This window comes from Taudactylus pleione, unplaced genomic scaffold (assembly GCF_031769625.1).
Source record: "Taudactylus pleione unplaced genomic scaffold, aTauple2 ptg000290l, whole genome shotgun sequence".
Taxonomy (NCBI): domain Eukaryota; kingdom Metazoa; phylum Chordata; class Amphibia; order Anura; family Myobatrachidae; genus Taudactylus; species Taudactylus pleione.
This window is the reverse complement of record NW_028284692.1, coordinates 9,843,569-9,915,657: the sequence shown is the minus strand read 5'-3', so window position 1 is coordinate 9,915,657 and position 72,089 is coordinate 9,843,569. Positions and strand designations below refer to the sequence as shown.

The window sequence follows — 72,089 nt, the reverse complement described above, 5'->3', positions numbered from 1 at the left end:
TTGATGTTAAAGGATAAAAACGTCACTTTCATGGTTACTTAAGAAGAGAGCAAAACACCTGGAGGGAACAGTAAGAGGGCAAGAGAAAGAAAACAGGAAGGGGGGGTGGATAGCAGGAGACTGGAAATGTAAAGAAGAAAGGCGGCTCATACTCAAATAGGGTGAGGAGTCAAACAATGAAAGAGAAGGTGCAAATTATCCACTCTTTTTGGTGGGGAGTGACTTAGACTATGAATGGTAACAGTAACAGTTGATAGACAGGGGAAGTAGGGAAGGGGATGGAACGACAAATATCTCAGATAAATATCAATGAAAAAAGCATGACCTGCAAAGGTGAGGTCAGATGAGAGCGAAACAGTAGCAGAAATCATAAGAACATGGAAAATGGGGCAGGTGAAATAAACATAGAGCCAAGTCAGAGCACTCATCAATAATGAAAATAATAGTATGCATTGGAACACAAATGTTTAGGTAGGAAACATATACCTAAGTATAAACGCTAAGTGGAGCATTGACTTATGGCAGCAGATATCTGAACAGACACAGTATGCGAAGATAGTATATGCATGCTTAAGAAATAAAATAATCTACAAAGTTATAAAACACAATGATTACTTGGTAGAGTAAAAGAATTTTATATATGGAAACAGTGAAAGTTATCAATAAAATCGGTACGAAATACCAATGGACAGGATGCCGGCTGTCAGTACACTGACAGCAGCATCCCAATGGTTAAAATCCAGACAGGGGATTGGTAAGTAATGTTCCCCTGTCCTATTTACCCCCTAACCCTCATTTCCTACACCCTTATACTAACCCTCCCTACCCTGCACCCTCCCGGTAAGTGCCTAAACCTAACCATCCAGGTAAGTGCCTAACCCTAATTCTCTCCCCTTAGTGCCTAACTGTAACCCCCCGGTAGTGCCTGAACCTAACCCCCCCTGCCCAGAGCATAACCCTAACCTCCCACCTTCCGCATCCTAACGCTAACTCCCCACCGGGCGCCTATACCTAAGGGGGTCATTCAGACCCATTCGCGAGCAAAGGACGCTCGCAAATGGGTTGATGTTGCCCCACTGTGCATGCGCACGATGGAGGGAGCTCCGTCATGCACATGCGCGAGACCCGGACTGCGACAGCCATGCTGTCGCTCCGGGTCTCGCACCAAAGGGGGCGTGCTGTCGATGTTGATTGACAACACGCCCCCTTTGGTGGGCGTGCCAGGGGCGTGCCTGCCAGACAGAGGTGTTCCCATGGGAACGCCTACCGTCTGAAGCCGGCCCCACTGACATCACTAGTGATGTCAGTGGGAGTGATTTTGGCTCTGATAGAGCCAAAATCACTCCAGGGCTTGCGGCAGCGAGACCCTACCGCAGGGTTTCCGTCGCAAGCCCGATGGTCGCGATGGTCAAGACCATCGCGACCATCATCATGGACGCTCGCTATAGCTGTGGGTGGTAACCCACAGCTATGCGAGCGTCCATGAGGACGCTCCAAAAAAAGGTAGGAGGGCCCTGATTCAGAGCGAGCGCTCTGGTCAGAGCGTTCAGCTCTGAATCAGGCCCTAAGTCCCCCCTCCTGGGGCTGAAACTTACCTGTTCTCGTTGTCCTTACGATCGGGATGCCATCTGACGGGATCCCGAGTCATGTCAGGATTTTGACGCCGGTGTTGTCTCGGAGATCGGGATTCCGATGCCGGGTTCCAGCAGACAGCATTCCGCTTGTCGGGATTGTAACCGCATCCCTTATCAACATGTAACCTGAAGAGTGCAGATTAAAGAGAAGAGAATAAGGCAATAGTGACCTGCATTTAACTTAAACATTTTATTAGTTTGCTAATTAGGAGCTGCAGGGCTAGGGCAATGGGGCGACCAATGGGGGTGTCTAAGGAAGCACCGATCGATATTACTGCATGTACGGACACTGCAAGTTGGCGTTTCAGTCCTTGCACATTCAGACGCACAGATGTACACTAGGGAAGTAGTTTGTATTTGCATTTGCTTAAAGTTGCTGACGGTCGCCAATAGACGCTTCTGTATCCACCTTTGACCCAGGCCCCGTATCCCTGATGAAAATATTACCATGCAGACCATATGAATGGAATTTGTATCAATTACCAAAAGCTCCCAGAATATATTTTATATATTTTATTGTCGAAGCTGGATTATTGGCTGAGAAAAGATCAGTTTAAAATTGAATCGCAGCGACACCATCTTGCAACTGACCGCAAGACGCCATTTTGCGAAATGGCCGCCTATGCGCCATTTTAGATAAACTCACATTTTAGTACATGTGGTGATAATACCATTAGCATCATGCGAATGCATCTGTGACCATTACCATAGGTTGCGGCGATTCACTAAAAGCCTATTTCATTACTTTATGTATTATAAGGGATATATTCCAGAAATGGAGTTACAGTATTGCAGTAAGCAAGTGGCCAGGTGACAACTGGCTTGTGTAGATAAGCTTCCTGCATAGTGTTTGTTCACTACGGGTGGTCTGGCTAGGATAAATAAGCAAGCTTCCTGCAATGACAGAACACAGGAAAGGTGGTGGGGGGGGGGGTCGCTGCTGGCAGGACATGTAGAACTATCTGGCCCAGCATGCTAAAATGTTAGAGACAAATGCGATCATCTTCATACACACATTAAATATGTCTTTATACCAAACCCTGAATACTCACACATTTCATATTCACACATAAGGTTCCATAAGCATCAAAATGTATGATTTAAGTTGGTTATTTTAGTTTAAATTCTGAGAAATAAAGGTTTTTGATAACTAAGGTATTATACATGATAAGCAAGTTGTGTTTGGTTCTGATGCGTACGTTTTTTACAGCATTCCGGTATTATCGGTGGAGAGATCGCATCATGCAAACTCAAGTTATGGATCGCAGAACCTACAAGCAACAAAATGTTTAACTGTTGGAATGTACAAGAGGCGTTACTAGAAAGATTCCCCTGCTGTTAGAGGCAGGGAGAGTCAATTTGAAACAGCCTGTTAAATGTGCTGTAACATATGCTTCTCCTCTGGGAACCAATGATATCAGCAAGAAACTTTCCCTTTGTCCTGTTTTAGTCTGAGGGGGATAAAATGTGTGCCCAAATACTGTTTTTTTAGTCCATGCTGAATGCTGTATGAACTGAGGGTCTCTAGTCTGAGGTCTATCTCTGGGTCCGGAGGCGCAGCGTATGTATACTGTACTTGGGTCTGTAATATTTCCTTTTGCGCCTAAAGTGTGTCTCTCTCTCTCTCTTTGTCTCTCTCTCTCTCTGTGTCTCTCTCTGTCTCTCTCTTTGTCTCTCTCTCTCTCTCTCTCTGTGTCTCTCTGTCTCTCTCATTGTATTTATTTGCGCTTATTATACATAGATCAATAGCGTGTAACTGACTGTACTTTTACTTGAATAATACTTTGTGCTTCGGAACCACATGTTCTGAGTCTGGAGTCTCTATTTATTGTATGACTGCGTACGCAAATTAGCATCATCCTTAGAGGTTTATAGGAAGGATTTTAGAAGGTACAGGCAGGGGTATATAGAGGTTCATTTTAAAATCAACAGAATCTATTGTATATAGGCCAGTCAAATGCTCTCTATGTTGTAAAAAGTCACTAGAATGCTCCCTGTGTTCTATATGTCATTAGAATACTCCCTGTATTGTTAATTGATCACTAGAATTCTGCTTCTATTATACATTGGTCACTAGAGTGCTTTGTGTATCATATAGAGGTCATTAAAATAGTATTTGCTTTGTCAGATTAGGCTGGTACTGTAAGTATTGTATTTGATTATAGCTCTTTGACATAACAATTTTTAATTTATCACATTTGCTTTATAAATGTCCACATTAAGCAAACCACGCCTGCAGGCTTCTTGTCATGCCCATTTTTCCATTGCAGTCTACTGGTAAAAAGAAACCTGGGTCACTTGCCTTAGTTTACTACCAGGCTAAAAGTTGCAAGACAGCCCTTGGGGATATGTCACTTTTCTCTGTTTGAGCATTGTAATTACATGGTTATTTTGTGTATATGAATGAACTGCCTATATCAAATGAGCCATTTCATTGAAAATATTGAATAAATCACTCATTACCAGTACCCCCTGAGCAGCCACTAAAAAGCAGTTACCTACAAGATTGAATAACATATTTCAAAGCATTTAAATTTTTTGCCAAATACTATGCGGAAGAGAGGTCACTCTGTCCTACATCTGGTGGGGATGCCCATATTTAAAATGTGTATGGAGGGAAATCCCTGCTCTTATCAATAGTATCACTAAAAGTCATATGCCTGCCCTGTTTCCAATACTCCTAATCACACTGGAGCTCAGGCTGAGTCTTAATGTCACAGTCCAGGAGCTCCTTTGACATCTATGTCAGGTTCCCTGAGTTGCACACTATCCAATGCACAGTGATTCATCCTCACCTTGTTTCCAAAAATGTGCAAATCTTTTCCCTTTCCCAGTACATTGACCGCAAGGCCGAGAAGGAAACATGGGATTGTACCATTGTGACAGTATGGCACAGTTGGTTTAGCTCACAAGCCCAGCCAGTATAAATGCACAAAACCCTCTAATCCTGTATGCTGGAAGCTGCTCCTGCCTGCTGTGACTCTCCAAGTTGCCTCTTTTGCAAAACCCACAGGTAGGTTAGAACAGATAAACCACAGGTGACATCATTTTTGACTGAAAGGGGTTAACTGGAGGAGGTTCACTCAAGGAGAAGAATTAGCCCCCTAGGTATCATGATGCATTGGTAACTATTCTAAAGAGGGATCTCATTAGTTTTACTCTGACACTATATCCACACAGTAGAAAGGGGAAGATATGATCCACAGGGGATGCAGTCAGGATACCACGGGTGCTATACCACTCGCCGATATCCCGACATTGCCAGCCCGACATAGGACTAAAGATAGGCGTCGAAATCCTGACGCCTATCATTAGCCCCACTGTAAAATCCCGACTTACCAAACAAAGGTAAACCGGGTGTCTTATCGGGTAGGCGCAGGGGGGGGGGAGGGTTCGTTTTAGGGAACCCCAGGGGGACTTAGGGTTAGGCACTCCCCTGGGAGGGTTAGGGTAGGGAAAGAGGGGTTAGGGTTAGGCACCATTAGGGAGGTTAGGGTTGGGCACGCCACAGGAGGGTTAGGATTAGGGTGTGGGGAGGGGGGTTAGGTTTAGGCACTAATGGGGGGAAGTTAGAGTTAGGCACTCGGGGGGAAGTTAGTGTTAGACAACACTAAGGGAGGGTTAGGTTTAGGGGGGGAGAGGGTAGGCTTAGGGTACTTACCAACCCCAGTCAGGAAAAAGGTCCATCGGGCATCCGCTGTCAGTATTTAATTCAGCGGCTATTCAACTGCCGGCATTATATACTGATTCTCACAGTAACGGTCACTAACAAGCGCTGTTATTAGAGTGGCATGATGACAGAATTGAGCATTGACATTTACTCCCACCAGGGGGTGGCACTGCACGCATCATAAACTGGCAGAGGACAAAAGGGCAGGACTGAATATCCATGAGTTCTTAAACAATTATGAAAAGAGCTGGCAGTGTAGTTGCAGCTTCTGCCAAATTCAGCTAAACAACTCAAAATGTTCACACTGGGACGTACCCTTCCAGCAGCAGAGATTCACAGAATCCTGCAAACATCTTGATCCATTAGGAGACACCTGTGGTTCGGTGATCTTAGTATACCCATTGGAGTGGGTTGACTGGCAGTCATTCCCTATCACACTGGTAGTGGGCTCTTGGTCAAGCGGACGGCATCATCAAGATCATACCTTCAAAGACCCTGTATATCCAGCATGATCCAGTAAGGCTTTCTACTCCAAATAGCAAACATTCACACCCACTTGGCATTGGTAAGAAACGAGAGTTCTACTCACAATATTGTGTGAAGGGGGCATGAGAATGGTCAGGATGTGGAGAATACTTTGGGTGTGACTGACACTGCCTGGCATTGCACATAATATATATACAAAATAATAATATATATACAAACTGAAATTATTTTGAGAAATAAATGTATTTACAGTATTAAAATACAAAAGGTAAGCCTTGTGTATAGTCTAGTTAAGAAACAGAAGGGTTGGGACCCGCACTACAAAAAAAACAATCTAAGTTGGCCTATCCCAAAAAGTGGTTAGCACTACATACTCAATATGAAAAATATTACAGTAGAGTATATTATATTATTATGTGTAAAAGACCAACTTAATAAGATTCAAAGCAATAGTGGTTGCTTCCTAATACTTGGTTGGTGGTGCTCCCCTGAGTCAGAACAGTATCACTTAGGAGAAGGAAGAGAAAAGAAGACCCTTTGTTGGAGGCACTCTTAAAGTAGTATGAATAAATGAAAACTTAACTTTTATTTTATAAGATTTTAGAATATAAGGGGGAAGAGGTTATTTTTCAACCTCCAATAATATTTAAATACAGCCAATAATAACAAACAAACATAGAAATCAATATAGTTCACTGCCAATTTTTGCTTATACAGACAAAGGGCGATTATTTTAAGTGGTTAGATTCAACACATTATATTTATCTATTATTAATCATTCAAAAAAAACATCTCTTGTTAGTGAAAATATATACCAAAGAAACATTTCTTTTAATTTTGAAAAATATATCAGATAAACATATCTACATACAATAGAATCTAGTATACTTGAAGGAGTATTTTGTCAGATGGTTTATCCTGCATATATACTGTTATAGGAGATATCATTGTATCCATTTTGTATCAATATGTTGCAGTGCAGTTGGTAGCAGAGAGACATTTAGTATCAATATGTTGCAATGCAGCAGCTCAAGAGCGGGCAGAGAGACAATTGTTATTCATGTAGCAAAAAACAGAAAAACAAATCCCTACAGTTTTTTTCACTCAGTGGATAGAACACTGGGCCTGATTCAGAGCCAGACGCTATTTGCGCTCGCTCGTTCAGAAAAAGGGGCCGGCTATTTAAATTGAGCGCTCGGTCTTTGCGGTCTGTTGACGCCTCTATGTCTGAGCTTGCGAACGAAACATGCGCTCACTATTTTGTAAGGACGCCCCCTGGCCGCTCGCATCCTACGTCATCTCCACTATTTATTAGAGTAATCGAGTACATCGAAAGGTGTCTGAACTGCTCGCAGTGCTTGTGGTTGGATTTTCCTACCGCAATCATGCGAACAGTTCAGGCTAAGAGACAACCAAGTGACATGGCCGATGACGCTGCTTTGTTAATTATGCACACCCTTAAAATGCCCGTTTTGACCATTTGGCATGCCTGCGTTCGGATCTCCACTCCACGTTTTCAAGCACCTTCCCCTGTTACCACCCACAAACGCCTCATCCTGTCACTCAAATTAGCAGGCACTCGCTATTTTGCGAGCGCTCAATTTCCGACCGCACTGACTGGTTGGCGCATGCGCATTATGACCCATACGCATGCGCAGATGTGCGAACATCGCTCGGAGCGAACGAGCGGCCGCTTACGAGCGGCTCTGAATCAGGCCCACAGTCCTGCTGAAAGAAATATATTGCATAAAATTAATCAGCAGTAGAGATATATTTTAGTCTCAAAAACTGGCGATGCAGAGTGCATTGTAGTAACCACATTTATTAGGCATAGACTAATTGCTCACGTCGGAGCTTCACCCTGCTTAGTGAGCAGGAGGGTCAAAATGTTTACCCTTAATAAATGTGCTGTAGAGAATACACATCAAGCATAATTGACACAGATTTGGGTTAATAGAGATTAGACTCACTGCAAGGAATGCACCATTTAAACCTTTAGTAGGTTGACAGAATCCAGGCAGGTGAATCCCCTTTCACTTCTGCTGTCTGATCACCATACATATAGTAGAGGGTGATAGATGAGAGAGCAAAGAGACCCTGCCTGGGGTGAAAGATAGTTGGAAATGCACTTCTGCTGGCGTGACAGTAACCACCTGTCTGTGCTGGTGTCAGACGACATTGCAGCACTAGACGGGGGAGGTCCCGATGAGAGAGCGCGAACAATGCGGTGTCTAGGAGTATGTGCAGTGGTCTGTATGCAGGTATTGCAGTACTATTTCAATAACAAAGGATAAGGTAAAGACACTGGTAGATTACATCACCATCTCCCTGCATGAGTATTTGCTTCAGTGGTCATATTCCAATGGAGATGGCTGCGTCCTTGTTTGCTGGAGATGATGATCGTTTCACCTAGAGGGCTTGTTCACATCATGACAGGTCAGTTATTGATACACTGTTAGTTGTGTGCTGTGTAATAAAGGTATCATTGTAACTTTGTTGTTGTATGCTTCTGTATGATCCATGAACCTATATAGGTGCTGGAGTACCATGCCACCATAAACATTTGCCTTAGTCAAGGCAAGTCTATCCTAGAAGACAGACCAAAAGGCAGACATAAACCCAGTATCCTCACAGTCATTGGAGCTGACTGAGTCACACACAAAGTGGCTGTAGTTGTGGGCAGCCTTGGTGTCCAGATTTACTACTTTATGGTAATGGAAGAACCCTTAGGTCTAATGTATGTGATCTTGCGTCTGCAAGCATAAACCCGTGCCGCCAATTGACTTTATCCCAGCAGCTGCAACCATCATCATTAGTGCAGTATATGCACTTGCACCAACCCCATGCCAGGTTCTGGAGCTCCATCAGACTCAGGCTGCCCTTTCTCATATGTACAACTCTGTGTACATATCCATGTGCTCACTACATTACTACTACCCCAAATGCCCAATTATACAGAAAGACAGATATAACCCTATAAAGGGTTTCTGGGGGGAAGGGCATTGCAGAAAGTTCAGAACCTATTGTGGAAATAAAAATAGGAAATCATTAAAATGAAGTGACCTGAAATAACCCTACACCCCAGCATTATTTTAGGACAGAATAAAACCACAACAAATAAAAAATGACAGTGAAGATTTCAGACATAATTATAAAATATGTTCTGTAAGTAATATCATTTGTAACATTGAAGGTTATGCACGAAAGAGAAAAGTGTCCACACAGACCTTAAATCTAAATTTATATTCTAACAATCAGCCAATCCAATCCATATAATGTCAATTCATTTATTTTGAAGGACAAAATAAGCCCCACTATATTAGAGGTGAGGTGCACCCGGGAATATAATTCATCACTACATGAAAAAGGAAGAAAAAAGATTTCCCATAAGGGGCATGCACTGGATAGATTGTACTATATGTAACTTAATTTTATCCAAACATATAGAGGTCCAGATAGAAAAAAATAAAACTTAAAAATGGTAAATTATCTGTTGCTGAGTCACAGTGATATATAATATACACTGCCATATAATACTCGGGACTGCATGAATGATCCTGGAGTAAAAACGTATTTCTTTCACAGTAATATTTCTTTATGTCTCTGAACAACTAAAGGGTTCTAATAGCACAAACATATGTGCAAGGAGTATACATTAAGATCTTTATGAGCCAGTTTCTAACTGGCAGGTACAGGGTGAAAAGATCAATTGGTGGACTTACTAATTTCAGACAGCCCCGCAGAGTACAATAAATAAATATATATTATGCATGGGATATTTCACTAAATACCACATTTATGAGAGGATGTGACAATCTGGAGTTAGATAGGATCATATATATTTAACAATTGACATATCTTAACCTTTATTACAGAGTCATCATAGACTGGCCAATTTAGACAGGCTCCTTATGATCATTTAAAGTGGTTACAATCTGTTATAGTGGTGAGTTTTCCCCAATACGTTATTATATGAACATAAGTTTTGTGAACTTACATCTATTTAATAATATACACTGGGACTCACATCATAAGGTAATTTAAAGCATTAGGTCATAATAATTGACAAAAACACCAGACAAGTAAATAGTATTTTTTAATCACTTTATTACACAAAACGACACACTTTTTTGTTATTTTCACTAATCACAATACTTAGCTGGCTTTCAAATATATAGTCCAATCTATCCAGTGAGTGCCCCTTATGGGAAATCGTTTTTCTTCCTTTTTCATGTTACATTGAAAGTTATAAAGAATAAAAATTCTAATGATCACATTTTATTTAAAACGATTCTTGTCTATTAGACATTTCAACTGCAATCTCAGGGGTAATTTACTAAAGTGAGAGTTTTTAGAAGTGAGTTTTAGATGTGATGTTGCCCATACCAACCAATCAGAGTCTAATTAACATTTAACTAGCACCTTCTAGAAGATAATATCTAGAATCTGATTGGTTGCTATGGGCAACATATCTTCTAAAACTCACTTCTAAAAACTCTCACTTAAATTTAACCCTGAGAGTCAATATAGGATGTACCCAACTTGTGTTAGTTTAAGAAAACAAATTTAAGGCATAGAAATGATCCATACAAACTAAAAATGCATAGACGCAGAAATAGTAATATCAAATTAATTTAAACTAAATAGATCAGGCCATCACCAGAGAGAAGGGCGCCAGTCTCCCTGCCACAGGACAGATGCTACAGAGATACATGGGTCTCTATAATTATATTTGTTAAGGAAAATATAAACGTTTGCCTGAAAATCTTCTTTAAGCATAAATATACATCATTTACAATATACATGACTTGGATTTTATGTCCTACTATCAATAATGATACAAAACATGAAACATTTAAATATTACAAACATAACTTTGGTTAACTGGTATTTAGTAAGAAGCCATTTTGAATGACAGAAGTCTAACATTGTGTAATATTGCCTAATTAGTCCAAACTTGTACAGTGAAGACTTAACAAATCTGATTTGAAGCTCTTTAATAACAGTTTGTACAACTCTTACAGTAGTACAATCATAAGCAATAGCTTACACTCTAATATGATTTGTGTATGTGCGCAAGTATTGTATAGTATTCCCAAATTTATGTTAAATAATAAAGTATTTCATGGTGATTTTAGGTTTCTAGTGTAAAATCATTTATGGCAATTGACTATAACATATATCGTCGTTTGCTATTCTGTAATGAGTGTTCTTTAAATAGGTATGATATGCAAATGTGAGGGCACTAGTATAACCTGTCAGAGGACATTGTCTATACATTCTGTGTCTATTTTAGTTCCTTGTCTGTGTGGGTTTCCCCAGGGTGCTTTGGTTTCCTCTCACGTGTGGGTGTCATTGTGTTTGTATGTATTAGGGAATTTTGCCTGTAAGCTCCAAAGGGGCAGGATCTGACAGTGTGACATGGATTATTTACAGATTTTCTTACAGCAATGCAAAATATAAGAGGAAACATTTTTAAGTTATAATCTTCCTAAAATCTATATTAAATGTATAATTATCTATTTACAGAGCCGTAACCAGACTTTTTGGTGCCCTGTGCCAGAAAGAGCATTGGCGCCCCACTCATTTTTCAAAGGGACATAGTGCCCTTCATGGGGAAGGGCCAGGGAAGAGATAGGAGAGGCCAGGAGATGCTGGGGATGAAATAAGAGGAAGCCACAAGCAAGAATGATAATAAACAGAAATTTGACAGGCCCAAACAGCGCCCCCTGACCTGTTGTACACTCTGCGATGGCACCGGCCGCACTACCCTAGCTATGGCTCTGTCTATTTATATATCTATCTTTGTTTTATATGGTTACAGGAAACATGACAAGTCTAAACTTTCCATTATTTCTCCTAATCCCCAGATTTGTAAATCATTGTCGTTCCTCATTACTTGTAATCCTCACCCAACTACCTTTCCCACACAACTTGTCCCACACGTAGAATGCAGCGTGAAGGGGCTCAGTGAAGGTGGCAGTGAATGTGTGCAAATGTTTAATTGGGTCACACAGCTCATGAAAGGACAGCTGCCCAGCCTCATAATCCAGATATATCCTGAATCTAACACTAGAAATGTTGTGAGGTAAGTGGATAAACTCACCATCATGAATGACTGAATACTGACTAATATTGCTGCCATGTGGCAATGAGATCATATTAGTACATCTATGTAAACACCATGACTTGTTATTATTCCCAATGATAGATGAATGTTCTCTCCTGCCTATACTGGGATAACACACACCTACCCTCCAGTCCCCTGATTTGCTAGTTTTTACATCCCAGTAATATTGGCCTGAAGTAAAACTGTGGATGCTTAATATCTGATTAATATGAAACCTGTCTGGCATTTCTGGGTAATTCTTCTGTGCTAATGACCAAGATACTTTTGTCAGGTCATTGGATACATGAACATTTTTGCCAGCTGTGTTTATATCCAGTAGCATGTCTGTGGATTCCTGCTTATAGATCCCCTTCTTTAGACCTGTGATTATATCAGACAATGAGCGTAATGACTGTGAGATGAGGTAAACATGCAGATCACCTATATCATGGACCTGTTTACCAGGTCTCCCCTTGTCCTCATTATATCTCTTCTCAGTGTTACTAAAGTCATCTGTGTCTGATTCGCGTTCAAGTAGGACAGTGAGTGGGTCAGCCATGTTACACAGCTTGTTAATGTGATGCATCTTCCTGGACAGCTCAACTCTCTTTACTTCCAGCTGCTGGATCAGATCACAGACTGGGAGTGTAACTTGCTCTTCTTGCCTGCTAATCTCATTCATGATGCTTTCCTCTAAGACTTCCAGCTGTCTCTTTATGTCTTTAAAGAAGAGAATGACTCTCTCTGTTACACCAGCTGCTTGTTTCTGCAATTCTTTTTTGCGCTCTTTCAGAGTCTGAGCTCTTCTGTCAGTCTCCTCTTTCTTTAAGGTCAGTTTCTCTAGAAGAATCCTTAGTTTCCCCTTCTTATTATCGGATGCCTCAATCAGTGACTGCAATGAGTGTCCTAGGTGATCCCCAGCCTGACAGCAAGTGGCACAGATACATTCTGCGTCATCTAGGCAGATATACTCCAGGATCTTCTTGTGGATGGAGCATTTTCTCTCTCTCAAAGACATAGATGGTGGAATTGAAGTGTGTTCCACTGACCTGTCATGTTTCCTCAGGTGATTGTCACACATGGAGGTTTCACAGTGTATACAGGATTTAGCAGCAGGTACAGGAACATCACAGTGAGTGCAGAAGATCCCAGTGGAGTCCTGTTCTGGATGAGTATGTAGAAAAGTCTGTGCTACATTATACAGGGTGAGATTTCTTTTTAGTTCAGGTTTGTCCTTAAACCTCTGCATACATCCAGGACAGGTATATTCTCCGTCATCCTGATGGTCCCATTGTCTGGTAATACAGACCTGGCAGAAGTTGTGACCACAAGTTAGCGTTACAGGATCTGTATAAATGTTCATGCAGATAGAGCAGCACAGCTCAGCTCTAAGATCAGAAGTGGCCATCACTGAACCCAGGAAACAAGAAACTAAACAATATATCACTGCTCTCAGGAATCCTGTGCTACAAGTTTCACTTTATTCCAGAAAGTATTTCTTGTTTATATTTAGATTGCTTTCGAATTCATATTCCAGTTCATGGTGGTTTTTTGTATTACACAAGAACAATACAGTAAGTGTGCGTCTTCTTTGTACCCATTGTCGTGCACATACAGTAACGCATAAACCTTTCTGGCCTTCAGCCAGTCTGAGATAAGATTGTGATCTGTTTGTATGACCTTTCTGTACATGTCATTGTCGCCATGTAAAGGTAAAGCAATGTGCAGATTTGGGTATGATCCATCCTTTTTATTAAGCAACTATCTAAAACTACTTTTATTTAACTGTTTTTTTGACTGCCATAATGATAGAGGCTGTTGCCATTCATGCAACATTTTTTATATATTAATTACATTGCAAACATAATTTAAAAGTTGTGATAAGCTGGGTACACATTAGTTGATGTGTACCCAGTGCGATATCGCCGGCGACGGGACCCGCATCAGTAAGTGCATACACACTTGCCGATGTCAGGTCCGATGGGGGGCATATGTCATGCTGCATTACATCATTAGCAACATCCCACGACAGCCCTGCATTAGGGCCGACGGATGATTTGCGGGAGTGCGCATATCATGGGTACACACTAGACGATGCATGTAACTGATATGTTGCTTCCATCTGCGGAATTGGACGACATATCGTCTAGTGTGCATCCTCGTTTATATGTTGCCAAAAAAGTGATAAAGTAAATAGTCAATTTCTTATCTGCTCACATTAATAATTTTGTTAAAAGATAAGAATCAAATGACCTTTCACAACATCTCCACTGCTGCGGTTCAACGTTCCTTGGAACCAGTGGCAAACGCAGGAATTTGAAAGGGGGGTTTCCAAATCCAAAAAAAAAAAAAAATCTAGCCACAATTAATTATATATATATATATATATATATATATATACACATCCAAAAACCAAACGGCACTAGGACACTGGTGTAAAGAACAATAGCTTGTCGTCAGGACCATACAAACTGTTGATCTTTTTACAATAAAATCTATTGTTCTTTACACCAGTGTCTTAGTGCCGTTTGTTTTTTAGGGGTGTATGATATTGGATTCTGGCACAGAATCAAGTTGTCACAGCGTTGTTCAGAGTGCCAGCAGCACTGTGGATATATAAATATATATATATATACATATATATATACACACACACACACAGTATATGTATATATATATATATATATATATACACAGTTGTCCGGCACTCTCACTCCAATTGGTCCTTTTCACTGGGGTGCTATCCAGGGTTGCTTAATCAGCTTCCCATATATATAGTACTTATGTAATCATCTCCCGACGACGCGGAAACACTCTCCAGACTTTATTTTGTAGTTGCAATATTAATCAGCTTTATTATGCATACCAGATTAATTTGCCGACGTTTCGGTTCTAACTGAACCTTTATCACGGCATCAGAATTCTTAACATCAAGGTTTTTAGTTAACTGCTCATAGTGTCTCTCAGTAGAAGTATGCAGTGCTGCTGATCAACTACAAAATAAAGTCTGGAGAGTGTTTCCGCGTCGTCGGGAGATGATTGCATAAGTACTATATATATATATATATATATATATATATATATATATACATATACAGTCAGGTGCATAAATATTGGGACATTGACAGAATTTTCATACTTTGGCCTCTATTCACCACCACAATGGCTTTGAAATGAAACAAACAAGATGTGCTTTAACTGCAGACTTTCAGATTTACTTTGAGGGTAATTACATCCAAATCAGGTGAACGGTGTAGGTATTACAACGGTTTCTATATGTGCCTCCCACTTTTTAAGGGGCCAAAAGTAATGGGACAAACTAAACAATCCTAAATCTAACTTTCACTTTTTAATACTTTGCTGCAAATCCTTTGCAGGCAATTACAGCCTGAAGTCTGGAACGCATAGAAATCACCAGACGCTGGGTTTCATCCCTGGTGATGCTCTGCCAGGCCTCTACTGCAAATGTCTTCAGTTCCTGCTTGTTCTTGAGGCATTTTCCCTTCAGTTTTGTCTTCATCAAGTGAAATGCATGCTCAATCGGATTCAGGTAAGGGGATTGACTTGGCATTGCATAACATTCCACTTTTTAGCCTTAAAAAACTCTTTGGTTGCTTTTGCAGTATGCTTCGGGTCATTGTCCATCTGCACTGTGAAGAGCCGCCCAATGAGTTCTGAAGCATTTGACTGAATATGAGCATATAATATTGCCTGAAACACTTCAGAATTCATTCTGCTGCTTTTGTCAGCAGTCACATCATCAATAAATACAAGTGAACCAGTTCCATTGGCAGTCATACATGCCCACGCCATGACACTACCACCACCATGATTCACTGATGAGGTGGTATGTTTTGGATCATGAGCAGTTCCTTTACTTCTCCATACTCTTCTCTGGTACAAGTTGATCTTTGTCTCATCTGTCCCTAGGATGTTGTTCCAGAACTGTAATGGCTTTTTTAGATGTTTAGATGTTGTTTGGCAAACTCTAATCTGGTCTTCCTGTTTTTGAGGCTCACCAATGGTTTACATCTTGTGGTGAACCCTCTATATTCACTCTTGTGAAGTCTTCTCTTGTTTGTTGACTTTGACACATATACACCTACCTTCTTGATTTGGCCAACTGTTGTGAAGGGGTTTTTCTTCACCAGGGAAATAATTATTCTGTCATCCACCACAGTTGTTTTCCCTTGTCTTCCGGGTCTTTTGGTGTTGCTGAGCTCTCCGGTGCGTTCTTTCTTTTTAAGAATGTTCCAAACAGTTTGATTTGGCCACACCTAATGTTTTTGCTATCTCTCTGATGGGTTTGTTTTGATTATTCAGCCCAATAATGGCTTGTTTCACTGATAGTGACAGCTCTTTGGATCTCATATTGAGAGTCGACAGCAACTGATTCCAAATGCAAATGTCACACCTAGAATCAACTCCAGACCTTTTACTTTCTTAATTGATAATGAAATAATGAGGGAATAGCCCACACCTGTCCATGAAATAGCTTTTGAGTTGATAGTTACTTCTGGCCCCTTAAAAAGTGTGAGGCACAAATAGAAACCGTTGTAATTCCTACACCGTTCACCTGATTTGGATGTAATTACCCTCAAATTAAATCTGAAAGTCTGCAGTTAAAGCACATCTTGTTTGTTTCATTTCAAAGCCATTGTGGTGGTGAATAGAGGCCAAAATATGAAAAATCTGTCAATGTCCCAATATTTACGCACCTGACTGTATATATATATATATTAGGGGTGAGCGGGTTCGGATTTCTGAAATCCGAACCCCCCCGAGCCCCCCCGATCCGAGTCCGATCCGAATCAGGCTCGACTTTTCCCGCCTGACTCGGATCTGAAATCGAGGCAAAACGTCATCATCCCGCCTTCCGAGTCTCGCGGGTTTTGGATCCTATATAAGGTACCCACGTCGGCGCCATTTTCTCACTCGGCTGTGGACAGTGAAGAGGGAGGGTGGGAGTTAGGGCTGTGTAGTGTAGTGTAGTGTAGTGCTGCTGTTGTCCACTACTTCAAAGTCCATAGGGGCTGGCTGTGTTGTGCTGTGCTGCTGTTGTTAATAGGGGCTGTGTCCACTACTTCAAAGTCCATAGGGGCTGGCTGGACTGTGTTGTGCAGTCAGTTCTCCATAGGGGCTGTGTCCACTCCAAAGTCCTGTGCAGTGTCCCAGTCCTAAAGGAGTGCTGCAGTGTTGTCCAGGGGGTGCTCTGTCCATCAGGGGTGCTCCCCCCAAGTGCTAAAAAAATAATATATTTTCTGTGTTTGTGAATTGTGTGCGCAGTAGCCGCACGTGCATCAACAAAGTAGTGCCAAGCGTGCGCCTGTGTCATAAGTAAAGGGCCGGCTGGCTTGACCGTTAAGGGTGCTGTAACCCCCGAAAGTACATTCCAGTCCAAACCAAAAAAAAAATTATTTTCTGTGTTTGTGAATTGTGTGCGCAGTAGCCGCACGTGCATCAACAAAGTAGTGCCAAGCGTGCGCCTGTGTCATAAGTAAAGGGCCGGCTGGCTTGACCGTTAAGGGTGCTGTAACCCCCGAAAGTACACTCCAGTCCAAACCAAAAAAAAAATTATTTTCTGTGTTTGTGAATTGTGTGCGCAGTAGCCGCACGTGCATCAACAAAGTAGTGCCAAGCGTGCGCCTGTGTCATAAGTAAAGGGCCGGCTGGCTTGACCGTTAAGGGTGCTGTAACCCCCGAAAGTACACTCCAGTCCAAACCAAAAAAAAAATTATTTTCTGTGTTTGTGAATTGTGTGCGCAGTAGCCGCACGTGCATCAACAAAGTAGTGCCAAGCGTGCGCCTGTGTCATAAGTAAAGGGCCGGCTGGCTTGACCGTTAAGGGTGCTGTAACCCCCGAAAGTACACTCCAGTCCAAACCAAAAAAAAAATTATTTTCTGTGTTTGTGAATTGTGTGCGCAGTAGCCGCACGTGAATCAACAAAGTAGTGCCAAGCGTGCGCCTGTGTCATAAGTAAAGGGCCGGCTGGCTTGACCGTTAAGGGTGCTGTAACCCCCGAAAGTACACTCCAGTCCAAACCAAAAAAAAAATTATTTTCTGTGTTTGTGAATTGTGTGCGCAGTAGCCGCACGTGCATCAACAAAGTAGTGCCAAGCGTGCGCCTGTGTCATAAGTAAAGGGCCGGCTGGCTTGACTGTTAAGGGTGCTGTAACCCCCGAAAGTACACTCCAGTCCAAACCAAAAAAAAAATTATTTTCTGTGTTTGTGAATTGTGTGCGCAGTAGCCGCACGTGCATCAACAAAGTAGTGCCAAGCATGCGCCTGTGTCATAAGTAAAGGGCCGGCTGGCTTGACCGTTAAGGGTGCTGTAACCCCCGAAAGTACACTCCAGTCCAAACCAAAAAAAAAATTATTTTCTGTGTTTGTGAATTGTGTGCACTGTGGCTGCACGTGCATCAACAAAGGAGCAGCGCCAAGCGTGCGCCTGTGTCCCATAAGTAAAGAGCCGCCTGGCTCATTTCTTAAAGGGTGGTGTAACCCACAAAGTGCACTACTCTCCAGCAAAAATAAAATAATATTTTCTGTGTTTGTGTGCGCTTTAGCCGCACGTATATATATCAATATAACATAAATGGAGGACCAAACTTTCTCCGATAAAAATAAAATAGGGAAAGATCAAGAACCACTTCCTCCTAGTGCTGTTGCTGCTGCTGGGAGTTGTTCATCATCCCAGAGAGGAAGTAGGAACATCACTACTTTTACTAAACAATTGACCCTCCAACAGTCCCTAGCGATGAGGATGAAGTACGACAGCAGTCATCCTGAAGCAAAACGTATAACTGAGGCCTTGACTGCTATGTTGGTGTTAGACGTGCGTCCGGTATCCGACATTAGTGCAGTGGGATTTAGACAATTGATGGAGGTAGTGTGTCCTCGGTTCCAAATCCCGTCTAGATTCCACCTGCATCCTCAAAGCAGCAGCGACAAGCGTGCGTCTGTCTGTTAAAGGGTGGTGACACCCTCAAAGTGTGCTACACAAACAATTAAAATATTGTTCTTTTTTTTTCTGTCTTTGTGAATTGTGTGGGCTGTAGCCGCACCTGCATCCTTAAAGCAGCAGCGACAAGCGTGCGTCTGTCTGTTAAAGGGTGGTGACACCCTCAAAGTGTGCTACACAAACAATTAAAATATTGTTCTTTTTTTTTCTGTCTTTGTGAATTGTGTGGGCTGTAGCCGCACCTGCATCCTTAAAGCAGCAGCGACAAGCGTGCGTCTGTCTGTTAAAGGGTGGTGACACCCTCAAAGTGTGCTACACAAACAATTAAAATATTGTTCTTTTTTTTTTGGTCTTTGTGAAATGTGTGGGCTGTAGCCGCACCTGCATCCTTAAAGCAGCAGCGACAAGCGTGCGTCTGTCTGTTAAAGGGTGGTGACACCCTCAAAGTGTGCTACACAAACAATTAAAATATTGTTCTTTTTTTTTCTGTCTTTGTGAATTGTGTGGGCTGTAGCCGCACCTGCATCCTTAAAGCAGCAGCGACAAGCGTGCATCTGTCTGTTAAAGGGTGGTGACACCCTCAAAGTGTGCTACACAAACAATTAAAATATTGTTCTTTTTTTTTGGTCTTTGTGAAATGTGTGGGCTGTAGCCGCACCTGCATCCTTAAAGCAGCAGCGACAAGCGTGCGTCTGTCTGTTAAAGGGTGGTGACACCCTCAAAGTGTGCTACACAAACAATTAAAATATTGTTCTTTTTTTTTTGGTCTTTGTGAAATGTGTGGGCTGTAGCCGCACCTGCATCCTTAAAGCAGCAGCGACAAGCGTGCGTCTGTCTGTTAAAGGGTGGTGTAACTCTCAAAGTGCTCCAAAAAATAAAAAACTATTTTTTTAATGTGTTTGTGACTTGTGTGCGATGTAGCCGCACCTGCATCCTTAAAGCAGCAGCGACAAGCGTGCGTCTGTCTGTTAAAGGGTGGTGACACCCTCAAAGTGTGCTACACAAACAATAAAAATATTCTTCTTTTTTCTGTCTATGTGAATTGTGTGGGCTGTAGCCGCACCTGCATCCTTAAAGCAGCAGCGACAAGCGTGCGTCTGTCTGTTAAAGGGTGGTGACACCCTCAAAGTGTGCTACACAAACAATTAAAATATTGTTCTTTTTTTTTCGGTCTTTGTGAAATGTGTGGGCTGTAGCCGCACCTGCATCCTTAAAGCAGCAGCGACAAGCGTGCGTCTGTCTGTTAAAGGGTGGTGTAACTCTCAAAGTGTTCCAAAAAATAAAAAACTATTTTTTTAATGTGTTTGTGACTTGTGTGCGATGTAGCCACACTTGCATCCTCAAAGCAGCAGCGACAAGCGTGCGTCTGTCTGTTAAAGGGTGGTGACACCCTCAAAGTGTGCTACACAAACAATTAAAATATTGTTCTTTTTTTTTCTGTCTATGTGAATTGTGTGGGCTGTAGCCGCACCTGCATCCTTAAAGCAGCAGCGACAAGCGTGCGTCTGTCTGTTAAAGGGTGGTGACACCTCAAAGTGTTCTACACAAACAATTAAAATATTGTTCTTTTTTTTTTGGTCTTTGTGAAATGTGTGGGCTGTAGCCGCACCTGCATCCTTAAAGCAGCAGCGACAAGCGTGCGTCTGTCTGTTAAAGGGTGGTGACACCTCAAAGTGTTCTACACAAACAATTAAAATATTCTTCTTCTTTTTTCTGTCTTTGTGAATTGTGTGGGCTGTAGCCGCACTTGCATCCTCAAAGCAGCAGCGACAAGCGTGCGTCTGTCTGTTAAAGGGTGGTGTAACCCTCAAAGTGTGCTCCACAAACAATAAAAATATTCTTTTTTTTTTCTGTCTTTGTGAATTGTGTGGGCTGTAGCCGCACTTGAATCCTCAAAGCAGCAGCGACAAGCGTGCGTCTGTCTGTTAAAGGATTACATCGGTGACAGCATCCAAGTAGGCATGTCAGACAGTCCGTACCTGTACTGGCAGGAAAAAGAAGCAATTTGGAGGTCCCTGTACAAACTGGCTCTATTTTACCTGAGTTGCCCCCCCTCCAGTGTGTACTCCGAAAGAGTGTTTAGTGCAGCCGGGAACCTTGTCAGCGAAAGGCGTAGGAGGTTGCTTCCACAAAATGTGGAGAAGATGATGTTCATAAAATGAATTATCAACTCTTCCAGGGAGACCAGCCTCCAGAACGTACAGAGGGACCTGTGGTTCCAGCAGGGACGAATTAATACTCTGTGAGGATGAGGATGTACACACTGAAGAGGGTGAGGAATCGGTGGATGAGGAGGATGAGGATGACATCTTGCCTCCGTAGAGCCAGTTTGTGCAGGGACAGATAAATTGCCAGCTTGTTTTGTGGGGGCCCAAACGAACCAATCATTTCAGCCACAGTTGTGTGGCAGACCCTGGCGCTGAAATGATTGGTTTGTTAAAGTGTGCATGTCCTGTTTATACAACATAAGGGTGGGTGGGAGGGCCCAAGGACAATTCCATCTTGCACCTCTTTTTTTTCTTTGCATTATGTACAGTTTGGGGCCTAGTTTTTCAATGCCATCCTGTCTGCCACTGCAGTTTCACGCCTAGATGGGTCACGTGTTTGTGCCGCCCACTTGTGTCGCTTAGCATAGTCATCCAGCTACCTCGGTGCAACCTTTTGGACATAAAAACACTATTGTGAGGTGTGAGGTATTCAGAATAGACTGGAAATGAGTGGAAATTAAGGTTATTGAGGTTAATAATAGCATAGGAGCAGAAAAACCTACAAATTCTGTGATTTTAGCTGTTTTTATGCTTTTTTTCAAAAAAATACAGATCCAAAACACAAAACCCAGAACCCAAAACACGCAAGGGTGGTTTTGGCAAAACCAATCCAGATCCAAAACACGAAGAAAGATCCAGATCCAAAACCAAAACACAAAACACGAAAAGTGGCCGGTGCACACCCCTAATATATATATATATATATATATATACACATACATGCACACACAGTATATATATATATATATATATATATAGTGTATACACTGTATATATATATACGTATATATATATATACATATATTTGGATGATGGACAGTCAGTTCAGCATCTCACACACAATGACACAGACACGCAAACAGACACACACACACTAACCTAGACAGACACTCACAAAGACTACACCCCAACACAGACACTGACACACATACATACATACATACACGCACACACACACCTCTTTCACAAAAAATCATTAGCACAGGCAAAGAAGTACAGCGTCAGTTGTTAAAGAACACCCCAGCTGGCAACCCCCCCCCCCCCGCAGGCAGCTCCTCCCCCACTGGGCACCCCCCACATAACTTCACCTGGGCTCCAGGTCCAGGAAAAAGCGCTGGGAATGCAGTCACCCGGCGGCAGCACAGCCTGGCCCTCTTGCAGTCAATGCCCCATCCTTCCTAGGAGGAGCTGCGCACTTCCGCAGCAGCTCCCCCTACAGTCAGCTCAGCTCCAGCCGCAGCCACAGCCAGTGAAAGAGCAGGCACAGTTGCCTGAACTCCGGTAGCACCTTTTAATAAAAAATAAATAAAAATGTTATTTAGCTGCACGGCGATGGAGCGGCGGCCAGGTGGGGTTTCTAGGTACTCAGAAAGCCCCCCTGTGTGCGCGTATGGGAACATGTTACACAATTGCTCTGTTCTCTTACATTTTTTTTTAGTTTGCACAGAAGGATTATCTTTGTTAGAAAACTGAACATCTGCAATCTTCACACTACTGCAAAGTGGCCTATTGTTCTCATCTATACATTTGCTCCAATAGTCACCATTTCTCATCTACTAACTATTGTTATGCCATACATTCCATGGCGTCACTGGGGTTAGTGTCAACAGTGCACCTATTCTGTCTGACACCCCCGTATGTGTCCTCCATTCTCATCATGCTGGGGGCTTGCCCAGTGCTCAAGGAGCTGCTGGGCCGCCCCAAGTTTTTCTGAGGACAGAGGGCCTGATTCAGCATAGATTACAAGTGCTAAGACGCATGCACTCGGACAATTTTTGCAATCTGCGTATGCATATAAGACGCAGTGCATGTGTGTGAACCAGGAACTGCAATCGGCAATATGCAAACCCATCACTCAGTGATTGACAGGAAGTGCCCTTTGTGGGTGGTGACGGGGGGCTGGTTGTGAGAATGCAGATGTGTCAGTGCATTAGAACGCCGTTGCAGGGGTGTGCATAAATTAGCCACAGTAAAACCATATGCAGCCTGAGTACTCACTGCGTGCAGGACGTTTAGTAATTTCTGCGGGAGAGTCAGGTCAACCACGATTCTGCAATTTGGTCCGATGGTTCTCGATTGTACTGATGTTTTCATAATTTTGCACATTATTACGAATGTGAGTGAAGGTAAGGGGGCGTCTTTATGAAGTGCTGGGCGTCTTGATAATATGGTGTGGTGGCAGTGCGTATGCATTCTTGTGATCCGTGCTGACTTGTGATCCGCGCTGAATCAGGCCCAGTGTGCACAGATGTGTCCTTCCACATCTTTGCTGCAGTCATGCCAGAGAAACCCTCCTGGCGCACCAGGTCCTGTGTGACTCTGCTATCATCGGGAGTCTTATTTGCTGAACATGTGTCTTATTCACAATGTGATGTGACTAGCACACACCAGCAGACTGTGCTGATTAATGTATTATGTGGCACTTGTATATCTACAGTATGTGCAACTGAGTCTCTGAATCTGTATACGAAGTGCTACAATGTAGCGGCCGCAGCCTTTTTCATTTCAAATGAAACAACACAGTCTTTTTGTGCATCCTAGTTGCAAAGATGTCCGACGCTAGCAGAGTTGCATGGGACCTGGCGCTCACTCACACCAGGCAAGTCGAGCTGCATTGCATATTGAGGCTACATACGTGTACACATCTGTATGACGGGGGCATGCGTGCATCATCTGTCACCACTGCTTGCTGATACCAACCAAGGGGGTGACACCAAATTACCATAGTTGCTCTGCTATGTTGGTGTCACCCGCTCGGATGGTGTCACCCCCCATCCCCTAGTGACGCCAACTCTTTACATTGACTAGTAATATGAAGTGCAGGAATAAGAATAGTCCAAAGTATTAATTATTTTTTTACTCCAATAAATCTGAGTACAATAATGCATGTTTTAAAGTTTTTTTGTGTAATAAAATTAAATTGGTCCATTGTACATTTCTCCTTTCACCCATATGCCATGTGCCCTCCATGCTTTAGAATTTTAACTTAAAGAATAACTTTGAAATTGAGCCTTTGGGTGCTCCCACCTCAATGCTTCTCTTTTGTTATGCTTCAATAGTGGCCCTTTTAAAAAAAAATCAAAAACAATAAGTGTAGTCATTGACACCATTCCCTGATGGAATTCCTATTTGCAAAGATAAGAAGTTGAAAAAGGAAGTCAGTCAACAAAATTATATTAGGGTTTTAATTGCGTGCTTTAGGTAGAGGACATCTAGAGCCTTTGGAGGGAGGGGCCACTAAATAACAAGATCACAGTGGTATGTACGTTTACATTTCATCTTCTTTATCTTTGCTCTATAAAAAAATTTACTTTGCTCTATAAAAAAAACTACATAACAGTCCTCCAATATCTGTAGGGAATACAAATACTATAAAGAAATACAGTTTTATAAATCTTACATCTGAGGTGTAATTGTAAGATCTGTGTGACTCCTCTAAACAGAGGCATTGTGAGTTGTAAGGGGAATCCAGAATCCCCTTGGTGGAACAATGTAAATAAGAAATTAATTATTAGGCACAGAGAAATCTATATTGAACACCAATGTTACTGATATCTCTCTCTATCTCTGGCCACAATTCAATTCAATGCGATGTTGAATAGCGCCGTGAAGGAGCTCCCTGAGCTGTTCAATTCAGCGCACTGTTAAATGGGAGAATGCCAGTTCAGCGGCTTAATCTGGGTGTTCTCCAACTAAAGTGCCGGGCGCGTGGCTGTTAGCACCGCGCAAAGCCGGAAAACAGCCGCGCGGCCGGTACTTTTGTTGGATTTCCCCTCGCATCCACGGGAGAGTGCGATAAGAAATCCTTTAGCCCGACCAAACATCACGTTGAATTGAATGGCTTTGAAAGCTCCCTCCCGTGGCTAATCAACATCGTATTGAATTGAATCGCGGCCACAGTGTTAGGACCAATAGTCCAATAGTGGTTGGTCCGACAAAGGTATATATATTCCAAAACTATTTATTTATTCCAAAATGGAGGCAATATGAGCAGGTAACATCCCATAGGCTTATATCAATCTTACTGTAGTTATAAAGTATTATGCGTTTCATGGGTCGCTGCCCGCTTCTTCAGATATGGTAACGTGCTGATGAGAAAAGTGACTCATAGCTTGTTGTGTGACAGAATTAGGTAGCCAGCAGTTTTCTATTTGTTGCAGTGAAACAGCAGTTGTTATCTCTGCTCGCAGTTCCATGCGGGTATATCCCGTGAAACGTGTAATACTGAAATTAACAGAAATGAAAAAAGAGGGTGGGTGCTTCAATAATGATCTGATGTCGTGGATCTAAAAGCGGCTCACCAGAGAGGGGTGGCTGACCCCTGGGGAACCTGTGCAAAAGTACAAAAAGAACTGGGAGCGCTAAAAATCACTAGTAATGTATTTAATATATCATAGAAAATATACACACACTTGTCATCCAAGGATACATCTAAAAGAGCATTGCAGTGCTTCTTTTTATATATTGATTTATTATTTTCTGGATATCCCATTCTTATATATTTAGTGTATACCTACTATTTGTCTTATTTGTATTTACTTCATTTTATCTATGTGTATAATTTCTATGAGATATTAAATACATCACTAGTGATTTTTAGCGCTCCCAGTTCTTTTTGAAACTAACAGAAGCCTGTGAGATGTTATTTGCTCATAATACCTCTATTTTGGTATAAATAAATATTTTTTGGAAGCTATATTCCTTTGTCTGACCATTCACTCTCACTGTTATCACTATTGGTACTGAATATAGATTGATCTAGATAACATACACCCAAGATTTAATTCCTTTTTTACATCTAAGATGTAATAGTTAGAAACAAAATAACCCAACAATATCAGACATATGGATATATTTATAGTTATGTATTTGCCTTCCCGTGTACATATCTCCTTTTCCAGAGTGCAGATCACTATTGCGTCACAAGCTCTCCATGTGGTGTAACATCCTATACATTTAAATATCACCTACTATTTTTCACTATAATACGAAAGGACATATCCGTAATCAATACTTGAGTTTATCTGCATCATATAGAATACACTTGGCAAAATAATTACCTTCTTTTACTTTCTGTCCATCATACATCATTAATATTCAAATTAATGAACCAATCAAACTGATAAGATGATTGACAAATAATGGCAAAGAAAACTTTAAAAACAAGTTGAATCATTGTATCGTGTGAAATGTCATGTGCTCTGCTAGAGCCAATCAGGAGTTTAAATTGAAAAATGTCAAATTACCTTATATGCCTAAGAGAAAAAAAATGAAGAGGTCTATTTATTAAGCTAATTTCCATTGACAATCATGTGGAGTGTTTACTCATGATTTAAGTAACCAGCCTATTTAACAAAGCCTGTTAGAAATATCTCCTGTACTAACTAATGCTGAAGACTCTAGTTACCATTTTTTTTTAATGAGGACTTCGGTTTGGCCCAATTTATGACTCTAAAAAAAACCTGTTGCTTTTCTATGCTTCTTCATATGCCTTAAGCCATTGTAGCCTATGGGCTACAGTATCACCGGAGAGGGATCTTCAGATTCCTCTCCGGTAGCTGCGGGCATCTAGGAAGTGAGCTCTTTAGCTGAAAGGCTTCATAATGGGGAAAAGTGCATAGATAGAACAGTAGTCTCTTTGGAAGCGCTGCCGTGGCAAGCTACTATTGTTACATATTAACATATTGTTAATATTATTTAGAAGAGCTAAATAATGCAATATGAATTGCTATTTATAAAACACATTAAAACAGGCTCCTTAGCATTATCACCAAAAGAGGGTAAATGGCTTTCGGGAGCTATTAGTTATTTAGAGCCTCATTTATCAACAAGTTTTATCATAAGCAACAAATGATAATACTCGTTGAGTATGATAATGGTGCTCAAGCCAATCAGCTTCTAACTGTCATCTGTTTGAAAAATGCCAGTTAGGTTGATTGGCTGGAGCTCTATTATCATACGTAACAAGATTTATCATTTGCTGTGAGTGGTAAAACTCGTTGATAAATAATAGGTATATCAATGACTGTTTTAATGTCCCAGTTGCAGCTGAAGACATCGGCTGCATTGAAAAACACAAAGCTGCTCACACAAGAGGATATAGGCAAGTTTCAATGGTGTATCTGATGGAGCATCTAAAGATGCACCAAGACGGATTTCCACAGGCAAACGGCGCTGCAAGTGGGTGTCTCAGAAACCGGCAGCGGAATTAGCATAAGACGTATATGCTGCTGCGGTGTGCAGCTCAGAATCAGGCCCTTAGGGGTGATGATGTCGGATATAAGCACACAATATTTTCAGTCTGCACATGTGTACAGCTGCAGAATTAATTTGGACCCAGAGAGGCACCTTCAGTGGGCTTTTCTGGGTGTTACATGGGGGTGGCTAGCCAGACGCGTACACGTGGTGGTCAGCGACTGCTTCTTAAGACATAGTTGCACTGACCCTGGTAGCCATGTTTAGATGGAGAAATTGCACCTGTCATAGATACAATCTCCAATGGTGCAACCGACGCGGCTGACGGTGCCTCTTAATACACACAGTGGTGGATTAGTGCTGCAGCCGGTGGGTATCGCTGTACCAATCAGCTGTGGCCTTTGCATACAGACACGATCATGCTGCAGCAAAAGACACAGTTGCGGCTGCATTAGCGGCCATCTCTGACTCAGGGTCTTAGAGTCCTTCTAGTGTGGATTAGCTTTAGAGACAATTTTATTTGTAAATCCTATTTGTAAATTGTGATTGTTTCCCCATATAAGATAATGTTTTATTTATTTTCCTTAAAGGGGATATTTATCAATTATTAAGTTTTAGACCTGATAATTATAATCTCTTATCACCACCATTCACAGCAATAAGAACTTATGTACTAAATGTATTAAAATAGACATCTAGGGACAGAAGCTCCAAAGGAGCCCGTCCCTGCAATGTGTAAGGAGTGACGTAGGCACATGGGGGCTGTTTCTACTGTCAGAAATAGAAGGCCATAGCAGGTATCAGATAAATCTGCTGTAGTATCTCCATGTTACATTCAGGGTATCCTTAATATTTGCATGTGCTCCCCAAGAATGGGTGCTTTGGGGGATAACCCACAAATATTATTTTATTACTAGACCCCTAAATATACAAAACTATTATAATCATCTCTAATCAGCATGGCGTGTTTAAAATTCATGGTCTGTTACAGTATAATTGTTTTATATATAGTCTCGATTGTTTTTTCTTATGTTTTATGTGTCATTTATTTTGGTATATTGTCCTTTTTAATTTGATGTATTTATTGTTCATGCTTTAATAAAGAAAAAAAAATGTAAAAAAAAAAAAAAAAGCATGAATGTTGCACAATTAGAGGACATAACATTTATAAAGACTAGGGGGTCTATTTACTAAGCCTTGTATGGAGATAAAGTGAATGAAGATAAAGTTCCAGCCAATCAGAGCCTAACTGCCATGTCACATGCTGTGTTAGAAAAATGACAGTTAGGAGCTGGTTGGTTGGCACTTTTTCTCCGTCGACTTTATCTCCTTCCAAGGCTTACTAAATCGACCCCTATGCAGCTGTGATCCCTACAGTCATAATAAATAAAATGTGAAGTAAAGGGTTTGTCTTCTATATTATTTGATGGATATTACATTGACTTCTCCTCTTCCACAAAATGCTTCTCTTTCACACCTGTTGCCACCACAGCAAAGAATAATTCTGGCAGAAAGGTTCTTATGTAAATTGCAGCCTTTGGGACAGGATTAGCCATGAACACTTCCTGTTTGCGTCTGCTGACTGTGCGGAGAACCTCCTCTGCAACTTCCACAGGGTGCACACCGTAAGAAAGTTTTCTGAAAAAGACTACATGAAAGTAAAATAAACACTAATGAGTTACAGTAGTACTGATTTAATATCCAAAACAACAATCTGCAACAAGATGGACATTTATGGACGTAAATATCTATTCAACACAATACACACTACTTGAAGCATAATTACCTATTCTATTTATTTATTTATACTCATAGTTTATTCCATTAATTTGTTCATATTTTATTTTTTGTTATTTGATTACAGTATTTGAGCACAATTATGTATTTATTACTCAATGATTATATATCCATAATTAATTGAATCCATTATTCTTTTATCATTATTTGTAGTTATCTCTGCTTTATTACTTTTGTGAACCACCTCCTTTCTCATACCTATTACTTACACGAGACCCTTATCCTATATTTATTACGAGCCCTTCATTCTGTCTAACCACCCCAACACAAATTACCCTACACACATATTCTATTATTAGTATTACAGTGTCATACTAACATTTACCCCCTCAATTTTGTCACCCAAACACCTCCCCATTTCTTATTTGCAGAATACAATACACCATCAGACTGTTCACTATCTGACTACATATCTGTCTTTGTTATCCACATAATGTTCAATTTACTACTATTCATCCAGACTGATAGTGATCTATCTCTCCTATACCTTTCAGTCCTATTACAACATACATCCTAAAAATTGTACTTTAACTGTCAATTACCATGTGCCCCAACAGCCCTTACTACACCAATAAGAATATCCAGATCTAGGCCATTCACAGCCTAGTTAGTCCATTCAGTGCTCCACAGCAACAAACTAATTAGTATAACTTTTTACAAGTACTACAAGGTGGATTATACAGTATTTGCATGTATAGTACTAAGCTCTGGAAAGTGATAAATTGGAGAGTGATAAACTGCCAGCCACTCAGCTCCTAAATATCATGTTACAGGCTGTGTTTGAAAAATGAGTTAGGAGCTGATTGGCTGGTCGTTTATCACTCTCCAGTTTATTACTTTTCAGAGCTTAGTACATCTGCCCCAATTATTCCCTCACCGATTAACCTACTAGTGGAGGATATAGAGTGTGTTGAATGGGATCTAGGCAGTTGATCGGGCTGTTGATAGTACAACTTGCTGGTGAAACTATAGGTGCTTCCTCAAAGAAGTACAGTATTTGGAGGCTACCTGTTCCCAGAATGCAGACCCCAGGGGGAAGCATGTGGTCATCATAAGAGATTAGCCCAGAGGGAAGCATGTGGTCACACTGTGGACCACTCCAGAAAGATCATCAACTCCTCGACCAAGTGATGCCCCTGAGAGAAGCCTACAGTGCACCACTCCAGAAAAATCATCAACTCCTCGACCAAGTGATGCCCCTGAGAGAAGCCCACAGTGCATCACTCCAGAAAAATCATCAACTCCATGGTCAAATGATGCCCCTTTGGAAACGAACATGATTGCTGCTAGTGTTAATGTAAACGCAACAAAGCCTTGCTGTAACTACTGTACTGTAAGTACAGAATGTTCTGAAGTGGAAAAAGGTGAAAGTCTGAAGTGTAGTACATGGAGAATAGAAGAGTAAAAGACTGTACTGTATATGAATAATTTATGTGTTTGGTGCCCATTCATTTCAACACCAGTACCTGTACATCTCCACACATGCTGTATCTGCACTACTGTACACACTACTGCTATTATTAAACCTGCGTGTGCAGGGACACCAGTGTGCTGCTCACCCATAGAAGCCTTTGGTGACATAGAATGAGCTACAGGTGGGTGTCTGAACTACAGTAAAATGTTCCAGAGCTAGGTGTAATGAAGAAATATATTGCAGCCTACCATGTAGACAGGAGCTTACACCTCAGTACAGATGCTGAGGTATGTAAACAGATTTAGCAAAGTTGACTGCTGCAGAAATTATTACTCACAAGCCTGATTAATTACTCCTGCAAGTCGGTGACTAGATGGCCTGATTCAGAGATGGGCGCAATGGTGACAATTACGCAGTTGAGCGCTGATCGGTAAACTGCGCATGCATCTAAGTCGCACTGTGCAAGTGTTATGGTACATTACAGTAGTGAATTTTAAATCGCAGTGTGATTGACAGTCAGGGAGCATTTGTGGGATGTAACAGTGAGTGGCAGCAAAGAACGCAGGCGTGTCACAGCAGAACGGGGCGTGTCACCGCAGAATGGGGCATGTCATAGCAGAATGGGGAGTGTCACAGCAGAATGGGGCGTGTCACTGCAGAATGGGGAGTGTCACAGCAGAATGGGGCATGTCATAGCAGAATGGGGTGTGCCACAGCAGAATGGGAGTGTCACTGTCTCCTTCTGCAATTCCATACGCAGTGAAAGTGGTTGTGGAGTCTCAGTTACCGCGACCATTCTGAGTAGCCATAGTGTTACTCCCAGCTATAATCATCAAATGATCTGCAACAGATGCTGCATCTTTGTACGCAGGTGCTTGGATTTGCAAAGCCGCATTCTGTGACATTTTCATATTTTTGCCCAGCTAATGTGTAGGGGATCACAGCTGCAATGGCATATCTTACATCTCTGAATCAGGCCCACAGTGAGAACCTTCATTTATTTACTCAGTAAACAGTGCTGACTTTCATGAAAAGGATAACAAAGGCACATCACCATTTATACAACCTATCTTTCCTTTATTTTCACTTTACTGGTAAATGTACAAGGAAAGTAATTGTCCTTACATTTCCAGATGGAGGCTTCCCAGTTCCCAGGCTGGGGTTGAAGGTGATATGACCGGATAAATGTGGGGCTCACAGTGCTCACAAACACATCAAACTCTTCCACTTCAGCCCGTAGGCAGTCAAAGAACCCTTGAATTGCGTGTTTAGAAGCGGCATCTGCACAAAGATTGTGTTATAGTTATAACTGAACATTTTCTAATGCATGAATTAAACATCTCTTGTACTGTATATCCATTCCCTATAAAACACTCACTTAACTGTAGCATCTGGTCTCCGGATAGAAGATCGACAATGTAGATAGTCAATTGGTCGACACCAAATGGTCGACGTGCAATATATCGACAAGGGCAAAATGACGACATGTACAAAAGGTTGACTGACAATAGGCCAACAGTGCAGAAGGTCAATAGGAACAAAAGGTCAACATGTTCAAATTGTTGGCATGCATATGGTCGACACAAAAAAATGGTCAACACAAGTTTGTTTATAGTTTTTCAACATTTTTAAGGTTAGAGATAGGGTTAGGCACTTGGGGGAAGGTGAGGTTGTTGGAAGGGATAGTTAGGGTTAGACACTAGGTGGAGGGATAGGCAATGGTTAGGGTTAGATGGAAAAAAAAATGCGTCGACAGTGGCATCACAAGTGGGGTGTGGGCCGCACCCGGGTGTCACCCCGCCGAGGGGTGACATCAAGGTGCAGACTCCCCCTCAGTGACAGTAGCCGGGTTCTGCACTGCAGTATTAAGTACAGCACTCAGCTCCTGACACTGTGAGGGAGCCGGCACTGCACACAGGGCAGTCTGCACCTCCAGCAGCCCCCCCCCACCCCCCCAGTAAAAAGCACAGTAGTCAGGACTACGGGGATCGGGCTACGCCCCCTTTGTGTCAACCATTTGAACCTGTTTACCTTTTGTCCATGTCGACCTTCTACATTGTCGACATTTTGTTAGTTTTGTCCCTGTCGACACACTGCATGTCGACCATCTGATGCGGACTCATTGACTGGCGACCTTTACATTGTCAATCATTTATACTACACCCGTGGCATCTATGTAGCTTATTAACTGTTTGTTCTGCATTCACACATTGATTTCCTCACACAATTTCTGATGGCAAAATTCAGACACATATGGCACATGGTTTATCCAAACCATTCCTCACCCACCCATGATGTAGTCATTTAATATCACAATTCTTTCACAGCAGGGTACTATTTGGAGTCTCAGAATCCAGTCTTCATCTTCTGCTGGTGAAGGTGCTGCAATACTGGCACACTGGGCCTGATTCAGAGCCGGATGCTCTGACCAGAGCGTTCGCTCTGAATCGTGGCCCTCCTACATGAAAATGGAGCATCCTCCTGGACGCTTGCATAGCTGTGGGTGACCACCCACAGCTTATGCGAGCGTCCATGATGATGGTCGCGATGGTCAAGACCATCGCGACGATCGGGCTTGCGACGGAGACCCTGTGGTAGGGTCTCGCTGCCGCAAGCCCTGGCAGCCACGCCCCCGGCACGCCCACCAAAGGGGGCGTGCTGTCAATCAACATTGACAGCACGCCCCCTTTGGTGCGAGACCCGGAGCGACGGCTACCCCGTCGCTAGCCAGGTCATGCGCACGACGGAGCTCCCTCCGTCGTGCGCATGCGCAGTGGGGTAACATCGACCCGCTTGCGAGCGTCCTGCGCTCGCGAGCGGGTCTGAATGACCCCCACAGTACAATAACCAGGCAATGCTTCTAGTTGTCATTTCAAATGGTGTTTCTAATGCCTCCTGCTTGGCACACACAGCAGTTCTTCTGATGCATGTGAAACGCAGCCACCTAATTGGCCATGGCTAGTGCCACTAGTATATGACTCACTACACATGTGGCTTGCCAGCTACACAGACCCTCAGTCATCTTAAAGGAAGTGCAAATTTGCCATACCTGTGCCAGGTAGGGATAATCCCAGGACCTATCTGTAATTAGAGATGGGTGAGTAGCATTCTAGCAGACCTATATATTCTATTTTCTATGGGAAATGTCCAATTATTTTTTACTACAGCAGCGATTTCAATAGAAGTCCATGTGAGAGCAGATTCCACAGTTTTACCATTCTTACATTATAGAAACCTTTGCACAGATGGAGATTAAAGGGCTGATTCTAAGTTACAGGCAAAGTTCCTGTGTTTACACAGAAGCCTGATTTACTACTGCATGCAAATGTGAGTTTCCATAAAGTGAATGAAAGGACTCGTACGGCTTCAAACGGGAAACTGCTCCGCCCACTGTTTTTCCATCCACAGCTGCAACAGTCATCATTAGTATTGCCACCTGCACCAGCCCCATGAGAGGTGTAAGAGATCCATTAGAAACTGGCTTCTCTTGTCTGTATGCATGAATAGCAGAGAACACATGCTACACACCCATGACACTGCCATGACACTACCACAGCACTCATTTGACACTCCCACAGCATGCCCATGACATTCCCACAACACTCCCACAGCACTGCCATGACACTACCGCAGCATTCCCATGACACTACCGCAGCATTCCCATGACACTACCGCAGCTTTCCCATGACACTACCGCAGCATTCCCATGACACTACCGCAGCATTCCCATGACACTCCCACAACACTCCCATGACACTCTCACAGCACTCCCACAACACTCCCATGACACTCTCACAGCAGTCCCACAACACTCCCGTTAAACACTCACTGCAGTCCCACAACACTGCCATGACACTACCGCAGCATTCCCATGACACTCCCATGACACTCACAACACTCCGGCAGCAGTTCCATGACACTATCATGACATTCCCTCAGCTTTCCCATGACACTCACAACACTCCCATGACACTCACAACACTCCCATGAAACTCCCACAACATTCCCATGACACTACCATGACACTCACAACACTCCCACAGCACTCCCACAACATTCCCATGACTCACTCACAGCAGTCCCACAACACTCCCATGACACTCCCACAATTACTCCCATGACACTCCAATGACACTCAAACAAAATTCCCTTGACACTCAAAACACTCCCACAGCATTCCCATGACACTCCCACAACACTACCATAACACTCTAAGCACTCCAATGAAACTCACAACACTCCCTTGACACTCTCACAACACTCCCACGACTCTCTCACAACACTCCCATGATTCTCTCACAGCACGCCCATTACACTCTCACAGCACGCCTATGACACTCCCAATAGTCAGAACAGATAAAAGCGATCACATTGTCACTACCCACTTTTTTTGTTCTCTAGAATTTTGTCTAGTGTAAGCAGAAAAATAATAACTCCCATGACACTCCCACAGCACTCCCATGACACGCCCACAGCACTCCCATGACTCTATCATGACATTCCCAAACACTCCCATGACACTCCCTCAGCATTCCCATGACACTCGCAACACTCCCATGACACTCACAACACTCCCATGAAACTCCCACAACATTCCCATGACACTACCATGACACTCACAGCACTCCCACAACATTCCCATGACTCACTCACAGCAGTCCCACAACACTCCCATGACACTCCCACAACACTCCCATGACACTCCAATGACACTCAAACAACACTCCCTTGACACTCAAAACACTCCCACAGCATTCCCATGACACTCCCACAACACTACCATAACACTCTAAGCACTCCAATGAAACTCACAACACTCCCTTGACACTCTCACAACACTCCCATGACTCTCTCACAACACTCACATGATTCTCTCACAGCACGCCCATTACACTCTCACAGCACGCCTATGACACTCCTAATAGTCAGAACAGTTAAAATCGATCACATTATCGCTACCCGTTTTTTTTGTTCTCTAGAATTTTGTCTAGTGTAAGCAGAAAAATAATAACTCCCATGACACTCCCACAGCACTCCCATGACACTCCCACAACTCTCCCATGACACTCCCTCAGCACTCCCATGACACTCCCACAACTCTCCCATGACACTCCCTCAGCACTCCCATGACACTCCCACAACTCTCCCATGACACTCACAGCACTCCCATGACACTCCCACAACTCTCCCATGACACTCCCTCAGTACTCCCATGACACTCCCACAACTCTCCCATGATACTCCCTCAGCACTCCCATGACACTCCCACAACTCTCCCATGACACTCTCACAGCACTCCCATGACACTCCCACAACTCTCCCATGACACTCCCTCAGCACTCCCATGACACTCCCACAACTCTACCATGAGACTCTCACTGCACGCCCATGAGACTCTCACTGCACGCCCATGACACTCCCTCAGCACTCCCATGACACTCCCACAACTCTCCCATGACATTCCCACAACACTCCCATGACACTCCCACAACTCTCCCATGACACTCCCTCAGCACTCCCATAACACTCCCACAACTCTCCCATGACATTCCCTCAGCACTCTCATGACACTCCCACAACTCTCTCATGAGACTCTCACTGCACACCCAGGACACTCTCATGACACTCTCACAGCACTCCCATGACACTATCATGACATTCCCACAACACTCCCTTGACACTCCCTCAGCATTCCCATGACACTCCCACAACTCTCCCATGAGACTCTCACTGCACGCCCATGACACTCACAATAGTCAGACCAGTTAAATGCGATCATATTGTCACTACCCACTTTTTTGTTCTCTAGAATTTTGTCTAGTGTAAGCAGAAAAATAATAACTCCCATGACACTCCCACAGCACTCCCATGACACTCCCACAACTCTCCCATGACACTCCCTCAGCACTCCCATGACACTCCCACAACTCTCCCATGACACTCCCTCAGCACTCCCATGACACTCCCACAACTCTCCCATGACACTCTCACAGCACTCCCATGACACTCCCACAACTCTCCCATGACACTCCATCAGCACTCCCATGACACTCTCATGACACTCTAGCAGCACTCTCATGACACTATCATGACATTCCCACAACACTCCCATGACACTCCCTCAGCACTCCCATGAGACTCCCTCAGCATTCCCATGACACTCCCTCAGCATTCCCATGACACTCCCACAACTCTCCCATGACACTCTCACAGCACTCCCATGACACTCCCACAACTCTCCCATGACACTCCATCAGCACTCCCATGACACTCTCATGACACTCTAGCAGCACTCTCATGACACTATCATGACATTCCCACAACACTCCCATGACACTCCCTCAGCACTCCCATGACACTCCCTCAGCATTCCCATGACACTCCCACAACTCTCCCATGAGACTCTCACTGCACGCCCATGACACTCCCAATATTCAGACCAGTTAAATGCGATCATATTGTCGCTACCCACTTTTTTGTTCTCTAGAATTTTGTCTAGTGTAAGCAGAAAAATAATACATTACATATACAGAACATACCATTGAAAAACTAGAAAGGACCTGATCCACAAAATGTACATTACAATGAGCTATTAAATAGTACTGCTGTAAATACTCACAGGCTGCACGAAATGGAACTCCCAGTTTACCCTGTATGTTATTTACTAGAACAATCTGTCCTGTCCTCCTTGAAATCATATGAGGCAGAATAGCTGGAGAAACAAAGAGGCAATTATTATTATTATTATTATTATTATTATTATTATAACTATATACAGTAAATACATTTACGGAGATAAGGTAAAAAGCTTTTAATACCATAGACAACAAGTAAGAGGTAACTCCACTCACAGATTATGTTATAGAACTAAAATCTGTATGCTGGGTGCTACAAGATACAGAAATTATTCCAGATACTTGAAATATGATTTCTTAGTGAAATCAACTGTTGAGAACTCAGAAACACACAGAGAAGTTGTCATTTGAAAGATAGGTTGCCCATAACTGACTCTTCTTAGCAACCACTGCTACTATATAGATTGAGTAATGGAGTCTATGATTTGTTTCCATGGTTACAGGAAGGTCAGATATTTACAGTCTAATTGTTGAGTGAAGTAAACCTATAATTTTCATTACCAGTAAATCCCAAAATTATGCATTATGACCTCATTTATGGGAAATTGGACCAAACAGTCAAATTTTTCTGGAGACTGACCTAGCAAACCTATATACCAACGCTAAGGCTAGTTTCACACACAACAGCTTTGTTCATCCGGAAAAAAAAAACAGACTTTATTTTTTATTATTGTTGCAGTGTCAGAACTACCCGGTAATGCATTAATGTTATTGTATTTGCATAAATGGGAGTGCTTAAAGCCGGAGATGGCAACATACTGTCTGCCCCTTCCGGGAGGGGGCAGCCAGATCGGCAAAATGGGGGGGGGGTTTGGGGGGGCGTGGCCACGCAATCACGTAACTTTGGCTCCGCCCCAATACAATAAACCCGGCGTTGTGTAGCAGGGGGCGGGGCCAAAATTACGCGATTCGGCGTGAATCAGGGATTCTCATGTAATCGCGGGGAGGGGGGGGCAGGAGGGGTCTGCAGCTTGCGGGAGGCTTGCCTGCCTTCCTGGGAGGCAGGGAGTGGCACCCGATTTTACCACTCGTACACATGCAGCAGAGGCCGCGGGGAGGGGGGTGGGACACACCCAAGGCCAGGACCCGTGGCCAAATCAGATGATGGTTGTTCAGTGTGTATGACTACGAATGACAATCATCTGTAGATCACTCGATCTGCAGATATATCTGTGCAGTGTGTACCCACCTTAAGATATTTTCATCCGATAAAACACAGGCTGCATCCGTCATCAGATTTACACACAGATTTTAGTACCTGCAAGTCAGCCCCCTCTAGACTAACATTGTAGAATCTCTTAGGCATAATTCATGGCTAAAACTGTGTCCTTACAGTACTTTCGCGAGTCTGTATGCAAACTGCTCACATCTATATGCTCATTCCAGAACCATTTGTTCATACTGTATGTCACGGACCTCCGGCCGATCTCCCCAGATACGCCAATCTCTCCAGATACGCCAATCTGAGAATCGCTGCCCGTGACTTTTATAAGTTAACTCAGCAAGATGAAATTTGTAAATTATTAATGTGTATAATGAAATAAATAAAGTAGAATATATAATGAGATGTGAAATGGAATAAAACAATTGAATTGCATTTTAATAATGCAGATCTATGGATATATAAAATAATTAATAAAATATATATGAAAATAATGGAATTGATTAATAGAATGAAATAATATAAAATGAAATAATACAAAAAAAAAATATATATAAAATATATGAAAATAAAATAAAATAAAAATATGATGTTAAAAGAATAATAATAATAATAATAAAATAAAAAAGAAAAGAAAATATAAATAAATAAGAATAAAATAAATGAGTTAAAGAAAAGTAATTAAAACACTACCTGTATACGAGAATAAACATATATATACGTGCAATAAATAAACTGGCAGATAACCGATAATGTATTCTAAAACTTGCAACCAACATCCCTCATATATGAGTGTCTCATCGTGTTTGAAGATATCGTTGAGGAATTGCCTAGAAAGTCCTGTACTCTAACATTAGTAATGTGAGAAAAGGTACTTGATAGAAGGTTGCGAAAGACGTCCCTCGCCACATCAATCCCTCCCTCATCAATTCCTGACGTAACGATGGTTGCTGATCTAACTTAGACTAGTTGAGTGATGTTCAATGTCAATCATATGAGACATGATCTAATGCCCCATTTAGTCCTAAGGGGTGGAGAGTGTCCAATTTGAAGATCCAGGCTGACTCATTCATACACAACTGATGGAACCTATTTCCCCCTCTTGTAGTGACTTTAATTTGCTCTACTCCCACAGCCGTCAAACTCGATGGATCACCTTTATGAGAATGAAGAAAATTACGTGAAACACTATGTGTAGGTGATTTATTAATAATGTTACGTCTATGTTCCCTAAATCTACATTTTAGTGATCTCGTTGTCCTGCCTACATACTGCAGGGAACACGAACATTGTAAAACATATACACAGTATGTAGATTCACAATTAAGAAATTGTTTAATGAATAATGTTAAGTAAAAGCATTTAACGGATGCTTTATGAATATAGAAAATCAGTGATGTCACTAAACTATTAGAAACTTAAACAGGAGGCTTTTTAATAAATTGTATATTCATCTTATTTTTATTTTTAGTGTTATTGATTTTTTATTATAACTGTATTATGCAGGCTAATAAGTGTGACATTTTTAGCTCTCTATATATGTATTATTACTGGGCTTTAAACTAGATACACAGAGTAAGATACCAACTAAAGGATATACGATCATCTGGTGTTCCTAATCAATTAAACAATTATTGTTAATGCCTGGAGGGATTTAAGGAAGTGCCACTAGTTATGGCACACAGTCTTGAGAAAGTCCCAATGTTTTACGGGACGAAACGCGTTGACATCATCACCTAGGCATATGAGGTTTTTTCCACAGCATCAAGTAACTTGCCGCTTTGCGCTTTGGATGATTTCTATAAAGTGACGATTCATCTTTGGAGTCGACTGCTAGCTGATACATGGCAACCGCCCCACAGGCAGCCCTGGTCTTCCGCTACACGGCAGTCAGCTTCACTCAGCCGCGGCTTCACAGCAAATAGACGGGCTGAGCCAGGACGGACAACAGTGTGGATACGGCCATCCAGGGGTTGAGGTATTACTTTTTTCCCCCCTTCCACCCTTTATTCTCCAGCGTGACTTTACTTCACACTGGGATGCCAGTAGTGAATGTATTGCCAGCAGCGGAACGAAGCTGCTTAGACTATCTCATCATTGGAATCCAATTGTTGCTCCAAAAGCCACATTGTTGCATTAGTGGCATCATTAGAACGCTGTGCTGTGGAACCTCAGCCAATGCTACTTACATTTAATTTCTTTTAGTAAACATATTACAGTTAGAGAGATATATACTTGCTACAGGTGTCTACATGATCTATTTCTATTCATGTGCACATGATTTAATTTTCTGTTGTTTTTGTATGTGGATTGTATTGTATTTATTAAAATATAAATTTTATTTTATACCAAGCCTCCTGTTTATTAACAGACAGCAAACCTGATATAGATATTTATACATAAATTTATTAGAAGTGCTTAGCGCAGTAAAGATTTGTTTTTTCATTTGTTTTTTTGCTGTGGAGACTTTTGTCTCTGGGTTTCTGACCAAACACTTATTATTTGCAGCTGGCACTGAACACACTATTTATCTCTGTATTGAGCGCCGGGATATTTGCAGACTTAAACTGCAAATTAGTTTTTCCTTTTCTCCCATATTAATAGGTTCAAATATGCAGAACAATAGCATTGCATGTGCAGGATATAAAATTGTCTGATTGTAAATTAAGTGAAATGTGTATAGTGATCAGTGTGCATCAATTTTCTAATATTGGCATGAGCTGTGTATAGTGCTCAGTCTGTATCAGCGGTGTGACGTGTGTATAGTGCTCAGTGTATATCAGGGGTGTGACGTGTGTATAGTGCTGTGTGCACCAGGTGTGTGATATTGGTGTGACCAGAGATGTGATGTGTATACTGCTCAGTGTGTATCAGGTGTGTGATATTCAGTGACGTGCGGTAAGGTCAATGGCTGGGAAGGCACACATAGAGATGGGTCGAAGTGCTCCGAGTCTCACCCCTACTCACTGTAACTCTCCCCTCTCTAAACTTAGCTTCACTGTCCAATGATTCTCCTACCGGCATCACTGTGTTGTCTCTTGCTTCTGCTGACAGCTCCGATCTCTAAACACTGCAGTGCACTTCCTGGTCACATGATACATCCAAGATGTTCATCAGTGCTCAGAGGCATGCCTCTATTAGCTCTCTTTCAGAGCAACTTACTGCCCATGAAGTGGCCCCACCCCCAGCTCTGCAAGCAGTGTCTCACTATACAGAATTGAGGCTGAGCTGTTGCTGCCTCGTCTCTCATCTCCCTGCAGTCCCAGGGAGCTCTAAAAAGCTGCAAAGATTACAATAAACAAAGAAGATGTTATAAGTTATAAATATCTACTTTGTATTATTCTAATTATTTTTATATTAGATCTCAGGAGTATGACAGGGGAGGCTCTGCCTCTCCTGCCTACCCTGACTGCACATCCCTGGTGATATTGGTGTGACCTGTGACTGTATAGTGCTCAATGTGTATCAGGCCTGTGATTTTGGTTTGCACTGTGTATAGTGCTCAGTGGGTATCAGGAGTATGACATGCGTACAGGGCCGGTGCAAGGTTTCTTGGCACCCTAGGCATTTCTTCAGCCTTGTGCCCCCCCACTCTCCACCTTCGGATAGCTACACAAGCCCTTATACAGTGCCCCCAGCAGTGGTCCCGTCTATGCAGTGACCCCAGTAGTGCCCCTTATACAGTGCCCCCAGTAGAGCCCCTTATACAGTGCTCCCAGTAATAGTCCTCCCTATGCAGCGCCCCTAGTAGTGCCGGCAGTAGTGGCCCCCCTTATGCAGTGCCCCCAGTAGTGGACCCTCCTATGCAGTGCCCCCAGCAGTGGTTCCACCAATGCAGTGTCCCCAGTAATAGTCCCCCTATATAGTGCCTCCAGTAGTAATCCCCCCTATGCAGTGCCCCCAGCAGTGGTCCCTCCGATGCAGTGCCTTTTATATAGTGCCTCAAGTAGTAGTCCACCCTCCCCAGCAGGTCCAGACAGACACACATGGAAAAACAAAAAAACTTTAATCCCCACTCCTGCATCCGCTCCTCCGTTCTCCCGGGCCGGCCCGCTCTACATTATGGGAGAGACGTCATGAAATCTCTCCCATCACCCACTGCGGAAGCCGGAAGATGGAACTCATGAATGAGCTCCAGCCCGGCTCCGGCAGTGGGCGCAGCAGCCAATGAGAGTCTGTCTGACTCTCATCGGCTGCTAACACAAACACACAGCCATCGGCGCCGGCGGCTGTGTGTTTGTTACTGTGTAGTGTGGACTGCACTTATGTGCGGTCTGCACTACACTTCCAGCGGCGTCCCTCAGTGGCCGGCGCTCTAGGCAGCTGCCTAGAGCTGCCTAGTGGTAGTGCCGGCCCTACATGTGTATAGTGTTCAGTGTGTATCAGGTGTGTGATATTAGTGTGACCTGTGTCTGTATAGTGCACAGGGTATACCAGATCTGTGATTTCTGTTTGCACTGTGTACAGAGGGCCTGATTCAGAGCTGGACGCTCTTTCAGAGCGCTCGCTCTGAATCAGGGCGGCATTTTTTTTTTGAACCAGCCTCCTGGCCGCTCGCTAAGCTGTGGGTGACCGCCCACAGCTTTTGCAAGCGGCCAGGTGATGGTCGCGACCATTGGGCTTGTGATGAGACCCTTGTGGTAGGGTCTCGTCCATCACAAGCCCCAGTGAGCTTCCAGCTCTAATAGAGCCAGAAGCTCACTACTGAGGCCGCCCCCAAACGGCAGGCGTTCCTTCGGGAACGCTTCCGTTTGGCCTGCCACCCCCCTACCCGCCTCCAAAATGGGGAGAGCTGTCAATCACAATCGACAGCCACCCCGTTTTGGTGAGAGACCCATAGCGACGGAGCGCCCGTCGCTGGCCGGGTCTCGCACATGCGCACGCCGGAGCCGGCTCAGGCGTGCGCATGCGCTGTGCGCTCGCGAGTGGGTCTGAATCAGGCCTAGTGTTCAGTGTGTATCAGGAGTTTAAATAAAATAATGCAGAATTTATCCAAAAGTGTCTGTTTCTGATTGGACGGGGCAGATGGATCGGGGGCAGAACTTATTTTGTCCGATTTCATATGTCTAAATGTTAAGGGTGTGTTAGCTTACATTACCTGGCTGAATTTTGAAATAATTAGGCTACAACTAATTAAATAGTACAAAGGGAGCAATAAATGATTGTGTCAACAGGCTTAAACCAGGTGAGAGTGCTATGTATGGATATTTTAAAGAAAACTTACTTTTTATTAATGTAATGGGACCAAAATAATTGGCATCCATGATTTTCTTGTCCAGCTCCAAGGTAACGCTCTGTGCTGGTCCTTTTATTTTCATGCTAGCATTATTAATTAACACATCCACACATCCGTAGCAATCCAGGATTTCTTTGCCAATAACTTCAATATCATCGATGTCACTAATGTCCAGCAGAACCAGCTTTGGTGTAAATGTCTGGGGAAGACACAAGTTAATGTCATTATACAGTAAATTACATTTCTTTCTATGAAGTGTGTCTAACGCCCTCTTCTGTTCATTTTAACAATTCAGTTATGTGTATCGCTAGTAAATGTCTTGCTTACCATACCGTCTTGTTGGCAGGTTCAATTCATGGACCTCATTTTTTTAATCTTTAATCATCAAAAATGATTCCCTTATCAATAACTGATAATGTAACTTCCCTGAAAACAATGAATTCCTTTCACAACAAATAGTATTGTGATGTAAAAGGCTGATTCATACTATGGGTGTAACATTATGATTAGGGTGGCCAATCCCGGGATTTTGGCCTCAAACCATCAGGATTTGAATCACGGGATTGGAACTTCCCCGGTACTCTGGGGGGAAGGGGACGAGAAAGACATAAGGACTGGGGGGCGGGGTATAAGGACAGAGGGGGGTGAGAAAGATAAGGACTGGGGGGTTTGGTATAAGGACAGAGCGGGGTGAGAAAGATAAGGACTGGGGGGCGGGGTATAAGGACAGAGGGGGGTGAGAAAGATAAGGACTGGGGGGCGGTGTATAAGGACAGAGGGGGGTGAGAAAGATAAGGACTGGGGGGCGGGGTATAAGGAGAGAGGGGGGTGAGGGTGAGAAAGATAAGAACTGAGGGACAGAGGGGGGGGTGAGAGATAAGGACTGAGGGACAGAGGGGGGGAGAGAGATGAGGACTGAGGGACAGGAGAAGGATGAAGTGCAGTCACTGAGACCTGCTGCTGCCTGCTAGTGCCACCACCTACTCAATCCCATTTTTTTATCCTAAAATTGAAAAAATGGGCCGGGATTGGCCTCCCTAATTATGATATTACTGAGGATATAAAATACTGTAGTAGCTCACCACACTTGGATCTGCTACACTGATGAGGGCATCATGTAATGCTTCCAGCTTCTCCCAAGTTTTCCCACAGAGAACCAGTCGAGCTCCCGCAGCATGGAACACCCTGGAGCATTCTGAAAATGTCACAAGATTTTAACACACCCATAACATGCCTGTGGCACTCCCAAAAGGTGCAACATCCCCGTGCGTCTGTTTAGCCACCTCCCCTGTATCTGTCAGTCAAATCTCAGAATTTCTGCTACCGTACCTTTAAGTTTGTACTGTGGCTCTGTTTAGATAAAATCATAGCTATATAATGACTACCAGATACAAAGTCGTGTAAGTTTAACAGTCTCAGGGGCATATGTATCGTACCTTGGAGAGAGATAAAGTGGAGAGATATAAAGTACCAACTAAGCAGCTCCTAACTGTCATTTTACAGGCTGTGGGCCTCATTTGTCAACAAGTTTTATCACTCACAACGAGTGATAAAACGCTTTGCATATAATAAATGGTGCTCCAGCCAATCAGCTGCCAAGTGTTATCTGTTTAAAAAATAACAGTTGGGAGCTGATTGGTTGAAGCACCATATATCATATGCAACGAGTTAAAACTCATTGATAAATGTATGTTTGAAAAATGACAGATAGGAGCTGATTGGTTGGTACTTTATCTCTACCCAAGCTTTGATACATATGCTCCTCAAAGCCAGCATATCTAAGATGTAGTCCAATACCCATTTAATAAACATATTACGAGGGTGGTTAAATAAATTAGGTAACAAAACCTCTTATTGCATAAATTTGTTCAACTCGTACATATATGTATAATCAATAGTATGGCCTTGGTACAGATTATGTTTCCAAACTTGCCTAAGCATTTGTTCCAACTGCACTCCAAGGCATCTATTCCAGCATAGAAGAAATCAATGTCAAGCGACTGAAGCCAGGATATGACGGCTTGCTGAACTTCACAGTCAGCTGTGAATCATCTTGCACCTAGGAGCTTCTTCAAAGATCCAAAGAGATGGAAACCACTCAGTGCCAGGACAGGGCTGTAGGGATGATGGTCCAGTACCTCCTAATGGTAGCGCCATAACAAATCACATGTGTGCTTGGTGAAGTGTGGCCTGGCGTTATCAAAGGCAGTGCACCAAACCCAAACCTGTTTCCGTGACATGGCGTTTTCACCATACACTTCGACAAATTGGCAATGAATTTCAGCGCTAATGTGCCCTTTAGATGCAGAAATCTGATCACACTATATGCAACTCAATGTTTGACCAAGTTCCTGCATGCCCCGCCATCTTACAACCGATATGAGTTGCAGTCTAATGGCCGTGAGTGGAAGCAGTGGTCTACCTGCGCTGGACTGGAAAGTAATTAGAATGAAACAGAGAACATTACACTTGTGGGAGGTCTTGTTACCTTACTTATTAAACCACCCTCGTATAATCTCTTTAATGCACGGGTGGATATTGCATATCCTTCATCTCTTGTTCAAGATGTCACTGCTATTATTGGTTGATATGATAAATATATTAGCTAAATGTTTGGTGAGATTGATTTCAGAGGTTCATCAGGTTGCTGCTTACTCTGTTATCCAGTTAAGCCAATAACTAACAGTCATCTCAATAAATCTCTTTTTCTTACTGTCGTTCAGAGAAACAATGGCTACAACGAATCACAATGCAATAAGAATGGTCAGAGAAAAACTGCATTATGGTAAACAGTTGTCTGGGGACATCTAATGTAAGATATTGAATCCCCAATATGGTGATGTTTGTGGGCAGTAACATCAGAACATGCATTTACTGTGTCAGTACAACATATTAATATAATATATATATAAATAAAATGTCTTACCTTTACCCAGGCCTGACACAGCATCAGTAATCACAACTACTTTATTTTTCACCGCTGATCTGGACATTAGACGTACAACTTCTCGGTATATATATATGATGCCACTTATCCCCAAGACGAGCAAAGGTAGTATAAGAAACGTAAGAAATCCCATCCTTTCCCTAAAGCTGAGATAAAAATACAGATGTAAGGTAACATACAGTAACTGTTTAAAAAAAATGTGATACATAATTTAATTAATAAAAGTTATTCAGTTTGTGCATTTTGGCTGTATTAATAACTGGATTAAGGGCCTGATTCAGAGCCGCTCACAGTTTGCGAGCACTCGCTCTGAATCAGGGCGGGGATTTTTTTTTTCGGCCTCCAGGCCGCTCACTAAGCTGTGGGTGACCACGCACAGCTTTTGCGGGCAGCCCGGCGATGGTCGCGATTATCGTGACCATCGGGCTTGCGAGGAGACCCTGTGGTAGGGTCTCAGCTCTCGCAAGCCCGAGTGGACTTCCTGCTCTAATAGAGCAGGAAGTCCACTACTGACATCACGAGTGATGTCAGTAGGGCCGTACACAAACGCCAGGCGTTCCTAAGGGTACGCCTGCGTTTGTGCAGCCACCCCCCCTCCCCGCCTACAAAACGGGGCGAGCTGTCACTCACCATTGACAGCCGCCCCATCTTGTAGCGAGACCCATTGCGATGGAGCTGCTGTTGCAGTATGGTCTCGCGCATTCGCACGCCAGAGGCGGCGCATGCGCAGTCGGGGACCATCGACCCATTTGGGTCTGAATCAGGCCCTAAATTAGTTTGTTGAGTAGATATATTTTTTTCATATCCTGGTTCAACATGCACCAAGATGAATATCCAACCATTTACTTTACATTATACTTAAACAAAATGATATACAATTAGATCAAGTACTGTATATCAGAAAATATGGTCAAACATTGATTCCCCTCTCTGCTTATGGGTTCAACTCAAAAGCAGGTGACATTGCCATCTCATTGTCAGTACAATTTACCCACGTGCGTGATCTAAGTGACTGCTGATTTTACTGTGATACTAAACAAATATGATAGATCATCAGATCATTCACTATTTATTGAGCAGAACAGCTGAGTGCGTGAGCTGATCTCAGTGCCATAGCAGAGTTACAATGCACCTTAAGCCGGCACCTCTACCTCCTAACACTAAAGCAGATATTGGTCCCATCACTCCAGGTTGGAGCAAATATAGCAGTCACTGTAGACTGTGGTTTGGCAGCTGTGTATAGCTCAACTCCTAGGTTTCGGGGGAGGGGGGAGCAAAGAGAAGTAGCTGCTGTGATAACACCTCATCTGAACCCAAGTTCAAGACCAGGCCAGCAATGAGGATATGGTTTCTGTCACTCTTTCCACTTAATTTTACGTGAGTAAAGGAGGACAGTCCGCATAAGTAAATGAGAGAAATACCCCACTTACCTAAACCTTACTGAGAAGAAGGCAAAAAACAAACATAAAAAAGTCAGAGCCAGTGCAACATTCACCTAAAATCTACATGCAGTGATCTAAAGGGAGCAAACACAAAAAAACGAAATATGTTAAATAATATAAGAGGGTAAAGATGAATAGAAGGCTGCCAAAGCAGACTGGAGAGTGGTTGGCAGTCAGAAAGGGTTGGAAGTCAAAAAGTGTGTGCAGCACTATGCAAAGCAACAGTGGTGTCAGAATCATCCTCTTCTTACAACAAAGCTGGTGTTGTCCCCAAAACAAGATCCAGTAATGGCTATAATGGTTCTACAGGAGGGTTTGCAAATGTACTATTTGCAAGAAAGAAGTCACTGAAATCCCTGTGTTTGGTGTGTGCATTATGTTGATTATTCTCCAGTGGAAGACATATCTCACTGACTGCTTCATCTCAACAGACAAATGACATGGGGCAGTGGAGGTGGTTGTATCTTTCACTCACAATGTGAAGAGGAAGAAGAGACTGGGCTATGTTATTGAATGAACTTCAATGAGCTCCAGTTAGACTATTTCTGCTGGAAAGGAGCCGAAAGGTGAGAGTGAAGGTGCTGGGTTGGGCCAATGGCACCTACCTCTGAACACAGAGAAGATTCTGGAGACTGTAGCTAGTTTTAAGGACCTGCACAACAAGGTTGTTCTGGAAAATGAGTCCTGAAGACTCTCAGGACATCACAAATGAGGAAGGGGAAATGAAACACCATCCCAGCCCTAATGAACAAATATTGAGTTGAGGATAGTATTGCATGTGGACCTCATAAGGTACTGCATTGTTTTATTGATGTAATAGTTGGGGGTTCGCAATGGCCAATGGGAAGAAGTTACTTTGTCGAAATTAATGCTAACAAATGTTGACAACAGTATGTTACGGGAGAATGCTTACACAGTTGTAAAGTGATTTAAAGCATCTTAACCAAGTCGGCATTATAACTACACATCTTATAGTAAAGCATCATGTTTAAAGTTATAATGTAAAAAATGTAAATCACGTTACAATCATGTTGGCATTTCTCACGTCAACATGGTGCTGTTGACATTTTCATTGTCAACAGCAATACTATAGACATATACAGTAGAATGCCAATGACATAGGGGTGGGCAATTAGCAGCCCCTCCAGTTGTTGTAGAACTACACATACCAGCATGCCCTGCCAGTTTTGCTATTTGGCCATGCTAAAACTGTTGCAAGGCATGCTGGGATGTGTAGTTCAACAGCTGGAGGGATGCTTATTGCCCACCCCTGCTAGCATGTGAAAGAGGGACCTTGGAGGCCACAAATATGGCTTGTATGTTATAGTGAGCCGCCAGACTCCTTTTCCATGAAAATCTCAGGCAGTCTTGGATTGGCAGATATGAGGTTCTCGCCAGAGCTAGTTTAAGATTTGTATGGGCCCAAGGGCAAGTGATGTGTTTCCTGCCATTGTTCTTCCTAGCATGCAGCACTAGACATGTAAGCCAATAGAAAGCTGTAAGATCCATGCTTGTAGCTTACAATTAATCCATGCAGCTACACACCAGCTTATTTTTTACATTCTATACTCGACTCAATACTTCTTGCACTGCGGACCTCTCTATTGGCTATAATACTACAATACTTTGGCTATTTAGAATGAGACTAAAAGGGGGAGATGTATCAAGCAGTGTAAAGAGTGGAGAAGTTGCCAACAGATCAGCTTCTAGGTGGCATTTCTCAAGTACAATCTATAAAATGATAGGTAGAAGCTGATTGGTTGCTATGGACAACTCCTCCACTGGCACACTTCTCCATTTTTGTCACTGTTGATACATCGCCCTCTATGTTTGCATCAAAACAAATGACAAATTTCAATCTCTTCCAGCGGATTATGTTATATAATGTGATAGAGGAGGGAAAATGTATATACAGATTAGGGATGTGCAGGCTCGGATAGGTTCGAGTTTGCACGTGGAGTTCGGATTTTTCCCTCCAAAAAAACGGAACTCAGAACGAGGCAAAACGTCATCTTACATGGACGAACATCATCATTCCTGGTCTTTTGTCCAGGAATGATGATGTTCGTCCATGTAAGATGACGTTTTGCCTCGTTCTGAGTTCCGTTTTTTTGGAGGGAAAAATCCGAACTCCACGTGCAAACTCGAACCTATCCGAGCCTGCACATCCCTAATACAGATGTGTCCTTATACAAACACCAAACAGCCCCTCTTGGCACACCAGGTCCTATGCGAGTGTGCTTGCGCACAACATCTTTTTAACCTGAAAATGCCTCTTAGTTGCAATGCGATGTGACTAAGACACACCAGGAGACTGCAGTGATGAATTTGATATATGACACTTGTATATCTGTGTGCAACTGAGTCTGTAAATCATACTTGGCGACTTCCTGTAAACCAGGAGAGCTCCGATGGGCGCAGGGACATGGTGCCATTTTCTCATCATTGTAGCCCACCCTCGCTGTTAAAGCAGTGTTTTGCAGTGGCAGGGCTACATGCCTTAATGGCCCCAATCCACCTTTGTTGAAAACCATGAATCGTTGTATTTTACAGCAGGGCTAGGATTTAAATTGAGTCATTCTACCTCCCAATCGGCCACTTCTGTTAGAATGACTAACTCTGTCGGTAGACTGGGAGAGCTCCCCTCAAATTCGAGAGAGTTGGCAAGTATGAATGGCCTCATAGCCCTCCAGGTACAAACAGCTTGACATTTAAGCAGAGGGAGAGGCAGGAGTAGATCCAGAGTGCTCCCATAGAGTTAGGTGTCTCTTTTACTTGGACTATAAACATACCCTGGGGAGCCAGTGAGAGACAGAACACAGCACACCATAGTCACTGAGGGGTCTATTTACAAAGCCTTGGAGTGGGCAGAGATAAAGTACCAGCCAACCAGATCCTAACTGTCATTTTTCAAACACAGCCTGCAACATGGCAGTCAGGAGCTGATTGGCTGGTACTTTATCTCCCTTCACTTTATCTCCACCCAAGGCTTGAATGTGAGAATGCGTACAGTTAGGACAAGTGTTGTAGAACAAAGCTGACAACTCTATAAAGTAAACTTGTATTGTTGGAGAGGTGCCAAGTGTCCTGAACATGCTGGCAGAGGTATCAAGAGAGTCCAGTTCTAGATCTGGAATTCAGATCCAGCCCAGACGTCAAAATAGAGTCCAGTATCCTGTTCTGTTCCATTGTTATAGGCCTTGTTCCGAGAAATAAAGAAAGTCCAGGTCCAGGCCAGAGAAATAGAACAGAGAGGTCCAGCCCACACAGAGCCCAGCTCCAGCACAGAAATCAAGAAAGAGACCAGAGTTGTTCAAGTTGTTTGCAAAGTATCCTATTCCATTCCATTATTCCAGGTTCCTGCTGCTGCTCATAGTACTACTATAGAGGAGGCTCACTTGTTAACTATAGTGTATACATACATGCCTTTGGTTTGTGTTTAAAGAGCTGTTTCAGTTTACAGAACTGTTCCTACACCTTGCTAATTGCGGCCAATTTAAACCAGAGATTTGGCCTTGAACTCCCTTACACTTCATGGTCTATTTCTCATCTTATCCTAAACATTGATCAGTGCTTATTGTCAAAGCATCCCTATTTCCCTGCACTTACCTACATGTATTCTTGTTCAAGGGACAGAGGGTCTGATTCAGACCCGCTCTCTAGGCTACGTTCGCTCGCAGCTGGCTGATTTTTGCTATCTGCGCATGTGTATAAGTCGCAGTGCGCGTGCGCAAGCCAGTCACTGCGATCGGGAAGAGATCGCACGTTAAGCTCAGACTGCTCGCTAGATTGTGTGCAGGTTGAGCCGTTTGTGTGTGGTGACAGGAAGGTCAGTGAAAACGGGGATGTGCGAACGCAGGGAGGGCTATGCTTTCTACGGCGTTTCATGGGCATGCATAATTAACATGGAGCGTCATTGTACATGTCACCTGGCTGTGTTTCACACTGCAGTGATCGCAGTGCTTGCGGCAGGGTATGGTCAACCACAAGTGCTGCAAGCGGTTCCGATGGTACTCGATGTTACTGAAATTGCATACACTTCCTGGAGATGACGTGTGTTGCGAAGGGAAAGGGGGCGTCATAAGACTGGCTTGTGATCGCACTGCCATTGCACACTAAGACATAGTGGATGTACTAGTGTTTTACCGTGCGAGCGCAGCTTCTGCATATATTAGCAGCTGATGGCTGCGTGTGAACGCATCTTGCGAGCAGGTCTGAATCGAGCCCAGAATACTTGATGTTACTGCACTACCAAATACCACACATACTGGGTATGCTACCCAAATGATTATATTTTTCCCCATTCTATCTGCTATTTGGAACACAACTCGCATAATTTTATTCTTCATCATCTTTAATAATAGTAGTGTTGCCATTAGTTTTTATTGTTATTGTGTTGCACCTTATTTTCTAAATATTGAAGAAATTAAGGTTGAGAATATGCCCTCAGATATTCATCTCACAATTAATTTTTGTTACCTGTACTGTGGCATATGGATTTCAGGGTGTTTGCTTGTAGATATAATTTAAGTGACTCCTCTTATAATCTCACCCTAACCCATGACCATAGGATACAGTGTACTTTTTGCATTATATTAACCTGGGTACACACCTTTACGATCAGAGTCTGATTGGGTTAAATTCTCCTGATCAGCAGAGAGGCGTGTCCCCAGCATGACCCCGTCAGCTGCCGCAGAGCACCCTACACTACACCCTGTGTACACATAGCACAGTTTTTGGGCTTCTATGGGATCGCGAGGTCGGGCCGACAAATATTAAACAGAACATAAGATGTGACCTCCCGATCGCGACAAATTGCAAGAGCGTTAAAACGTTATTTACCGGCTAATGCTCATTCAACGGTACTGTTTACACACCTATACAATCGTCTGCCCGATCAAATAGGTGTGTACCCAGCTTTATTCTAGATTGTTCTCCTGCTTACAACAGAGTAATTTAAGGTACTGACAAATTTAATCTGTTAAATCAATATCACTGATATTTACCATCATTGATAATTGCTAAGTTATCATTAATTATTTTCTCTAACATGTCAGCATTATGAAGTTGAGAAAGAGATGAGATTATCCTATCTGTGAGATATACCACTACTCTCCCCACCAGGTGCAATGAGGTACCTGAGGTTACAAGTAGACAAATATGCTCTATGTATAGTAAAACAAAGTTATTGTGCACACACTTACTGTTCACCAAATGACTGTGCACACATATGGAACGGCTGCTGTAACTTGCATACATGCATACTATAAGTAGTAATTAAGTACACACTCATTTTGTACACAGTACACATTCACTATGCACAGACATACTATACACATGGTGTACAGAGACTTCCTGTACACACATAAGGAGGCAATACAATTCTGCCAGATGTTGGGGCACGATGTACCAATGCGCACATTATATTAACATTGCCCAACATTGTGCACCTCCATAGGGTACAAAGCAGAATCAAAGTTGTTAGTGGCTGCGATATGCCATGGGCATTGTACAGACTTGAATCTCCCCCATACAGTCAGAAACTTAGTGTAAGCATATACAGTCAATATAGTAACGACTCACACAAACACCCTCTGGACACAAGCTTACCCTACATGCAGAAACACACAAATATAACTGAGCACTTAGGGCCTCATTTAGTAACGAGTTTTATCACCAAAATGAGTGATACATTTCACTGTGTATGATACATGCTGCTCCAGCCAATCAGCTCCCAACTGTCATTTTTCTTACCTTTGACAGTTGGGAGCTGATTGGCTGGAGCACCATTTATCATACACAGTGAAATTTATCACTCTTTTTGGTGATAAAACTTGTTAATAAATGAGGCTCTAAGGGGTCTATTTACTAAGCAGTGTTAGGAGACAAAATGATAAGAAAGTGATAAGGTGCCAGCCCATCAGCTCCCAACTGTCATTTCACAGGCTGTGTTTGAAAAATGACAGTACGGAGCTGATTGGCTGGCACCTTATCACTTTCTTATCATTTTTCACTCTGCCTCTTAACACGGCTTAGTAAATAGACCCCTTAATCTTACTTGGCAATGAATGTTGACCTAAAAAAATTCTGCTTCCAAAAACTGCTGGGACTCTCAATAAAATGGTGATAAAAACAAAGATAAATACCCTACATGCATATGCTCTCTGTTAACTAAGCCACTCGTACACGCAACATATCTCCCAAAATAAAACTTTTATGACTGAGATTTACCTAGGGGCTGTGGGCTGCAGCCCCCCCCCCCAGTAAAAGCCGTTACTGCAGTGAGCCATATGTAGTCCGTGACCGCACTGGCTTCACTGTGACTGGAGGTGGCTTCCCATTGGAGGCATCACCTGCCAGTCACACAAAGGACAGGCAGCCCCAGTGGAAGCCGCTGCTCTGCCTTTCGGACAGCCCCAGAAGCCAGTGTTATGCGCATGTGCAGCTCCATCACCGCTCATGCGCTTGTGCCGGTCCTGGCGCCTGCCAGATTCATTGCACAGGCGCTGGAACCTGGCCGGCCATGACCAGACCAGCAGCAGCAATAGCCCCCCCCCCACAGGTAAGAGGACAGGAGCCGCTGCTGCTTACAACCCTGTATACACACACTGTACACAAAATTACTGTACACACAAACCTACTGCACAAACTGACACACACTCCCACACACAAGCACACTGTAATCTCTCTTTTCCAGTTTCTAACACTCCACCATTGCTTCAGCCTACACCTCAAGACACAGGTTTCCTGAGCATTTAGCCTACAACTTTCTATAATGTAAGCAGCCTGTGGGCCTGATTCAGCATTGGATGCATTGCCAATGTTTGACCAGTTGAGTGATTATTTGCTACTGCGTATGCACAAATAGTCCTGGAAACGAGGAAGTGTCTTTATTATATGTTCCTTTTATGTGTTTGAACATTTACAACATTGGTTGCACAGCAAAATTTACTTCCCCACAGAAATGCACCAGAAAGATTCAAGTGCGTAACTTTATACAAGTATAGGATCTGGGAGCTGAAAACGTAAGCCTTTAAAGAGAAAAGCTGTGTGCCAATATATCCCTGTAAATGATCTATCGATAATTTTGTAGAACTATTTTTAATGATTTTTACATATGAATATGTTTCAACCAGAATAGCCATTATTATGCTATTTCCCCATATTTTCGCATTCACCATGGTGATAGAGAAATTTGGTCATCATATCTGAAATCAGTATGCTTAAACCCTTGAGAATCTGTCATCAAATTGTTGACAATTTTCAATTAACCCAATTTGGCAAGCCTGTGTTACAAAATCTCCTTTACATTACTGTAGCTTCTCCCATTGGGAGGTACAAGCCACCATCATCTTGGCCTGCAGATCCGTGTACATACACTGATAAGTAGTCATGCTTGCACAAAAGTAGGCACCTGACCTTCTAAAATAGCATTAAAACTGCTGTTTTGCACTTTTACAATTCATAAATTACCTTAAAGATGGTTATTTTATAATATTGCTTGAATATTCAAATCAACAGTAGGACCATAGCAACCAATCAAAATGTGCTTTTACAATCTTATGGAGAATACACACGGTCAGATTTGTCAGATTTGTCAGAGGAACGATTGAACGATTGAACTATTTGAACGATTTTACAAAAGTTTTGAACGATTTGAACAATTGAACGATTTTTGACTGCATTAAAATGAATGGAATCGTCCAAGTCTGACTGCAAACACATCAGAGGTCAGATATCGTTATCTGACAAACAGGAACGCGCATCGTTCATCGTCCATCGTTCAGGCATGTCAGATATGTCAGATTTTCCTTCAGATATGAACGACTGAACGATTTTTAAATCGTTATCGTTCAGATCTGAAGGAAAAATCTGACCGTGTGTATGCACCATAACTTGCACTAAACAGATACATTACTTGCTTATTTTATTGATTGTTATGAAAAGAATTGGAACTTTGATCAGTGTTAGTAAATAACCTTAATGAGTGTATCCCTTACTAGTCACAAAAAATGCATAAACATAAAACCTTACAAAAAACAAACGGAATACGTTGAAAAGGATTGATCTACTTACAGTTAACGAACCCAGAGAAATATTTATTTTCTGTAAAAACCTTAAAAGAGCACACAGTCCTTGAGCCTCTCCTCGGATGTCACCAGCCTAACCCACTGAAGAGTAGAGAGTTATAAATAGGCCTCAGCTGTGTAACAGTCTGAGAGGTAAATTTAGGCCCCTCTGTATGATACAGAAAGAGGCTGACATTACGGCATTGGATTTCAAATGACTTTCTGCAGCACTGCATGCTGGGTGATTCCACCTTGATGTGAAGATCAGAAATAATTCTTTACTAACACTGATTTTACGTTCTATATCGTGGGGTGGTGTTTTATATCACCTCTCACCTCTTCTGGCAGGCTAAAAGACTGACTGTGAGTGGCATGTTGTAGCTGGAATCACACAACTTGTGGGTCATTACATTTAGGAACCCCCTGGTTGTCAGATATCCAATACATTCCATTACAATATAAAGGCACACTGAAATTTGAGGTCTCAGAACAATAACACCCTGACATTTAGAGCCTCAATATAGCAACACATTGACATTAAAGAGCTTCATAATAGGGGGGACAGCCACACTTGAGATCATAGATAAATGTCACTAAATAAAACAATGACATTTCAACTCGAAACTTAAAAGTGCCAGCACAATGACACAGTTAGATTTGGAGTCCCAGAACAATGGCAAACTGACACCTAGGGCAGTGGTTCCCAAACTGTGCGCCGTGGCACCCTGGGGTGCCTCAGGTTGGTGGTCCAGCACCAAATCAAATTCTTTATGTTAATGTGATGTAAATATGTAGACAAACAAAAGCACAAACCTGTCACCTACCTCATAACTAAACCTAAGGATGACAGGTGAGCACAATTTACTTCACTTTACTACTTAACTAAAAATTTCTGAATTTCTCACTAACAAACCTTTGGCTTAGGGGTGCCGTGAAAACAATTCTGATACTCTAGGGTGCAGTGGTTCAAAAAAGTTTGGGAACCTCTGACCTAGGGGTAAATTTACTAAAGTGAGAGTTTTTAGAAGTGAGTTTTAGAAGAGATGTTGCCCATAGCAACCAATCAGATTCTACTTAACATTTGACTAGCACATTCTAGAAGATAATAGCTAGAATCTGATTGGTTGCTATGGGCAACATCTCTTCTACAACTCACTTCTAAAAACTCTCACTTTAGTAAATTTACCCCCTAGTGTCACAGAACATTTGTACTCTTACCCCCTGACATTCCAGAACATTTGTACACTTACCCCCTGACATCCCAGAACATTTGTACACTTACCCCCTGACATCCCAGAACAATTGTACACTTACCCCCTGACATCTAAGAACATTTGAACGCTTACCCCTTGACATCCCAGAACATTTGTACACTTACCCCCTGACATCCCAGAACATTTGTACACTTACCCCCTGACATCCCAAAACATTGGCACTCTTACCCCCTGACATCCCAGAACATTGGCACACTTACCCCCTGACATCCCAGAACATTTGTACACTTACCCCCTGACATCCCAGAACATTGACACACTTACCCCCTGATATCCCAGAACATTGGTACACTTACCCCAACATCCCACAACATTAGCACACTTACCCCCTGCCATCCCAGAACATTGGCACACTTACCCCCTGCCATCCCAGAACATTGTTACATTTACCCCCTGACATCCCAGAACATTTATACATTTACCCCCTGACATCCCAGAACATTTGTACACTTACCCCTGACATTGTAGAACATTTGAACGCTTACCCCCTGACATCCCAGAACATTTGTACACTTACCCCCTGATATCCCAGAACATTTGTACACTTACCCCCTGACATCCCAGAACATTTGTATACTTACCCCCTGACATCCCAGAACATTGGCACTCTTACCCCCTGACATCCCAGAACATTGACACACTTACCCCCTGACATCCCAGAACATTTGTACACTTACCCCCTGACATCCCAGAACATTGGCACACTTACCTCCTGCCATCCAAGAACATTGGTACATTTACCCCCTGACATCCCAGAACATTGGCACTCTTACCCCCTGACATCCCAGAACATTGGCACACTTACCCCCTAACATCCCAGAACATTGGCACACTTACCCCCTGGCATCCCAGAACATTGGTACACTTACACCCTGACATCCCAGAACATTAGCAAACTTACCACCATACATCCCAGAACATTAGCACACTTACCATCTGATGGTCAGTTATATTGGCACACATCCCATGACATCACAGAAAATTGACACACTTACCCTCTGAGGTACAAGAACATCAGTACACTCAGCGACTGATGTTCCCTGAATATTGGAACACTTATACATTAATGTTGTACATTAATCTGCCATTTACGGTAGGCAAATTCTGTTTGCAACTCAATGGTCTGTGAGCAGAATCTGCCTTCTGCAGTTAATGAATGGAAGCTGACGGGCTTCCGGCCCTAATTGAATCTGCCCCCCAGAAAAAAATAAACACATGATACTAAGGAAATTGGAAAAATATATAGACAAGTCAGGCTGAGGCGATCAATCCACACCTCAGAACCAGTGCAAATTGATATAACCAGATGGCACTTACATTACAAATATAAAACTTGTTTCAGGAGGGCCCCACACATATGGTGGGTTAGGTTCCGGACCCTATACAGCAAAGATCGCTGAAACAAGGAACACTGTCTTTTTTCAGTTATAAATATGGCAATAGATATATCTTGCTCACTAAATTTTATGATGTCTAATTTGACATTTAAAGAAAGAGGTGTAAGACACTGTAAAAGCATACAGTTTTGTAAAAGACGCTCTTCTGTATTAAGCCAATCAGGGTGGAAAAAAATATCGAAAGAATGGGAATAATCACCAAAAAGAATGAGCATATACTGTATATATAATTAAACACCACCAAATTAACGGAACACCGAACGCATGCGCCCGATAATTTATCCCCAGGAAAAGCTGGGATGACGGCGAAAAATCCGACCTCCGACTTTTCACCTCTAATTGAATATGGCCCTTTATCTATTCGTACTACTTTAAGAGTGCCTCCAACAAAGAGTCTTCTTTTCTCTTCCTTCTCCTAATTGATACTGTTCTGACTCAGGGGAGCACCACGACCCAAGCATTAGAAAGCAACCACTGCTATTGCTTTGAATCTTATTAAGTTGGTCTTTAGCACATAAAAATATAATATTCCCTACTGTAATATTTTTCATATTGAGTATATAGGCCCTCATTCAGAGCCGTACGCACTGAGCAGAGCGCACGCTCTGAATGTGGGATTGCCCCCATGGGAACGCCCCCGTCAGGGAGGCACGCCCCCGGCATGCCTACCAAAGGGGGCGTGCTGTCAATCAACATTGACAGCACGCCCCCTTTGATCGGACACAACGAGCGAAGGACTTTCCTTCGCTCGTCGCGTCCGGCGCATGCGCACGACGGAGCTCCCTCCGTCGTGCGCATGCTCAGTCCAGAACATCGACCCACTTGCGAGCGGTCAGCCGCTCGCGAGTGGGTCTGAATCAGGCCCATAGTGCCAACCACTTTTTCGAATTGGCCAATTTAGATTGTTTTTTTCTAGCGCGGGTCCCAACTCTTTTATCTATGATCTAAATAGACCACAAGCTGATCACTTAAAAAAAAAATAGTTAAAAAAAAGACCAAACACTTACTTGCATCCAGGGAACAGTGGTCAGTGCTCCGGTGAGGTCAAAACCAACTGTAGCAGGCCGCCTAAGATTACCCCTTCAGTGATCCCTTGCTATGTTGAGTAACCTCCAACCATGCCTCAATATCCTTATTACTTAAGGTTATGACTTGTTTTCCTTTTTGTTTTTCACCAAATTGTTCATCATAATCTCTCCAAATGAAACATTTAGATCAGGGGTGGGGAACCTTTTTTCTGCCGAGGGACATTTTGATATATATATAACACTATTTGCGGGCCTTGTTACAGGCCACACCTATCAATGTTACATCACACAGTGTGGGGCCACAATCGCCGGTGATTACAGCAATGCCCAGGCAATCCTGAGGATGCTTTGGGGAGCTGTAAGGACAGCGGCGTGACCATCTGAAGGGCCCTAGGGACGCTCCAGGTGGCACTAATGCATAGATTTGGGAGCAGGGTGACATTCTAGGTACCCTACTAGCCAGATGAGGCTACCAGAAAAAAGCTCATAGGGCCAGATCAAATTATTCTGTGGGCCTTATACGGCACCCGGGCCTGAGGTTCCCCATCTCTGATTTAGATATTATGAACAAAATTAATATATTTGATTACATTACAGTGTTCATAACTTGTCTTCTTTCTTTTTTTTCACCAAAATGTTTTTTATTGAGTTTTACATATATTAAAAAAACAGAAAGAAAAACATACAGTATATAAAGAATCTCAGACACAAGATACAATATCAGAGGAACAACATTGCAGTAGTAATAACATAACATAACAAAATCTGTAATACAATAAACATCCATACGGATATATATATATAGTAAGAACGAAATAAATACATAAATGTAGAAAGGGGAAAAAAGAAGAAAAACATGGTAAAAGGATAGGGGTTGGGGAAGGATCACATGCGGGCCACTGGTAATTAAAAAAAAAAAAATACAAGGTCAGCAAACAAGAATCACATTATTTACTTATTGAATTGGAGGGTCTGCCAGAAACATCCTGGTCTCATACAGGCCCGGCGAACAGGGGGGTACAAAGGCTATATTTGTCCCAAGCCTGCGGTTCAGAGGGGCAATGAGGTTCAGAGGGGAAATGAGGTCCAGAGGAGAAAAGAACCAATTATGGTCTCCTAAATTCAAATCACAGACCCCGCTGGTTACCCCGGTCCCCGCAAGGACACAACACCTGGTGTTAAATGATGCTTCAGCCATTTTGTCTCTGCTTCTGCTCCCTGCCACCGTGGCCACCTAGGAGGACTAGGAGGAGGTGAGACGGGCGGGAGCAAGCAAGCTTGCAAAACATCCATCCACTTGACTGCACAGCAGAACCACTGATGGGACTGTGTAATGAATCCCAGGTAAGATTCACTTCTGGAGAAGACAATAGTGCTGAGAATTATATGAGCAATGGGGTCAACTGAAAGCAGCAGCAGCCTAGACACAAGAGATGTTTGGCAAGGTGGAGACCTGGTGGTCGAATTGCAGCCTTGAAGGCTGGAGATGCTGGGCTAGGTGGTGACCTGGTGGTCAAGTCGCAGCATTGAGTTCTGGAGATACTTGGCAAGATGGTGACCTGGTGGTTACGTTGCAGCCTTGAGGGATGGAGATACTTGGCAAGATGGTGACCTGGTGGTCACGTTGCAGCCTTGAGGGCTGGAGATACATGGCAGGACGGTGACCTGGTGGTCACGTTGCAGCCTTGAGGGCTGGAGATACTTGGCAAGATGGTGACCTGGTGGTCACGTTGCAGCCTTGAGGGCTGGAGACACTTGGCAATGATGTGGCCTTGTAGCCAAGTTGCAGCCTAGAAGGCTGGATGTGTTCAAAGATGCTGAGGTTAGACTTAGTCCACTCAGATGCTGCAATAAAATTAATGCCGCTGGTTGGTGGTGCAGCAACTGTGATGATAGGAGATGCAGAGCAGCGAAGATAGCCGTGATGTTTGTTCGGTAAATGCTGCCGGAGATGACAGGAACACAATACAGTGAAGGTAGTCACTGTGTAAGGCTGGAAACTCTTGGACGCTATAGTGCGGACTGTGCCGCCGGAATGTGGTACGGCACTGGGATAGCTGGAGACACTCTGCAGCGGAGATTGCCACAGTGATATGCTGAATACTCAGACGCTGCAGCACGGCCAATGCTGCAGGGATATGATTCAGCACAGGACAATAACACAATCTGGACTGGAGATGCTGGAGATACTAATCCATTCCAGGCAGAGATGATGTGCAGCAAGATGGGAGGACTTCATGAATTAGCAGCGTGACGTCCCCGTCTCCCAGCAACAGGCCTAAGAGGACCACCAGGCTTGTGACAGACTGTAGACACCCTCCCCACCCACAAGACAACCGCAGGTATTAATAAAGGCAGGGGTGGGTGGTGGGGAGGAGGAGAAAGGGGGTGCAGGACATCAGTGTACCGGGATCCATAATGTCTGCTGCCTTCCCTGGTCTTACACCATAATGTAGAGTGAAAGCAATTCTAAATATGTTTTGTTTGACCTGTGTTTGTAAAGTAATAAGAAAGGATTCCGAAACAGAAAAAAGCTCTCTATGTTTTGCTCTTTATGTAAGGACGTTTCCACCCAGTCCATTTTGAACACATTGAATCATTTATCCTTAAACATTTGCAAAGAAGGCTGAGGGGTCTATGTACTAAGCCTTGGAGAGACATAAAGTGAAGATAAAGTACCAACCAATCAGCTCCTAAATACAGTATCATTTTACATGTTCTGTTTGAAAACTGACAGGAGCTGATTGGTTTGTACCTTATCTTCATCCACTTTATTTCTCTCCAGTACATAAACATACAGATATATATACGTGTCGCATATCAAACTAATCAGTACAGTCTCATGAAGCGGTGTGCATGGAACCTGTTGTTCCGAGAAGGGCTGTTTGGAGTGACTGCAGCAATGAGGACACATCTGTAATTCCAAAGGCATACTGCTAATGCCCCTGGGCTTCGTAGCCTTATCCAATCCCTGCTTCATCTCCTCCATTAGGGTAAAAATATCTGCATACTTCCCCTTTCTAATTTTGTCCCTAACCCACCTCAACCCCCTAGCGACTACCGTATTTGCGCAATGCACCATATCAGAGTACAAAGCGGGCTCAGCAGGTGCAATAATAGCAGCCAGGAAATGGGCACTTCGACAACTTTTTAACTAATTAATGTGCAATGAGCTAGCCAAATTACGCTGACATTCGGGGATCAAGAAGAGTCACTGCTGTCTCTTGAACTGGAAATACTGTACAAGCATCTGATAAACCAGAATGTACAACATATTTACTGATTTTAGAAGGGTCTAGAAGCTCGCCATCATCCACAACTGGTACCAAAGCCATGAGTAGGATCCCCAGATGTTATCTCTGAAAGCCCTGAGCACGATCCGTAGATGTTATCTCTTGCTCCAATACTACCTGCTGCTGTAACTGATACCTCAGAGGGAGGGGGGTTGAAGGTGGAGGAATTGGAGTGCGAGGAACAGAAACAGGTTGAGCAGGAGGCAAAGGAGGAGCAGAAGAAACAGTATGAGAAATAATGACACTAGAAAGAGGTGACCTGAGCAAATTTGCTGGTTGCACAGGGGGTGGAGGGTAAGCCTGCATCCACACCCCATGTGAGAGGTAAGTACTTTGTGATACTGACCGGGGAATGTAGGTGGAGGTTGGTAGGTCATTTGCCAATTAGGGAATTGGTCGTCAATGGAAATATGGAGTGCAAAAGAGGGGTAGGTACAGAAAGTGGAGGAAAGGAAGGAGGCTGAGAAAAAGGAGATTGTATAGAAGATAACCAGGTAGGCTGGACTGGATGGGTACGGGATGCCAGTGCTCAGGATCCCAGCAGTCAAAATCCTGATGCCGGCAACTTGACAGGGTTAGGACACTGACACCTGTCAGTAGGTATCCTAACCCTCATCCTACCCTAAGCCTCCCTCCCCGGTGCCTGAACCTAACCTCTCTCCCTAGTTCCTAAAGCTAACCGCCCCCTCCCTGCACCCTAAACCTAACCCTCCCCCTAGTGCCTACCCCTAACTCTCCCCCCAACTCCGCTACTTAACTTCAGGATGCCGGCGGTCAGAATGCCGGCTCCAGAATTCTGACAGGTGTCAAGAGTCCGGCGCTGGTATTCTAAGCGCCCGCATCCCCTGAAACGGTATACTAAATGTATCCCGGCAGTACATTATTTGAAAGGGAAGATAGCAAAGGAGAAAGATTAATAGGCAAAGAAGCAGAAAAAAAATAATAATTAACCCCTATGGCAGGTGCATCACTGCTTGAGCTGCACAGACTTCAGGAGTGACAAGCAGCAATAGTGACTGACCTGTCCCTGAAAAAGTGGTGTATAACAGCAGCAAGGGATTCCTCTGTCTGCTGTAAAATGATGCTGGTATTTAAGATGGTGGTAGTGGGACCCATGTTTTCTGCTTAGAGGTGGGGGACACCACGGTCTGCATCAAGTGACCCGCCATCTCAGACGCCGATGGGGATCCTCGATCCATGCTGCGGTGTTCAATCAGTGCCCAAGCTGGCTGCCCTGAAATCTTGCAGCTCGTGAGAGGCTGCCAACCGCATGGGATGCCAAAACCCACTGCTGCCCAAGACACTGCTGAGGAAGGGTCTGAGTAGCAGAGTCTCCATCTGACAATGTTTCAGACTGACAGTAGGAAGACCAGGGGTGCCGAGAGGAGGCAGAGCGGGTACTATTTACCAGGGCCCGGGCTTCTGGAGGGGTCCAGCGCTGCCCCCTTCCTTCTTAAATCACAGCAGCCCAGCACACGCTGCTGTGTGCTGCTGAGCTGTAGTGGGAGACTGCTCGTGGCTGATGAGCAGCAGCCGCAGCAGTCTCCTATGCCTGTGGGGGGGAGAGATCACACTGATCGTGCCCCCCCTGTTGCTTTGCGCCATGCTGATGGGGCTCACAGGGCCCCCCTCCCCAGCGTAGCTGCGCTGCAGAAATCTTTCTTTTTAAAATCCTAAGGGGATGTACCCACACCTCCTGTGATTAGGCCATGCCCCGGCTGCCCTCTCTACGCCCCTGAGGAAGACAACAACTACGCTGGGTTGGAGGTAAACCAACATCACCAGCGGGCTTGCCCATGAATCAAGTGGCAGGGGGCTTCTGGCGCTTAGGATGGGGCATACTTTTGCCAGGGGGGTGAAGATGAAAGCAAAAGAGAGAGTGGGGGTAGAAAAAAATGAAAAAAGGGGAAGAAAAAACAGGAGAATAACAAAAACAAAAGCGGAAACAAAGGAATTGTTATGAAGAAAAGATTTACAGGACTTGTTCAGCCCCACCGAGTGAAAAGGTTGTTCACAAGTCTGCTGTCGCACATGCTCATGACACCAAAGCCCATCACTGGCAGAGATGACTGCTCTTCGGAATAGATACTTATGTAGAGGTGGAATAATGAATTCCTCCGGTAATTAGGTAGAACTTCATGTGAGTTCTAAACCTATATACCTCCATCGATATTTTAGTTATGATGAATAGGCCCCAGAATATACTAAGCCATGGACTTCCAAACTGAAAAGAGGCAGAATCAGATTCAAATGAATCTTATATAGTACCATCAACAAAATCTCCCCTAACAACCCTATAGGCTAGAAGGAGCCAATCAAAAATATACAGTAACTAGAAAGCTCATCTGCCTAATAAATGGTGGCTATTACTAACCAATCACAAAAAATGAGGGTCCTATTTAACAATGAGACCTAATCCTTTTAGCACTTGCCAAAGGTGGTATGTCCTCCTTTCAGTATTTAACAAACAGCTGTAAATTAAGATTACAACTGATTGTCACTATACCACTTATGCCATCTATAGATGGCAAGAGCGATATGGTCCCCATTGTCAGCAATGGGGACCCAGTAACAGCCTTTCCAGCTTCAGCAAAGATTTACAGGACTTGTTCAGCCCCACCGAGTGAAAAGGTTGTTCACAAGTCTGCTGTCGCACCTGTTTTTCTTTAGGAAAACTACAGTAATATGGAACTACATTGATATGGAACCGTTGTTAACACTACAGTTGTGGCTTTCAAGCATTACTATGCTCAGAATTTTTAAATACTAAATTATATGTCAAAAATATATCTATACCATTTGGTGGCTACACTCACTTCTTTGACACTCCCAAGGACGTTGTTACCTGGCTTGACCTATAAGTGCCCAGCATGGGGGTAGTATCCACTGTTCCATTATCCTGTGTTTTCATATATGTTTCACTATGCTGTTTTATTGTTTATGTTTTGCAGGACTTTCTGTTTACACATATTACTGTAGGTGACATAGTAGCATGTTTACTTGTTCCTGACTAATAATTTATTCTATATTTTTATATTGGTGGGGATATTTGTCTGTTTTATCATTATGTCCTGTTCTTGTCCCACATCCTGTGGCTGCTCTGTAGCTTGTGGGCTGGCTGCACCATGTCCTAAGCGCACATAACGGTAGTTGCCTCCCTCCTTATTTTTTCTTTCTTTCTTTTCTCCTTTGGATGCCACCAAGGCAGTTGATTTGGTAGAATGTTCATTGCTTTGGGCTGTACAGTACTTTCCTGGTTTGGGGTGTAAGGAGGTTTATTGCTATGATTAAAATATTATATTCTTGTCATGTCGCAAAAGTTTGTGTGAACAGGTTCTTTACAGACTCCTTTGCCTGTGGATGTGGTACCCGACAGGGTTGTCCATTATCCCCCTATTTGCCATTGACACAGAGCCTATAGCCTGTGCTATATGAGCCTCTACTGTTATCTCTGTCCTTATGGTATCAGGTTTGAGGAAAAAATTGCTTTAAATGCTGATTATATGTTATTATTTTTGCTGCATAATAATGTCTCACTTCCAGCTCTTTTGGGAATGGTAGATGTGTTTGGCTCCTTTTCAGGTATTCAGACTAATTGGAGTAAATCGAATGTGGTTCCTGTTCCTCCTACCTTGTCTCAGCTCTCCACATATTCTCTCCTGTTGCATTGGTGTACTTAGCTTAAAAACCTTGGCATTTCAATTTCTCATGATATCACACAGTATATTTCACTGAATATTCAGTCATAAATTGATTTCCTTAAAAAGAAATCTCATGTTTGGTTAAAATTCCATTTGTCGGTTATGGACAGGATAAAGTTGGTGATACTGGGTATTCAGCCCAAACTGATCTACAGTATGTTCTACAATATTCTCTGGTTTATCTTTACCCTTCTTTGTTCACTAAGAAATGTTACAGTACCTCTTTGTCTGGGCTGGTAAGCGTCCCCATAATACGTTTAATGTGTAGACCTCATAGTAATGGTGGACTGGCCCTCCCAGATATAACATATTATTACCTGGCAGTATAAGTAGTAAACTTCCGGGAATAGGTAGCTGAGTTGGATTGTGGGGATGCTAACAGGGCACTACTTCAGCAGACTGGTTCCTCTTTCACCCCATTACAGTTTTTACTTGCAGACTTTTCTCTAACAGACTACCCTTCACTGCTGGTTCAGACATGTAAGGTATGGTTAGTTGCACTCAAGGTCCTTGGACCCATTGGTAAATATCCTTGTTCTCATTTATAGGAAAACACTAGAGCCTTTGCTGAATTGTTTAGCTTAGGCGTGGCTCCTTCTGGTTGTCTTTATGGGTATGCACTATGGGTCATATTAGTCATATTAATAGTGTGACTGTGCACAGTGGGAATAGTTCTGCTTTGGTGGAATCACCTAAGCATACTTTGTTGCATACTCTCCATTCCAAAAAACGTATTTCCTGAACGTATTCCTCCTTAACGTCAGTGTTGGGTTCGGGTGGTTGTTGGTATTAAGACCTAAATGGGAGGAGGACTTGGGTTCCCTTATGGATGAGAAATGGGGCATTGCTCTTGGTTCTCCTCTTGTTGCCACTGGGTATGTTATATTTCAACAGATACAATTGTATATAAATTATACAGTGTATTGGACTCAAGTATATCTGGAAGAATTGGAGTTTCTACTACTTTTACTATGGGGCATATACAATTGGGTGCGAGGTTTAGCGAGTTAAAAACCTTGCGCACCTCGGTCCCAATTCCAGAATACCGTGGGTATGCGCACTCCCGCTACCCGCGGTATTCAATTAAAACAATAGTGGTCGCTGGGTTTTCAGCTCTGAAACCCAGCGCCGTGTAAAATTAAGAAAAAAAAACACCTACCTGGCAGGTGGTCTCCGCATCTCCCAGTGGCTTCCCCTCTCTCTTCTTACTGGAGAGGGGGCTACTGGGAGTCCCAGGGGCTGATGGGAGGAGCAAGGGCTGCTGGGAGATGTAGTTCTCCCAGTGCCCATTCCGGGGGGGCCACACACACTGCACTGGGGGTCACATACACTCACTCATGCACACTTACATACAGCACACACACTGACATACTCACCCTGCTGCAGAAGAGCCGGCTCCCGATGCTGGATGCAGAAGAAGATGCTGAAGACAGCACTTCGGAAGGTGAGTGATTAAGGACTAATTAAGCTAATTGGATACCTCCAATTGCTTAATTAGTCCTCAGGGGGGGTGCCGCGGGGGTGTCAAAGCAAATCTTGGTGATTTTTCCTTAAATCATCGATTTTAGGAAAAATCACGCTTGCTCAGGAGGTGCATGAAAAAAAAACCTCCCGGTGCACCTCCTTTTTTAAAAAAACACACACCTCCCGGTGCACCTCCTTTTTTAAAAAACACGCACCTCCCGATGCGTGTTAAAAAAACATGCACCTAATAGAATAGCAAAAAATCCGCACCTCGCAGATGCCGCTTTTTTGCTATTCTCTCGCCCAATAGGATATGCCCCTAAGTATGGAAAGACTGCTGATTTTTGGTATCTGCTTTCTCCTGTCCTCTAGTTGCTGATTTCTGGTCACAGGTCTTGGGGTGTGTGGCTACCTCTGGGATTAGAATATGCCTAGTGGACCTAAATGTACAATTTTTGCCGCATGCATTTTGCGTGTACGTTTTGAACATAAGTGAATCCAGCACTATGGGGAAGATGTACTAAGCTCTGGAAAGTGATAAACTACCAGGCACTCAGCTCCTGTCATCTTATAGGCTTTGTTTGAAAAATGACAGTTAGGAGCTGATAGGTTGGTAGTTTATCGCTCAGCAATTTATCACTTTCCAGAGCTTAGTACATCTGCCCCTACGTAAGTCCCTATATAACTATTTACTGTAACCATGTGCTTGTTTGATCCTAGAAATATCTGTGCAACAGTTTTCCTTAATACTTTAATCTTTATGTCTACCTAGTAGGTGATTCTTGGCTCCTGTAAAAATCCCCGAAACTTACCCACGGTGCCAGGTTCAATGTTGTAGAGAAAGATGATTCATAAATCTGGCTGTAAACTATGCCAGCTATTTATCTTACATTCACACTTGAACACCGTTGGACTACTTGGCTTATTTGCTTACTTTGGCTGACGCTTACAATTACATTTCTTTGAAACGTACACAGGAAGATCCATATTTGCCATTTTACAGCCAATTATTCATTTTCATGGAATTTATGAAGAGCTTGAACATATTACTTCTGTGAAGCACTTTGATCCATATGTAGGCACACCCACTCAGCACAGAAATAGCTATATGCAGAATGTGGAGGAGGAATCAGCTGGAGTCTTTATGTTCGGATAGTTTTGAGTATGTAATGTATCCCGTAATATCTGAACAATCAGCTTATTTCTTCCAGGTATATATTTATTACCTACTGTACTGATTGAGATTACATCATGTAATAAAGACAAATGGTAACATAATCCTACAATGCTGTCCACAGGTCTGAAATTATTTGGCGATATTGTAGGTGACGTATAAAAATAATTATTGGTACACAAAACAAACCACTGCCTTAATAACACCATTATGTCTACCACAAATGTTATAATTATTATTATACTTATCCATTATATATAAAGGGCCTGATTCAGCGATGGACACACTGCCTTAATAACACCATTATGTCTACCACAGATGTTATATTATAAGTATTATTATACTTATCCATTATATATAAAGTAGGGGTGTGCACCGGCCACTTTTCGTGTTTTGTGTTTTGGTTTTGGATCTGGATCTTTCTTCGTGTTTTGGATCTGGATTGGTTTTGCCAAAACCACCCTTCCGTGTATTGGGTTCTGGGTTTTGAGTTTTGGATCTGTATTTTTTTGAAAAAAAGCATAAAAACAGCTTAAATCACAGAATTTGTGGGTTTTTCTGCTCCTATGCAATTATTAACCTCAATAACCTTCATTTCCACTCATTTCCAGCCTATTCTGAACACCTCACACCTCACAATATTGTTTTTATGGCCAAAAGATTGCACCGAGGTAGCTGGATGACTATGCTAAGCGACAGGAGTGGGCGGCACAAACACGTGGCCCATCTAGGAGTGACACTGCAGTGGCAGACAGGATGGCAGTTTGAAAAACTAGGCCCCAAACAGTACATACTGCAAAGTAAAAAAAGAGGTGCAAGATGGAATTGTCCTTGGGCCCTCCCACCCACCCTTATGTTGTATAAATAGGACATGCACACTTTAACAAACCAATCATTTCAGCGCCAGGGTCTGCCATATGACTGTGGCTGAAATGATTGGTTCGTTTGGGCCCCCACAAAACAAGCTGGCAATTAATGTGTCCCTGCACAAACTGGCTCTACGGAGGCAAGATGTCGTCCTCATCCTCCTCATCCACCGATTCCTTGGATAAAACAGGAAAAAGGGATTTAGGTGTCCCTGGACTGCTTACGGTCTTAGCCAAAGTTTCTGAACTTGACAGTAACTTTTTATGAACGCGCTGCAGGTGCCGTATAAGGGAGGATGTTCCTAGGTGGTTAACGTCCCTACCCCTACTTATTTCACCTTTACATATGGTACATATGGCAAGACAGTTGTTGTCCGGATTTGGATAGAAATATTGCCAGACCAAAGAGGTGGAATGTTTGGTCTTCTGCCCAGGCATGACCGTGATGGGCTTTTTCATCCCACGGACAACAACTGTCTCCCCCGGAGCCTCATTTAAACAAACCACATCACCATCAGAATCCTCCTCGCCAACTTCCTCCTCAGCGCCAGCTACACCAGTATCCTCATCCTGTTGTACTTCAACAGTGACATCTTCAATTTGCATATCAGCAAGTGGACTGTGGGTGCTCCTTTCAGCACTTGCAGGGGGCGTGCAAATGGTGGAAAGAGCCACCTCTTCCCGTCCAGTGCTGGGAAGGTCAGGCATCGCAACCGCCACCACACTTGGACTCTCCTTGGGGATTTGTGATATCTTCTTAGAACGCACAGTTCTTCGCTGTGCTTTTGCCAGCTTAACTCTTTTGATTTTTTTAGCGGGAGGAGGGCTTCCATCGTCATGTGAAGCTGAACCACTAGTCATGAACATAGGGAAAGACCTTAGCCGTTACTTGCCACTCCGTGTCGTAAATGGCATATTGGCAAGTTTACGTTTCTCTTCAGATGATTTAAATGTTTTTTTCAAGGTCATTTTCCTGAACTTTGTCATTTGGGATTGTATGTGCCCTCTACCAAGACATTGGGCATCGGCCTTGGCAGACGATGATGATGGCATGTTATCGTCATGTCATGACTAGTGGCAGCAGCTTCAGCACTAGGAGGAAGTGGTTCTTGATCTTTCCCTATTTTATTTTTATTGGAGAAAGTTTGGTCCTCCATTTATGTTATATTGATATATACGTGCGGCTAAGGCGCACACAAACACAGAAAATATTTTTTTATTTTTGTTGGAGACTAGTGCACTTTACTTATGGGACACAGGCGCACGCTTGGCGCTGCTTCTTTGTTGATGCACGTGCAGCCACAGTGCACACAATTCACAAACACAGAAATTTTTTTTTAATTTTGTTTGGAGTGCCCTTTGAGGGTTACAGCACCCTTTAGCGGTCAAGCCAGCCGGCCCTTTACTTATGACACAGGCGCACGCTTGGCACTACTTTGTTGATGCACGTGCGGCTACTGCGCACACAATTCACAAACACAAAAAAAAATTTTTTTTTATTTTGTTTGGAGTGCCCTTTGGGGGTTACAGCACCCTTTAACGGACAAGCCAGCCGGCCTTTTACTTATGGAATACAGGCGCACGCTTGGCGCTGCTCCTTTGTTGATGCACGTGCAGCCACAGTGCACACAATTCACAAACAAAGAAAAAATATTTTTTTTTTAGCACTTGGGGGGAGCACCCCTGACGGACAGAGCACCCCCTGGACAACACTACAGCACCCCTTTAGGACTGGGACACTGCACAGGACTTTGGAGTGGACACAGCCCCTATGGACAACTGACTGCACAACACAGTCCAGCCAGCCCCTATGGACTTTGAAGTAGTGGACACAGCCCCTATGGACAACAGCAGCACAGCACAACAC

The 72,089-nt window shown here is 43.1% G+C and overlaps 2 protein-coding genes across 2 annotated transcripts; both read right to left on the bottom strand.

Annotated features, from left to right (window-relative positions):
* Positions 1 to 9,898: 9,898 nt before the first annotated feature.
* LOC148511891 (E3 ubiquitin-protein ligase TRIM11-like) lies at positions 9,899 to 13,307 on the bottom strand. Its single transcript, XM_088482501.1, has one exon. The coding sequence runs from the start codon at positions 13,305 to 13,307 to the stop codon at positions 11,670 to 11,672; it is 1,638 nt and encodes a 545-aa protein (XP_088338627.1). The 3' UTR covers positions 9,899 to 11,669.
* Positions 13,308 to 28,660: 15,353 nt separating this feature from the next.
* On the bottom strand, positions 28,661 to 56,117 carry DHRS7C (dehydrogenase/reductase 7C). The gene is made up of 7 exons (XM_088482728.1): positions 56,033 to 56,117; positions 46,494 to 46,660; positions 44,650 to 44,762; positions 43,556 to 43,766; positions 37,154 to 37,246; positions 31,660 to 31,815; positions 28,661 to 28,971 (listed from the first exon to the last, which is right to left on the bottom strand). Exons 2-7 carry the CDS (start codon positions 46,645 to 46,647, stop codon positions 28,757 to 28,759), a joined length of 942 nt encoding a protein of 313 aa, XP_088338854.1. The 5' UTR covers positions 46,648 to 46,660; positions 56,033 to 56,117; the 3' UTR covers positions 28,661 to 28,756.
* Positions 56,118 to 72,089: the final 15,972 nt, after the last annotated feature.

What these genes read in the sequence shown, in the direction of transcription:
- LOC148511891 (XM_088482501.1), bottom strand. Translation starts at nt 13,307, where the DNA reads ATGGCCACTTCTGATCTTAGAGCTGAGCTGTGCTGCTCTATCTGCATG.
- DHRS7C (XM_088482728.1), bottom strand. Translation starts at nt 46,647, where the DNA reads ATGGGATTTCTTACGTTTCTTATACTACCTTTGCTCGTCTTGGGGATA. An exon ending in TCCCATTACATTAATAAAAA is followed by an intron (nt 37,247 to 43,555) that starts GTAAGTTTTCTT and finishes TTGTTTCTCCAG; the next exon opens with CTATTCTGCCTCATATGATT. An exon ending in GGAAGCCTCCATCTGGAAAT is followed by an intron (nt 28,972 to 31,659) that starts GTAAGGACAATT and finishes ACTTTCATGTAG; the next exon opens with TCTTTTTCAGAAAACTTTCT.